This window comes from Plecotus auritus (genome assembly GCF_963455305.1).
Source record: "Plecotus auritus genome assembly, chromosome: 4".
In the NCBI taxonomy this organism is placed as follows: Eukaryota; Metazoa; Chordata; class Mammalia; order Chiroptera; family Vespertilionidae; genus Plecotus; species Plecotus auritus.
In genome coordinates, this window is record NC_137775.1 from 69,776,571 (window position 1) to 69,848,659 (window position 72,089).

At 40.0% G+C, this 72,089-nt stretch overlaps 1 protein-coding gene across 2 annotated transcripts; it reads right to left on the bottom strand.

Moving 5' to 3' along the window:
* Positions 1 to 12,861: 12,861 nt before the first annotated feature.
* Positions 12,862 to 30,908, bottom strand: OGFRL1 (opioid growth factor receptor like 1). Of its 2 annotated transcripts, none has more exons than XM_080664060.1 (7): positions 30,356 to 30,908; positions 26,226 to 26,312; positions 25,986 to 26,067; positions 19,742 to 19,820; positions 19,578 to 19,644; positions 19,327 to 19,472; positions 12,862 to 17,024 (listed from the first exon to the last, which is right to left on the bottom strand). In XM_080664060.1, exons 1-7 carry the CDS (start codon positions 30,584 to 30,586, stop codon positions 16,361 to 16,363), a joined length of 1,356 nt encoding a protein of 451 aa, XP_080520186.1. In that variant the 5' UTR covers positions 30,587 to 30,908; the 3' UTR covers positions 12,862 to 16,360. The 2 variants fall into 2 exon arrangements, with proteins under 2 accessions (XP_080520186.1, XP_080520185.1); XM_080664059.1 differs by having other exon boundaries at positions 25,986 to 26,064; positions 30,356 to 30,723.
* Between the last annotated feature and the right edge of the window lie 41,181 nt (positions 30,909 to 72,089).

A 72,089-nucleotide genomic window follows, 5' to 3' on the forward strand; every position in this document is an offset into this window, starting at 1 on the left:
TTTAAATTTCTCTTAACAATATTTTCTAGTTTTCAATGTACATATTATGTTAAATTTATCCCTAAGTATTTCAGACAGACAGCCTGTCTTAGAAGTTGACTACTGCAGAAAGCAATCTCATCTATTATTTATTAGTGTTACTAGTTTAATTTCTAAACTAAATGAAATCCTGTACAATTTATTCAAATTGGTAGTAGTGGAAGAGAGGTGGTAATGGGGGAGGAATAATTCCCAAATCAAACCATTCCAGTTATAATTCCCCGCCATATAAGAAGAAAACATCTCCTGATGAAATGGTGCTGCACCCAACTTGCAGGAATATCAATGCATACACGTACTAGGGAGACTGTAGACATAGACAAGTCTCCCTGGTGTCAATAATGAAGTTACTGAGCAAGATGATTAGGTAAAGTTGAAAGCAGCTTTTTTATGATGGATTACCCAGTCTATAGATCTACATATAGTTCCCACCAAAAATTATCGGATTTATCCCATTAATGGGCACTTTGAAAATTTTACCTAGGTCAGGATATTTTTTTTATTAGAATTCCCATACTTTAGTCTAAATCAGCAATAACATTTGTGTAATTATAGAGCACATGTAGGAGGCCTAAAAATTAAAAGCAGAGAGAAATGTTTATAAGCAGACTTTTACCTAGATGGACAAAATTCTCTTAAAAACACTTTTGGGAAACCTAACTACCTTACTGATCATTTTGCTTTTCACATAAAAATATTGATGATAAAGAAGAAACTAACCTTTTTTTTTTTTTTTTTTTTTTAAATATATTTTATTGATTTTTTACAGAGAGGAAGGAAGAGGGATAGAGAGTTAGAAACATCGATGAGAGAGACACATCGATCAGCTGCCTCTTGCACACCTCCTACTGGGGATGTGCCCGCAACCAAGTTATGTGCCCTTGACCGGAATCGAACCTGGGACCTTTCAGTCCGCAGGCCGACGCTCTATCCACTGAGCCAAACCGGTTTTGGCGAAACTAACCTTCTGAACCATTAAATATTACATTCATTCTCTCTCTAAAATCCCTGATGGTTAGTTTATAGATTTTCTTTATTTAATAAAGTAGATTATTCAAGATTCCCCAAATAACTATAAGTATAATAATAACATATTAACTTATACAGTGCTTCTTCTATTTGTGATACCAATTTTTTCTCATAACCATCAAGTTAGATAAAGAAGGATTAGGTGTTATTATTATCTAACCAGGAAACAAACTCTAAAGAAAAATCAAAGTACAATCTAAGATATATAGAGATCTGGCTTAACTTTCTTCCTCCTCTCTTGTAAATTTTGAGCTTTAAAAGGAACACTTAAAAACCACAAATATTAAAAAATACCAACAACAATAATAGTTATATTAACCACTCTGTATCAAGAATAAACATTGCAATTCTTTAACTTTCAGACTGCACATATTATGGTTCCCCTTTACAGACAAGTAAACTGGAGCTCGTGGAGTGTAGGTAAGCTTTGCCAAGGCCCCATGACTCAATCGCCGAGATGGGGTTCAAATCACAGAACCCAAGTTTTCTCTATCACACAGGTGCCTCCAAAACTACAATGTTTATTTAATTCAGATCAATGGATGACTCTACAGGTAGGCTTTAGCATATAGTTCAACAGATCTTTTCACCTGCATCTTGTAGGAAACTACACAGATACCTGCTTAGTACATCATAGAAAGAGCAGTGTACTGGGGACTGGGAGGTTAGATCTAGATTGGATCTAAATCTAAACAGCAAATTGCCACAAAGTAGAAAAAAAATCTTTTTAAACGTGTTTCTTCATGAGTTGAATGCAGATGTTGGACTTCATGATTTCTAAAGCCTATTCCAACTAGAGATTCTACGCCCCCCCCAAAAAAATTGTCTATTATTATAGGGGTGATATTGTTTTCTTTTTTTATTTTCTATATAAGTGACCTTTTCAACTCAGATAAGGAATATCCTTAGATGTATAGGGAAGCCAGGTATCACACTTCCCTGGGTAACCAATGTGGGCTGAACCCTTTAGAAGGTAGATCAAAAAACGAGCATGCATCAGTATTTTTGGTTTCCCATATACATGAGACCCAGGGGAGCCCACATTGGTGACCCTGCAGAGGCTTGGAGTCTAAATGATGTGGCTGTATTGGTAGGAACTTTAAGACTGGCTGTCAGTTCCATCACGGGCACCATCAGGTTTAAGTCAAATAGTAAGACGAGACCAGTTGAACTTTAGCAGTTGCCAATTCAGGAGCAACCTAGCCCGGCCAATCCACAGTTGTGCCCAGAGAACATCCACTGCCACAAATGTTTCGTGAAGCCACCTCAATATGTCCATGAAATCACATTGGGCAAAAAAAGAGAGCAGAGGATCAAAGCTGAATGGCTAGTAAGTTTTCAAAAGAAACAGGCTCGTTCCAAAGAGGCTGTTAGTCCAACCCTGATTCACATTTTGAATAGTCTAGATGTTTAAACCAAAAGGGGAAATATAGACATGAAGTGATAGAAATAAATAGTTCCCATTGGCAACTCCAAGATGTTGCTACCAATCAGCAAGGTGGAACTCATGAGGAAGATAAGATGAGCTGTATGGTGTCAGATGGGTACTAGTTTTATTGGGGTGATCACTTAGTAAGTTATATAAATGTCTAATCACTAGATTGTACCCCTGAAACTAATACAATATTGTATGTCAACTATAATTGAAAAAAAGAAACCCAAGAAATTTTTCTTGTTTTAAAAATTATCTTAAAATAGTGTCTTAAACCTGTTTTAAAAAAAAAAGAAATGGTGCTATATTTTCTTTATACATCTGAGGTTAGTGTGAGTAATTTTGTGAACTTGCCCTATGAGATGTATCTGTAAACATATTGCTATTTGAGATGTCTGAACTTACTATACTTTTATAATTTTAGTTCATTACATAAGCTAAAGTAGAACAAACAAAATAAGGAACCACCCTATTCACAAAGTCTATTTTAGTTCAAATATTTTTCTGAGTATATATCACAGCCTCTCTTAGAAATGTTCATAAAGAATGGAGGTTAAAGGAATTTGGATGACCACTTACTTCCATCTATGAAAATTTCCATAGGGTTTCCATTTAAAGTAAGTGAGTTTTTAGTTTCAATTTGGTTGTCACCATGAAGGAAAAAGAAAAGCTCACATCAAAGTAGTACAACCTGAAAATTAAACATCAAGGAAAAAAGCTATTTCTTAAAGGGCAGCCTTTACTGTCAATCAGAATTTTGCTCTTACGTGTAAAACCAGAGGAAAAAGTAGCTCTCTATGAACTGCCAGGGGAACTACCTTTATTCTGCCAAATGCTCCAGGTGCTTCTCTTATAGAGACACTCCGTCTCGTGCTCGCACCTGTTTATTTCCAAGCCCATCACTCAAGCAGGCACGGAAACAGGTACTTGGTTGATCCACTGACTATAGTTTAAAATTACTTCATCTTATTTAAAATTTCAACCCAAGCAGGAAAAGTAGGTCCATGTACTTACTTTCCTCTTTATAACCTCAAAATTGAAACTTCTGTTAAATAGGTTTAAAACCCATTAATGGCATTTGTTGCTAAGTGGGTCAAGAAATCAGGAAGAAACTATGATCTGAGTTTGTCAATCAAAGCATTAAATACGTATGAATTGTTTCTATATAAATTTTTGTACTGTCATACAAAATAATTCATTATGAAGGCTATTTGTCTTGAAGAAGATATCTTATTTCAGATACATCCTTTTCAAGAAATCACTGCTAAACATTTTTAAATTCAATTGGGAAGAATTGACATCTTAACCATGAGTTTTCTAGCTCAAGAATATGGTATCTTTCATTTTTATTGTCTTCTAAAATTTCTTTTAACAACTTTTTGTAGTTTTCAATGTACAGATTTGCATATATTATGTTAAATTTATCCCTAAATATTGACTGTTTATTGTTTATTACATACTGGACCCAGTGTTAAGCACCCAAGATACAAAGATACACTATGGTGTCTTGTGAAGGCTATATTCTCTCTGAAGGCAGAGGGAAAATAGGAGTATTTTGCTATAGATAAAGGTCTATGGAGGCAATGGGGGTGCAAAAGAAGGGGCAGATTGTAGACAGATTTGAGTAGAATAAACAGAATTTGTTATCAAACTGGATGTGTTGACAAATGAAAATTCAGAGATAGCTCCCTGGTTTCCAGTTTGGGAATCAAGTGATGCCATTGGGTGAGATTAGAAATGTCAGAGTGAGAGCAATACAGCCAGCTCCACATTACTTCAGAAGGAGGTCTAAAAGAACTACTTGTGTACAGAAAAGTACAGTCAGAGATGGCCATATTCAAGTCCATTTTCAGACGCTCAGTGGGTATTTTTTCCCAAATGAAAATGTTTAAACCTGCTTCTGAACCTGCTAAACATAAACACTAGCTGGTGGAAAACACATTAAATGGTAAGAAAGCCTCTTTCATGGAGAGGACTTTAGCCTTGGACTAATACCATGTTTCCCCGAAAATAAGACATCCTCTGAAAATAAGACCTACTTACAGGTTTCCTTCTGAGTGAAATATCAGACATCCCCCGAAAATAAGGCCCCCAGGCTCTGTCTCAGAATGAAAATTAATTTACCGTAAACTGGTCTCTAGGGCCGCCCCGACTGGCGTCTAGCAACCAGTGACGTTACGCGGAGTCCTGACGTCACTGCTGTGTGGAGGCGGAGCAGAGGTCGGAGTGAGCGGTGAGCACGGGGCGGGAGAGAGGAGGAGACTTTCGCAGATGTGTGTAGAAGAACAGGAGGATTAGAGCGGACGGGACGCGGCGAAGGTGGTGAGTGCTGGTCTGTCTCTGGTGACACTACCTGATGCTCGCGGCCGCCTTCATGATGACTGAAGGTTCTCAGTCAGTGGCAGACCCTGTTCCAGCCCAGATCCAGGCCCCAGCAAGCCCAGTGACAGTCCCCAGGCAGGCCCCAGGGGGTAAATGTCTGATAAAGGGGTAGGGGGGATGTCTGGTGAAGGTGTTCAGTAGCACAGGGGTGAGGGGAGGGGGATCACTTAAAATGACACAGGAGGATCAGAGGGGGCAATCAAAATGACACAGGAGGATCAGAGGGGGCAATCAAATGACACAGGAGGATCAGAGGGGACAATCAAAATGACACAGAAGGATCAAAAGGGGTTACTAAAATGGTAATCCCCCCTCTGATTCTCCTGTGCCATTTTGATTCCCCCCTCTGACCCCCACTGTGTCATTTTGAGTGATCCCCCTCCCCCCACCTTGATACCCCAATTCCTTTTTTTTTACCCCTGGAAATGAGCGCAAAAATAAAAAGCTACTCCGTGGAGTACAAGAAAGGAATCGTGGAAGACTCTTGGGGCCAAAATCTTACTGCTTTCTGCAAAGAGAAGATGTTGAGTATCCGATTGGTCCGAAAATGGCGAGCAGAGTATGGTAACCTCATTGAACAAGTGGACAAGGGAAATGCTAAAAAGCACAAGTGTGGATCAGGTCGGCAACCATTATTTTCCGAGCTGGAAGACCTGATCTGTGAATGGGTTGTTGACAGGAGAGCAAAGGCTTTGGTTGTGAATAGGGCTCAGATTCAAGAATTTGCCCTTGCAATGGCACCACAGTTTGACATAGCCCCCGAAGACTTCAAAGCATCACAACACTGGCTGGATAATTTCCTTCAGCAAAGTGAACTGTCTTTAAGAAGATCTACAACATTGTTTAGGTTGGAAGATACTCAAGTTATTAAGCGAGCACTTGCATTCAAGTCCTTTATTGATGATGCTGACTTCTCTAAATACAATCTTTCCAACATGATTGCTATGGTTGAAACTGCAGTGTTTATGGGCCAATCATCTCAAACAACAATTGAACAGCGGGGTGCCTCCTTAGCGTACATTCCCTCCACTGCTTACGAAAGTGCATGTGTTTCCTGTATTTTGGCAATTCGTCTGGATGGCACTAAAATCACACCTTTAATCATTTCTAAGGGCAAGAAGGAAAAGATTGAACGTGTTTTGGGCATTTTTATTCTTGAAACTGAAAAAGCCTGGGCCACACAAGCAGTTATAAGGAAGTGGGTCGATTTAATGCTGCCGCTTGTTATGCGAGGGAGCCAAAGAGGTCTACTAGTCTGGGATGCAGCCAGCACTCACCGCGCTAAAGACATGAAGGCATTTCTTCACAAAAGAAAAATAGATCAGATAATGATTCCCGCAGGAATGACGGCCTGTCTCCAGACTCTTGATATTGCAATAAACAAGCCATTCAAAGACAATTTGCGCATGGAAATTAATGACTACATTGAAAATAGAATGGAGAGAAATCAGCGTGGAAACTTTGTGAAACCTAAACTGCAAGAAGTTGTGACTTGGGTGAAGAATTCATGGGAGAAAATCACTGACAGTTGCATTGCAAATGCACTGCAAGCAGGCTACCTTGACAAGAAGTACTCAGTGCTATTGCTAAACATGAGAGATTTGGTCCACTGATTCTGAAAGAAATGGAGTCACAAGAAATTCACCAGGAAATTCAGGAATTGGATTGTTATGATGATGTTCCAGAAGATGATGACATGATTGTCATTGAATAAATGAGTAAATTCTTGATACTGTAGGATTCACAGTTTGTCTGGTTTGTGTTGACAACTACCGTACTACCGTACCGTATACAGGTAATAAATTTCCTTTATTTCATTTAACAATAAATGTGTACCGTATTCTTCTTCATGGAAAAATAAGACATCCCCTGAAAATAAGACCTAGCGTGTCTTTGGGGGCAAGAATTAATATAAGACACTGTCTTATTTTTGGGGAAACACGGTATTTACAGCATAGGTAAGCTGATGCTTTGGAATTTGTTTTAATTATTAAAGGGTGGTCATGAGTTAAAAGAGGCCCCAGAGCAAACACCTGAATAGAGAGCCAGGGGGCATGGGCTCCACCTCAAGCTCTTGCATCTGCAGCATTTGAGGGAGAAAAGTCATGTCACCTCTCTTCATTATCTACAAAATTAGGACCCACACTCACTGCCAACTCTAAAAGTCTATAATTTCCCTTCCCATTTCTGGACATTGAAACAGATAAAATGAGGGGAAACTGGCTGAAATGAATGCTAGAGAAACTGAAAATGTTCAACCTCTATTTGTCAATGAGAATTTATTTCATATCTTATGTATGTGTCTGACATTGTGAAAGGATAAACAGTTGAACAAGACAATAGCCCAAGACCTCTGACCCCATTTTAATTTAGTATGAAGACACCTACAATTCAGAATTTTGAGAGATTTGGATATTTATTTAGCACAATATTATTCATCTTCCTAGTTATGAATTGCAGAAACAAAAACAATGGCAAGTGGGCCACCATGTTCATAGAATTAATTATATACACATTTTTAAATAGTGTTAACGTTAAGTGGATTTCCACTAGGATGTGAAATAAATGTATTAGGGAAGGTTGAAGTTAAAATTGCCTTTCAATAAGAATCAATACTGATGGTGTCCTAAAATAAACTAATCCTGATCCTGATCAAAAGGCTTCAGCTCTTTCTTGGCAAAGGGAAACCAGTTTAAAAAATTAAGGAAGTAATAAAGAGCTGTTTTGTACATTCATTATATTCACAGCGAGGGAAATTTTCTGTCCTGTCAATATCAATATGTCTAATATAAAATCATCAATTCCATACATGATAGCTTTTTTTTTTGTAAGAACTATGTTAAAGTCATAAGTAAAACTTAAGATGTTTGTTTTGTCCTGTAAACCTGACATGTAGATTAGAATGAACTCCACTGAGATAAATGCAACACAGAGTTGTGCCCAAAGATCTTAATTTTGTCTAGAACACTAGCAGCCATTATACAGGAGTGCCTTCAATATGTCCCTGGCATTTCACCTACACTCTAATCCTTCCAAGAAACTCACAAAGTAGATGTATTACCAACAAGAGACTAGAGACCCAGAGAATTTATGTGACTTGCCCACAGCCACATATCCAGCTATAAATGATGTTGTTGCCATATGGACCCAAGTCTATCTGGTCTCCAAGCCAGCTCTCCCCATTTAACAAAGTGCCTCTGCCCTTACTTTTTTACTACTTCAGGGCTTTTTCTTGAACTCCTCTCTCTGACAACCGTTAAACCATTTATTCAAAGATCTCAGACAACCTCAGCACTCTAAGGTAAGCTGTCACATCTCATTGGGTTCACGTCATCTACCACTTCTTTGTTTATTCCTTCTTCCTCTAACCTCTTCCCTTTCTAAAGCTGAGAGTACATAAAACAATCTATTTCAATCATAGAAAAAAATGTTATTCATCATTTGAAAAGATTAGTGTATCCCTTGGTAGTGTTGGACAATACACTCAGGTTGTAAAAATAGTAGAATGCTAACTATTATAACAAAATCAATAAACCCAGTCTTCCTGAGTATTTAAGTCAAATCCTTGCTGGTTCTCTAATCTCTCTCGTTAGTAATCTATTTTAAAATGCTCTTCCAATTAATCCTAGGTATTCATAGGGATAATGCCCAAGGCAGGATAATCCTTACATGTTCCCTGTATCAGTCTGACTCCTTATTCTGTCACAATCGAGAAAGCTTAAAATCACCCACATGCCAACCTGCTCATCATTGTTTTCATCCAGGCTGGGATTTCCTTCCATTCCTGAAACACCAGCTTGCCTGCTTTGCATTCACTTGAGGCTTAGCATAAGGAACATGTTATAAATTTTTTCTCTAAACTCTTCCATATTAAATTTTTGCTTCCTTGAAGAAATGCAGACTCAGTCCTGAATTTTTCACTATACTGAGAATCTCCATTGTTTTAAGATTATACATTGCCCTCAGACATTCAACCTTTAGGGAAAACAAAACCTCTCTATATCCTATTACTGGAATGTGCCCACTCTTCCCTTATGACAAGAAGTGCTTGTGCGAATTCCTCTACTAAACAGTTCATCTCAAAGGCTACAGTTAAAATCATGCTCACTCACCCATATGGCACTTGCTCTCCCTCTCTCTCTCTCTCTCCCTCCCTCCCTCCCTTCATCCCTCCCTCCTTCCCTTCCTCCCTCATCCTTTCCTCCCACTCTCTCTCAATTATACACAATGTGATTTCATTCTCTTACCACAGTTTAACCTTAGTTCTCTCATCCTCTCTTTCCTGCCGGCACAGATCAATACAACCAAGCTCAAATGTTGTTTTTCCTCATCTTCATCCACATTGTCCTTTGATATCAGAGTAACCTTCTCACTTTCACCCTTGACTTTTTAAAAAGACTAGCCCAATTAAGTGAAAAAAATATTCCATCTCTATTAGTTATTCATTTTCATTCATCTGTATTTAATATACTTTTAATATTTTGCATCAGAGAAAAGTAAAAAAGAGAACAATAAACATCCAAGTATTTACACATGTGATCTGCACTCCAAAATTTCACAACACAGATAACTTTATGTGTAAATAAGATTCCACCCTCCAAAATAAGGTATTTATTTTGGAGTATAAAAGGAAATAATGTTGATCTCATGTGATAATCACAAAACATACATATGTCTAATCATAAAAAAATAGCAAGTCACTTGTTCCAGACCTTTAAAAATATTTTAATCATGCAATATTAACATAACGTACTCTAACATAATGCTAAAATGTTAACTAAAATGAAGTTAAGCCTTTATTTGTTTTACAGTATTTGTATTTGGCAATAGTTATTTAAATAATTACTCTAAAGGAACTCTAAAATATATTAGTTCAGAAACAATATTTCAAAACCCAGCAGGAAGCAACAGAAACTATTGTTCTGATAAATTTTTTGTCATGACACTGCCATACAGTTACAGAATTATAAAAGAAGTGTTTCATGGTACCATACAGATCCAGAAACTGGTTACATCTCCTACCACATACACAGGGTATCGGTACTAACAGACATGCACAGCATTCTGTAATTCATACCACAGCAGCACACAGAGAACAGAGAAGGCCTGGCGGCTGCTGGAGAGTCAGAACCTACGTGGGAAGCAAGACACATCTTTTTAAGAATCATACCCATTTTCCTGAAATACTTCAAATACAAAGGACACAATAGTTTCCAAATTAAAATAGTGACTAGATCCAATTGGCCAACTATCTTCTCAGGTAACACTGAAGAAGAGCCAGTATCTTCCTTAGGAAACAGATAAGTGCCCCTTTTGTAAAAAGGAAAATAAATATGGCTGTTGAAGTAGCCAGCACTTGGTCTCATTTGCTTCTCTGAATTGTAATGCCACATTATTAGTATGCTGTCAACTCTTGATGGTACAGGAGATAGTTACTTCATTAATCAACAACTTATCCCTAAATCTTCACTTATCTGCAGCCAGTCCCTCAATTTAATTTTTTGTTGTAAAACCACCAACTATCAATTCACACCAGCAAAGGAATTAAACTTGGTATGTGATCATTTGATTAATCCTCTCAGTCTCCTGTGGAGTAGGTGGAATTCACGGTCCAAATGAGAGTATTAATGGGATTCTGTTTCCACACCAATCCATCATCTCCTCGGCACAAACAGCTGATGCTGAAAGCACGTCCCCACCATAAAGCTCTTGTAGATCATTCCTCATCAGCTTCCAATCATCCAAATACGAACCTATAGTGAGTTATATATTTTTGCAGTGAGTTTCTTGTTACTGTTTCTAATCTTTTGTTTCAGTTTGTGTTTTTCTTTTCTTCACATGAAACAAAATCCATCAGCATTGGGAAAAATGCACATTCCACCAATGAGTGCAGCACTTGAACATTTCTTAGGACCAAAATGTATTACTTAAACCACTCCAGTAATTCAAACTGTTCCACAAACTCCATTATAATTTAAAAATAAAAATATGATAAACTTTGTAGCTTATACTTTCATAAGGTTTCTGATTATTTTTTAAAAAGGTCTTTTGGCGCAGCAAGTGAGCATCCATGCCTTTTCCCTTTCACTTCATTTTTAAAAACATGGAATAACTTTATGAAAAGATATAAACATACACATATATATGTAATACATATATGAAAGAACATATATATGAAAGAACAATCTAAAATAATTTCTAATTGAAAAACAGGAAATACCTATGTGGAATTGGTATTACAATGTTTCCCAAGATAGATATAAGGATACAGCTATAATTTATATAGCACTTGTCCAATTGCTCACAATTTTCTAAACTATAAAATGGTGGCAAATAAATAACATATTTTATGAAAATGTATGATTATAGTGGTGTATGGAGTCCACAGTGGCCCACCTTCCTCAGAAGTCAGAGGTCATGAGGCCCCACCACCTCATTGTGCAGAGTTGGCTCTAGGACCCGTCATGCCATCGGAGAGGCTGCAGGCAGTGCTGGCTCCATTTCGCTGAGATGCCCACTCCGGTTCTCAGTCACCTCTCCTCTCTGAACTCTACTTCCAGGCAGAGTTCGGACCATAAAACAAAACGATTAATTGTACCCTCTACATAGAAGCTTCAATTCAGGAAGACAAACTTATTAAGAAGTTCTTTCCCACAAATAACTAAAACAGTAAGTTTTTCAACAGATCAGGAAAACAGGAGATGACAAAAAAAATATTCTCTCTAATCTAGGAAAAAGGCAGGAACATTGCTTTGTAAACGTTTCTAATAAGACTATGGCATAAAAGTTTTAAAAATTAATTTCAGGTTCCTCTAACCACCTACTGCAAGTAACCTTTAAGTAATTTCTCTAATAGAATTCAATGATCTGCATCCATCTGCATCTAAGAACAGGAAGTAAAACACAGAAATTACTTGTAGTAACTGAGAGATACTTAAAATGAAAAGTATAGTATGTGACAAAATTAAGCAAAAACATAAATAAATGAAATAATATAGTTAAGCCATTTTACTATAAACACTTTTTGTCAACTATAACATGTTGTTGAACATTGTGGCAAGTACAGTTCCTTGTGAACTGATGCTACTTTACAAATGGAAATTTCCCCAAAATGAAAAAGCACCAAAGTAAAGTCATTAAAATAATTGATATTCATGGAACGTTTCCTTATGGCAAGATTTTACAACGGAGTAACAATTTAAACTTGTGAATGAAAACCATTTGCGTTAGTTAAGGCACATCTGGGCATCTCCAGACATTCACCTGTATAACTATATTGACTTCATAATAAGAGGTTTCTAAAAACAGTCTGTCCCTGAACACAATCTGCTGGGTAGGCTGGAAAACTAGAACAGGGAAGGAAGCAGGGTAGTACTTGCTGTCACCCTAGCGATTACCCACACACATCTGTTCCTGTAATAAACACTACAGAATTCCAAGTTGAAAGAAGTCAATATATGTTCACTCCTAACTTTCTCGATCATACATTATCCCAGGCCATCATTCTCTACAACTACACCTACATTTGAAATGATTCTAGCATGTCTTAACTCGTGCCTGCCTGGTATTTAACACATACACCCCAAAAGAGAAAGGGGGATTTTCTAAGTGGGAAACAAAGTAGAAATCTTCAAAACTATTCCTCTAACAAAAGATCCCTATTCACCCCCAACAGACATGGAAGGCCCACTGATGCCAACCCCAATCCAGCAGGATCAAGGATGCCCCCTTTCTCAGGTTAGAAGAGCCTCAACTCTAAAAGACAAAAAACATTCTTGATTTGGTTACTCAGTAGATTATAAACTCAGCCATAACTCTACTACAAACTTCAGAAATTTAACTTTAAACAATTAACCAAATATTCTCTATCCATCAGTCCAACCCACTTTTAACCACTTGATGTGGAAGTTTACTTACTAAAATGATTTTTGAAGAGTAACTCACATGTAACACTAGACTGTTTTTTCCTTTTTCACCAGATACTTTCTTTTCTTTTTTTAAATATATTTTATTGATTTTTTACAGAGAGGAAGGGAGAGGGATAGAGAGTTAGAAACATCAATGAGATACAAACATCGATTCAGCTGCCTCTTGCACACTCCCTACTGGGGATATGCCTGCAACCAAGGTACATGCCCTTGACCGGAATCGAACTTGGGACCCTTCAGTCCACAGGCCGACGCTCTATCCACTGAGCCAAACCAGCTAGGGCCCAGATAATACTTTCACTCAGATTAAAGTACAAAAGCTAAAAGCAAAGTTGGTTACTGTACCAGTATACCACAAAATAGGAAACATAATGACCGTGACAGGTGCTACATACGGCATTTTTGTATTTTTTAATACTAAAGCAAAAAAAATCTTAGAACTTCTCTAATAACTCCTGAGTTGTAGGTTTTATTTTCTCCTTGAAGCTGCAAATAAGTAGTCTGAAAAACTAAATTTAAAATAAAACTATACAAAGTATTTTTTGAACTGAGAACTAGACCTGATTTAGATAAAGCAGACATAGTTTCACTTTTATTGTGATTATTTTGTATTTCTTATGAGATCAAGCATGAAAATATATAAGGGCACAATGTTCTTAATGTTATAAACCTTTACTGTACTGACATATACCTTATAATTTTATCACTTTACAATATTTCAAAGTATTTTCACATATTTCATCTCCTTAGAGATATAAAAGCACAAAGTATTATAAATGCACTGGACTAATCAAGCAGTATAACATCGATTTGCCATGAAATGCAAGTTAGTATTTTATCAATAGCCAATATTTAGTATCCTTACAGTCCAAGGTACAACAATAAAGCATATATATTTGCAAAAATTCAATAATGTTTCTAGCTATTTGGCCATGCTTCACTGCATTTTTATAACAGCTTCTCAGTAAATTTCTGTAAGCACATGGTACTTTTTAAAGATACAAAACATCAGTCAAACCCAAAGGGTTGTTTCCTATGTGAGACACACATAAATACATATCTATAGATCTTTTTTAAAAATTATAAAATGTAAAAGTATTAATAGAAAAAAGTCTAGACACTCATAATTTTTATCTGAAAAATAAATAATATCCTCTCTGTTACTCTCCACCGAATAACTCTTTTATAAATTACTCACAGATTAAATGTAGGAATCATACTGTTACATGTGAATATGCATTTAAAATAAAACATGGTGGAAAGGGCCACTGTTTTCAATGGAAGCTAGGCAGTTTTTCCTTTGAGACAAGATGTTCTCAAATTAAATGGCACATCCTAAATAAACCCCTAATTAGGAATAATATTCTGAAAGTTGAATTATTGAATAAAATGTTTTTACATCTAAGGGTTCTGACATACTACATACAGTTTCTAAGTAATTTAGATGATACCCATTTATTTTAGTATCTGTCCACTATTTACTATCTTAATATCTGGTCACAAGTTCTTAACATTATGCACTTAGAAAACAGTCTGAAGACTTTATTATGTGTGTCAAATTGATAAGGTATTTTTAATTCAATTAATTGTATTCCTATAATTCAGCCCAACATGACAAGCTATTCTCACCTGCTTACCCTACAAAATTGATTACTGAACTCTATGGAGACATTGCTTCAACAAACACCACCTTCGAGGGTTCATGTAAAAAAGAAATTGGAATATAAAAGCAGAATTGTTTCCCCAAATCCTAAAAATCACTTCTCAAAATCATAAGAAAGCAAAAAATGGCATATTTTGGGAACCAAAAATCATAACTGTCCTGTATTTATTAGGATATGGTATACAACACGAGTGTTAACATTCATATAAACAAAGTCAAGATTGAGCAACTGTGATGTTTCATGTAAACTTCAAAGCAATAAAATCATATTTGTAAAGGCATACTGCTGGTGTGTTTATTTTCCAGAAATGCTCTGCTTAAAATCCTCTGATCAATAAATGGAACAGATGATATATGATGTGATTAAAAATGTGACATAGTAAACATTCTCTGGGGATTAAAGTGGATAGAAGTTAAAAACCGAAGAGACACACAAAAGCCAATTCCTTTCTAAATAAAATAAAATGAAAATTTTTTTCTATTCATTGCTTTCACTATATCTGTATGCATATTTTGACCTTCTCACCACAGTGTTTGTGATTTTTCCTGATATGTAATAATAATGTTAAAATATTAAAAGAAATAACATTATTTTCTCTTAACCAATATTAACACATTAAGTGCTTACTAAAACTGAGTATATGGAATTTCAAATCGGTTCTCAATTTCAAGGTTTGACAACTTAGAGATGCATCAAATTGTAATTCTTTTTAAAACGATACATGCCCGGCTGGAGTGGCTCACTTGGCTGAGCATCTCCTGTGCACCTAAAAGTTGTCGGTTCAATTCTCTGTCAGGGCACATACCTAGGGTTGTGAGTTCGATCTCCAGATGTTTTTCTCTCACATCGATGGCTCGCGCTCTCTATCCCTCTCCTTGGATGAGGATTTAAGTAAATAAATAATTAATTAAAAAGATACCCTATAACCAAGCAATATTGTTAATTTCGTAATCCTCATAACACTGAGATATTCATGGTTTTAGGGACCACTGCCTTGTTGCCAGTGCAAGAGGCATGCCTTTTAAAAATAATTTCCTTTCTTATTTTTAAATTCCTTTCTCATTTACATTCAGAAACAAAGCACCAAATTTATATGAAACAGCCACAGAAGGCAAAATTCTTTTCTTGGACTTTTGCATCAAAAAAAAAAAATGTTTAAGCACTTAATACAAAAAAACATGTTTATTATTTCAAGCAAAGCAAATTCTTGAAATCATACAGTTGAAAGTCCCACTCTGCTCCATTTAAGTTTCAATATAGGAGTTTATCTGAATGTACACCAGAAACAGAGGTGCTGCCTGACAAGATGGTGGGTGCGGGTGAGTGCAGAGAGGGGAAGAGGAAAAGACAGCAAGACTGACAAATGGGCTGGGGGAGAGGGGGTTACAGCTCCCCAAGCGCATCCATTTCATATAAAATAAACATGTGGAGGTATTGTAATGAAAACAATCCAAATTACTTCTAGATTCTTCCAGCTTAAAAAAACAAAGGAATCCACAAAACAGGCAAAGGTGTGGCAACATAATGAAATTATCCTCTTGGTTTTCTTCAGGTAGACTGTACCCTCTCAAAATAATTTATGTGATATCCCAAGTACTGCATCACTATTTGCAGATACATGAAAATAATTATAAAATAATTATTGTACACAGAATTTGTAAACTCACATCCTAAAAGTGTTACCGAATACATTCATTTACTGGGTCTTGTCTTAAACATCTTATTAAACTTAATATCATCCTGAATAAAAAAACAACAACAAAATGCTTACAACATAAGTCACAAACAGATGGCTAACATATGAACTGTGACCTCTGTTCTTTCGGATAAACCGTACAGCAGTTTCCGCCGCCTCTCCCTAAACTGGTTTGTGGGCTTCTGATAATTCACTGAAACAGTACCTCATCCTGGGAAGCTGTATTGCCAGGACTTCCACAGTCTTTGTTACGATTTTCACCTTCTTCATCTTTTTCAGGAGGAGATGCACTCTCTTTTTTCTCTGTGGGATTACTCGTCGTTTCTTCTGGTTGAGAATTTGAACTTTCAGCATTCCCATCCTCTGTGTCCCCTGGCCTGGTGGCTTCACTGCTGGGCTCTGCGCAGGGCCTGTCTGTCGCTTCCCCAGGCTCTTCAGGCGGCCCTTGTTTTTCTTCAGCTGCTTTGCTATTTACAGGAGCAGCTGAGGAGGAAGTTTTGGAGTCCTTAGATTTTTTGTGCATAGAAGTTTGACTGTTAGGACCGGGGCCGGGAGGGGCAGGCATTTTCTGGGCTTTGCTTCCTTCTGCGTCTTCTTTCCGAGGCGGTCCCCAGATAAAATTCTCTGAAGGCGTGTAATGTTTCTGGGCGAAACGTAGGAGCTTCCTCCTTTCCCTTCTGTCTCTAATGGTATAAACAAAATATTCCAGCGCGCTCTGTTTAATATTGGGAATGGTATTTTCCACAAGAGCTTCGTGAAGAATAAATTTTACAAGAGGAGATTTAAAACTTTCATATCCAAGCTCACCAAGGCTTTTAAGAATACGGGTGATTCTTAAATAGTTGTGCTGGGACCTAAAAGAGAGGATTGAATAAAATGAGGGGGTGAGGAAATCAGGTGGAGGAAAGAAGGGAAATAAAAACTACTGGGAGAATGTTTTTTATGGAAATAAGCCTTGTAATGACTTGTAGAGACACCAATAAGAAAAACAAATTATGAAACCCTTATACATCAATGCAATGTCAATCAAAATATGAAACCCTTATACCTCAATGCAATGTCAATCATGTGAAACTCAAATATATAATATACATTCTCCTTATTTCTTAAGTTCTTCAAATTTGAAAAATATTTAGATTAAAATTTATTTCCACTGATGTTGAATTGTTGTTTCTTAATACACTGAGGATAAGTGATCTATTAGAGTATTTATTGGTCACAGGTAACCAGTGCTGAACCTAAACACAATATTAGCTATTAGCTGAGTAGTATGATTTGCAGTATTAACTGGTCAGCAAAATCAACCATATTAGCCAACTCATAAGGAAAGATGCAAAAAACACTATCCTGCTAGAACGATTCTAACAAAAGATGCAACACTGACTAATTTAGCAGAACACGTACAGCTACAAGAAATGACGATGGCTCGCTAAGGCTCGTATCCTCATTTGCTGGACTTCACTGGACTCTTGCAACAATTAAATCAGTTGGTAAGTATGCAAGCCATGTAGAACTCAATAAATAGGTACTATTTAATAATAATATTGTTATTATTTAAATATCTGATATTAAGAACTACCATATTTGTACCTACCCCAACTTAGTGACTCAATTCTCTTCCATGCTTGGCCTCTCTCTGCTCCTCTTTCCCTATCAAAGAATTTTAAATTTTCCTTCCAATGACATTGATTCCAAAGATGCCCTCTCCCCCAGATAGCACTATCATCTTTCTCCTGTCCCCATACTAAGGCCATTATCAGATGAAAGCTTCCCAATTCTATTTTGTCACAATTCATAATCTTCCTCCCCCACTTCACTCAGCCCAAATAGTTGCCTTATTGCACATGCCTGGCTGCATCAAAAAGGAATCTTCAGCTACATATATTAATCATGTATTGTCATCAACAGCCCAGATATTTGTTTATACAATATTGCAACACAACCATACCATCACTTACTTTTAACTTCCTAAAACCTATTTTACACCTCAGAAACTTCTTGTTACAAGCATTGCATATGCCTGTCCTGGCTTCCAAACATGCTTGGAGGATTTCACTTAGGAATAACTAGCAAACTATTTGGGAAGAATGGAGAAGGATGTTAATGAATTATTGAGGGAAACAAGGGAGTGGTTCCCTGGTCTCATAGTTTAATAAGAGAGCTTGTTTGGACAAAACAAAATAAATAAATAAAGTAAAAGAAAGGCTTAAACATTAATACTTATTTTACTAAAGTGAGTTGAACATTCTAGAAAGATACAACAATTTTAATGAATTGATGCACAAAATTCTGATTTGTTTTGGACAAAGAAAAATTTCTTAGGTAGTTTTAATTATTTTTTTCTCTTAGTACCTGTCCAGATCAGTTAATTATAACATGCTAAACAAATGCTTTCAAGCTGTTGGTTTTATAGTCTAGCACTCATAAGCCACCCTATAATTAAAAAGGAAAAATAAGGCAGTTTGCATGTAAAGAAAATACTAAGAAAAATGAATTTGGGGTAAAAGTATTAATGAAAGTTACAAATATCTAGGCAAAAGAATATGGCAAATCAATTCCAAATAAACTGTTAAAATTTCCTTCAAAGGGTTTGAGATTCATGAACCAAAAGGGGCCTTTGGTTTTTTACCTAAACAGAAAAGATTCTAATTTCCCTCTTTGAATTTTTTTTTTTTTGGGGGGGGGGGCGGTATATGAGACTATCTCAGTCTTGTAAAATGATTTTTGTGTCATAGGCCTACTTCATGGATTTAATCCAAGGAGGTGCTAAGCTTGAGGAACAGACTGTCCCCCATGAAGCTCACAACCTCATAGAGGGGATTCAGAAAACTGTATACAAACAATAGCCATAAATGACAAGAAAGAAGTCATAAAAAGGGAAGGAGGCCACTGGCTGTGGGCAGTGGAGCCATTTCAGGAATAAACAGCTCTGAAGCTGAACAGCCATGTTTCTACTTGGAATTTTGTTGTTTTGTTTTGTTTTGTTTTAGAATATAGAACAGGGAATAAAATGCATTTCAGACCAGCTTCTGAATTCAAATGCCTGGGTCCATCTGCTCATTGTTCCTCTGGGAATTCTCAGGTTCCACGGAGAATTCCAGCCAAGGGAAGGAAAGCAGCGTGCTGGCCCTGATGTACAGCAGGGACTTCACTTACTCATTCAGGTGCTGGAACCTTTCCTGCCAGTTAACAGCCCGAGCAACATTTCCGGTTTTATCAGTCAGCTTTATTCCAAAAAATTCTAACATCATTTTATAAGCCAGGAGAAATCTTCTAATTGCTTCTTTTGTTTTTTTGAATTCCTAATGAAAAGAAAAGGTCAGCTGAAATGATTCAGTAGTTACCAGGTCAATAAAGTAGCAATATTACTTGGCCATCTCATATAAAATAAAATGAGCTTGCATTACCTCAATTTCATATGTAGTTAGTTCTTTAGCATAAAAGTTCAAGCCTTGTTCTCTCAGGGGGAAAAGCCTATTTTTCAGAAAAATAATATTTGTATATTAATGTTGTCTGGAAAACATGCATGATTACGTAGGGCTTGGCTCAAGACAGAGGAGATGAGACTGACCATTGGATGTAAGTGTGGTTGTGCTCCAGCTTCTCATAATCTCCTTTCCACTTATTGAGAACCTCTTCAATGTACACACCTGAACAGTAAATATGCAGAAAGTGAGCCAGACATCGAAAACATTGTGGAAGGCATTTTAAAGTTTAATCACTTAAGCTTTATATTAGACGTTTTTAAATATTAGTAACAGCCCACAAGAATATAGCTTTTAAAAAATGAATTCCCTATGCCATACACTGAGTTACATAATAGGCCTAATTTTTTAAAAAGTGATACCTCAAATTGCAGAAAGTTCTATTGAACAGCGTTATTCTACAGTAGAGTTGGCAAACTATGGTCTGAAATCTGTTTTGTAAACAGTTTCATTGGAACACAGCCATGTACAAATGAATAACATTCATTTATGTATTTTACACCAGAACAATAGAGTTTAATAGTTGCAACAGAGACCATATGGCCCAAAAAGCTGAAAATATTTACTATCTGGCCCTGTACAGAAAATATTTATCAATCCCTGCCCTAAAGGGTCATATAGTTCTTTAAATACTAGATAGGATCAAATTGAGATGAATCCCAGGGAAAAAGAAAGAAAAGAAAGAGGAAGAGAAAGAGATGGAGAGAAGCAAGGAAAATGAGAAATAAAAAATGAAAGAAAGCCCTCGCTGGTGTGGCTAAGTTGGTTGGATTTCGGGTTCACAGGTTCAGTTTCGGGTCAGGGCAGATAGCCAGGTTTGTGGGGTGCAACCGATCAATCTTTCTTACATCAATGTTTCTCTCTCTCTCCCTCTCCCTTCTTCTCTCTCTAAAATCAATAAAAACATATTGAAAGAAAAAGGTGTTGAGCTATGGCCAGTATGTCTAAGTGGTTAGAGAACTGGTCTGCCCTCTGGGTTGCAAGTTTGATCCTCAGCCCTGGTGGAGGCGCTTGCTGGAGCCAACCAATCTCTCTCTCTCTCTCTCTCTCTCTCTCTCTCTCTCTCACACACACACACACACACACACACTCTCTCTCTCTCTCTCCCTTCCTTCCCTCCCTTCCACCTTCTGTAAAAATAAATGGAAAAAATGTCCTCTGGTGAGGATTAACAAAAAAATTGAAAGATAAAAGAAAAAGGTGTTGAGTACCTACCATATGTTGGGCCCATATTATATCTAGTATTTATCATTAACCTTAATCTTTGCAAAACTCTCCCAAATCAGTGTTATTATCTCCATTTTACTAATGAGGAAAGTGTGTGATTTATTCAAAGTCACACACTAATAAAAGAATAAATGTAGGAATAGAACACAGGTCTTTCTTTTTTTTTAATTTAATAAATCTTTATTGTTCAGATTATTACAATTGTTCCTCTTTTTCCCCCCATAGTTCCCCTCCACCCGGTTCCCACCCCACCCTCTGCCCTTACCCACCCCCCACTGTCCTCATCCATAGGTATATGATTTTTGTCCAGTCTCTTCCCGCACCCCCCCACACCCCTTTCCCCCTGAGAATTGTCAGTCCACTCCCTTTCTATGCCCCTGATTCTAATTATATTCACCAGTTTATTCTGTTCATCAGATTTTTTATTCACTTGATTTTTAGATTCACTTGTTGATAGATATGTATTTGTTGTTCATAATTTTTATCTTTACCTTTTTCTTCTTCTTCCTCTTCTTAAAGAATACCTTTCAGCATTTCATATAATACTGGTTTGGTGGTGATGAACTCCTTTAGCTTTTTCTTATCTGTGAAGCTCTTTATCTGCCCTTCAATTCTGAATGATAGCTTTGCTGGGCAGAGTAATCTTGGTTGTAGGTTCTTGCTATTCATCACTTTGAATATTTCTTGCCACTCCCTTCTGGCCTGCATAGTTTCTGTTGAGAAATCAGCTGACAGTCGTATGGGTGCTCCCTTGTAGGTAATTAACTGTTTTTCTCTTGCTGCTTTTAATATTCTCTCTTTGTCTTTTGCTCTTGGCATTTTAATTATGATGTGTCTTGGTGTGGTCCTCTTTGGATTCCTCTTGTTTGGGGTTCTCTTTACTTCCTGGACTTGTAAGTCTATTTCTTTCACCAAGTGGGGGAAGTTTTTGGTCATTATTTCTTCAAATAGGTTTTCAGTATCTTGCTCTCTCTCTTCTTCTGTCACCCCCATAATTCAGATGTTGGTATGCTTGAAGTTGTCCCAGAGGCTCCTTACACTATCTTCATATTTTTGGATTCTTTTTTCTTTTTGGTTTTCCGGTTGAGTGTTTTTTGCTTCTTTGTATTTCAAATCTTTGACTTGATTCTTGTGATCCTCTAGTCTGCTGTTAGATCTCTGTACAATATTTTTTATTTCAGTCAGTTTATGCTTAATTTCTAGTTGGTCCTTTTTCATATTTTCGAGGGTCTCGCTAAATTTATCGGCCTTTTCTAGGAAATTCTTGAAAAACCTTATAACCGTGGTTTTGAACTCTTTATCCAGTCATTTGCTTTCCTCCATTTCTTTCATTTGTAATCTATTTCTTTGTCTCTGCATTTTGGCTGCTTCCCTGAGTTGATAGAGTGGCTTTGTGTGCTAGGTGTCCTATAAGGCCCAGTGGCTCAGCCTCCCCAGTTACCTGAGGTGGACACTCTTGGTGCACCCCTTTGTGGGCTGTGTGCACAGTCTTGTTGTAGTTAAACATTGATTGTTGTTGGTATCACTGGGAAGAATTGACCTCCAGGCCAATTGGCTGTGAGGATCAGCTGTGTCTACTCTGGGAGAACTTCTGTGCTGGAAGACACCCTTATGAGATAAGACTTGCAAAAGCCTCTATGCTCAGTTTGAATGGGGCGGAGTCTCAGGGAGCAGACAGCATTGGTTTCCCATCAGCCCTGCCCTAATAGGCCCCTGTGTCTCAGTGTCCCATGGTAATCGCTGCAAGCACCTCTGAGAGAAAGCCGCCCTCAAGTTCCGCCTGCTGCCAGACAGTCCAGTTTCTCCCCGAATGAGTCTGGGTCCCCAGAGTCTCACCCAGAACTGGAGTTCAGTGCAGTTGGGAGCTTTTGTCTCCCTCCCGCTTGAGAAAGCCAGCCGTGTACTCAGCTGCCCGCCCTCTCTGCGCGCGCCTCAGTACTTCTGCCTTCTGCAGTTCCTCTGAGTCTCAGTGTGCTTTTCTCTTTCCTGACAGTCCAGTTTCACCCCGTATGAGTCTGGGTCCCCAGAGTCTCACCCGGAATTGGAGTTCAGTGCTGTTGGGAGCTTTTGTCTCCCTCCCACTTGAGAAAGCCAGCCGCACACTCAGTTGCCAGTCCCCTCTGCGCGCGTGCGCGCGCCTCAGTACCCCTGCCTCCTGCAGCTCCTCTGAGTCTCAATGTGCTTTTCTTTTTCCTTCTAGTTGTAGATTTTCCACTCAGCCAGCCTTCCTGTGGTTCTGAAGGATGTCCATTTTGTCTTTTAGTTGTAGTTTTAAAATTGTTGTGCGAGGCAGCAGTTTAGGTGTTTACCTGTGCCGCCATCTTGGTTTCTTCAACACAGGTCTTTCTTGTTTCCAAAAGTAAGTCCTCTTTGTCACATTCTCTAGTTCCCATAGGAACTTAAATAACAAATTATAACAAAATCCTCCTGATAAAATCTGTCAAGGTTCTTTCAGTAGACTAATTGGCCATTTAGTCAATTTTATAGAAAAATGAACAATGTAACATTTCTCTAAACATAACTTATCTCATTTTTGTTTCCTCCAGAAATCATCAGTTTTTAGTAGAGGGCCACTCTCAAAAGGTGGTAATAAGTTGCCTTTGAGTCATACTGTTGGCTTTATCAGAGTGTTGAAACCATTTACCTCCATAGCTCCCCATTTATTTTCCTTTCCAACTGCCCCTCCTCCTTTTTAATAAGTAAAATACATTCTTGCAGGCTTATGCTTACTGTCAAGAGTGTATGTAATTACTTTTTAGTTATGTGTGTATGTGTGTGTGTGTGTGTGTGTGTACATACTAGAGAAGAAAGTGTATGAGTTGAGATAATTTATATAATAAAATAGAATAACATTTTATGTGACCTTAGCTAAAATTTCTGACATGGACCTATCTTATAAGATTTCAAAATAAATTTTTTGATAAAGATTACAAAAAGTGAGTGCATTACTTATTGTTTTAAATTACTATCTCCAAAATAAATCTATTAGAAATAACAAAATAATTCAGTTAAACACTGTCATATCTCTGTATTCAATATTTTTTGTTTTGTTTTGTTTTGTTTAATACTCACTCCAGGACATGCTTAAAGAGAGGAAGGGAGAAAAAGAGAGAGAGTATGAGAGGGAGAAACATTGATCAGTTGCATGTGCCCTGATGGGAACAAACTGCAACCCAGATATGTGTCCTGACTGGAAATGGAACCAGCAACCTTTCAGTGCATGGGCCGATGCTCAACCAATTGAGCCACTCCAGCCAGGCCTATGTTCAATTTTTTAATATTTAAAACACTGAACATAGGTAAATTTTATTAAATTCAAATCAGAGTCAAGTTAATAATTTGTCATTGCATTTCTTCAAAAAATTGTCTTGCCCCAACTCCCGAAAAAAATATTAATAGTTTTCCCAGCCAATGTCACCTATGAACCAGGAGGTCATAGTTCCATTCCTGGTCAGGGCACATGCCCAGGTTGCAGGGAGGCGTGCAGAAGGCAGCCAATCAATGATTCTCTCTCATCACTGATGTTTCTACCTTTCTCTCTCCCTCTCCCTTCCTCTCTGAAATCAATAAAAATATCTTTTTAAATGCTAATCTTTTAATTAATATTATTTCAATTAGTAAATAAAGCAGTGTGTTTTTATAATTAGTAAATACAACAAAGCATTTTTATCCAGATGTTTCCTTCCAAATCAGAGTAGACTTTTGAGACACCAGAAAATTAATTAAAGTGATTCTAGCCTTTCAGCAATTTTTAGTCCTAACACCCAACTGGTGTGTTTCTTAGTGCACAGTACAGGGAGTTCCTCTTCCAAACACTCCACCCAGGCTTAAGATATCCTTCCTCCAGTTAGCTCACCAAAGAAGACAAGCCCTACCACTGGAGAGTTTTACAATCCATGACCTTCATTCCTGACTCACATTGCTGTGGTTTTGGCTCAGTTTTCACTGAGAGCAAAGGGCAAGAGCCAGGGCCTTTGGTCTCCTCACAGAGATAAGGGCTCTAAGGAGAGAAGCCAGCTTTGCCGGTTTGAGATGAATAAAATTAGGAGCTCACCATGAATCATAGCATGGTGCCTCAGTGAAATATGCATATTACCATAGTGGCTGCATCCTCTTAGGACGATCGGTTTAGAAAAGACCCTATAAGGGCAACTATGGAGTTGTGAAGAAGGAGGCAAGTTTATTTGCAGAGCTGAGTGGAGACCTACTCTTCCCAGGCAGGATATTGGAACACTGAACTAGGACTGCTATGGTTCCCTGACTCTTGAAGTCTACAGGAAAGATCATCTATACTAATAAAAGGGTAATATGCTAATTAGACCAGGAGACCTTCTGGACGTCCTTCTGGACAAAGCCATGGTGGCGGGGCCAAGGCAGAGGCAGTTAGGGGCAATCATGCCAGGAGGGGAGGGCAGTTGGGGGCAAGCAGGCTGGCAGGGGGGACCAGTTGGAGGCGAGCAGGCCAGCAGTGGGGGGCAGTTGCAGGCGATCAGGCTGGCAAGGGGGGACAGTTGGGGGCGAGAAGGCCGGTGGGGGGTGAGGGGGGCAGTTGGGGGCAAGCAGGCCGGCAGGCAGAGTGGTTAGGGGCGATCAGGCAGGCAGGCAGGCAGGTGAGCAGTTAGGAGCCAGCGGTCCCGGATTGCAAGAGGGATGTCCAATGCCAGTTTAGCCACTGTAAACAGGTGGTGGGAAGGTATTGATAATCCACAGTGATTCCTCTAGAATTTGCCAAGTTGATGCTCACAACTTGAGGGTCTAGGACTTTGGGGACACCCAGGGGTGGGCAAACTTTTTGACTCAAGGGCCACAATGGGTTCTTAAACTGGACCGGAGGGCCGGAACAAAAGCAAGGATGGAGTGTTTTTGTGAACTAATATAAATTCAAAGTAAAGGAGCGGAGGGGAGAGCAAGAGAACCGGATAGAACAGCCGGATCCGGCCCGCAGGCCGTAGTTTGCCCACGGCTGCATTAGACTGTACAGCGAAGTGAACCCAGTCAATGAACACATGCATTGAAAATGTACTGACCATGGGATAAACAAAGAATAACTAGGTACACTTATTATTTAGACTTTGCTTCTTACCAAAGTAGCAGATTACTCACCATCTGGCTTAAATGGAATTTTATTCTTATAAAAGCGAAGATTGCTCAAGTCATTTTGATACCGGATATCTTTGAAGTTCTGCTAAAGGAAAAAATAAATCAATCCCCAGCATATGCACATATTTAAAAAAAGCACAATGACCCTTCTTGAATGTTTGTTCACTGGCACCACAAAATAAGAAAAAATAGAAGGGAGATATTTTATATTCATTTTAGAAAAAAAAAATTTCTGTATCTTACTGGGTACTGGTGTCTGTATTTGTACAAATCCCTCGCAGCGTAAAAACTTCTCTTTGGTTTGACAGTTGCTTCAGTGGAATCAGCTCCCTAAAATAAAAAGTGAAATTCTATTGAAGCAAGATAATTTCATTGAGAAATTTCCAGAACAAACTTGAAACAATGACCATCCATAAAGAAAGCCTAAAAAGTGTCAAGCTGTCCAGATTACTGAAAACATTATAAAAGTCCTTTTAATAATACAACATTTGCTGGCATTCTGTCTTCCTGATTTGAACATAATAACATTTGTCCTAAGGTGTTTTACTAAATTAAAAACTTTATTATTCACTAAAAGTATACAGAGGCTAAATGTTATGGATAAATATCCATCAGAATAGAATTCAAGATGAATTTAAGACATATACTTTACCATAGGTTATACAACTGATTCTATGACAAAACTTATTTTAGAATATTTACATAATACTGAAAAAAAACCATGTTAAGATAATAAATCAATTCTACGTAGAAAATTGTCATTACTTTTGCAATATTTATCTGCTTTTGGAAATCAAGTAATATTTATGTAAGAAAAAGAGGCTTTTAAAACTAAGTAGCTTTCTAAATTCCATCCTTCATAGCACCATAATAAATACACAAAGTCAAGAGTAATGTCTTAATTCAGTGATAATATAATGCAATATAACTTAACAAATTTAAAATATATACACACAAAGAAATGAAAAGCTCTCAATGAACTTCAGATTGTAATGACTTATATATAGTAGTTAACTCATACTATTTATACTTTAAGGAAAATTCCCACCACCATTAAATAAGTTTTAAAATATAAGATGTAGGTCGATGTAATTTATTTACAACCCATGTGTAAACTAAATGTAGTACTATAGTATGTAATAAAGTGGTTCATATCCAGTATCCCTCAGAACAATGAGACTGATGACAATTATGAAATAGAAGACAAAGTTTAAATCTCAACATTCATTAAGAGCTTTTCCCTAATCCTTTTCTCATCATCTTCTACCCCCACCTGTGTTGATAGATTGGCTTTGCCTAAGCAATTTTTGCATGTTTTTGAAGTGGTGTGATTCTCACTATTACTACAAGTACTGAGACACTTTACCACCATTTTCTCTGATGTTTAACATTAGCTACTCTGCCATGTTACATAAGCAAGGAAAAGCTTAAATTCTGGCCCTTGCCACACGTTTCAAAAGAGCTCTGCCTAGCAAGTTTCTGAATCTATTTAGCCTCAGCTACAACCATATGAATCATCATCCCACATGTGTATAGAAAGCACTTTTCCATTTACGAAGTGCTTACTTGTATTTTATTTTATCTGATTCTTCTAACGCACCTGGCTGGCAGTTATTAGTGTTTCCACCTTAGAAACAAGGTAACCCAGACTTAAGTTGAACAAGACCCAGAGTCTAATGACAGCAAAGGAACCAGATCCCATGCTCTGGGCTCCCAGTCCAACTAGTTAGGTACAAGTCAATTTCAGCTCCACTAAAAGTGAAGGGTCATTACAGACACTTTGGTATAATGTCGACAGCCCAAGACTTGGAAGCAGGAGACTTGGACTGAGTCTCAACTCTGCTACTTATTTGTTAGGCCTTAAGCAAATCACTTAACTGAATCTTAGTTTTATTATCTGTGAAATGAAGGTAATGACTCATGCCCTACCTAATGCCCAGAATTATCATGAGCACCACTGCTGCCTCCAACTTCTAAATGTACCAACCTGCCAGCATCCATCCCTGCTCCTCCAGCTTCTGCTCCTTTTGCACTCTCTATCCCATCCCTTTTCACCTGCTCTGGCAAGGATTTTGTTCCTAGTTCCTGAATCATCAAAATTTCCCTCTTTTCTGGCTCATTCCCCTCATCAAACATGCTGTAGCATCTCTAACCTTAAATATACACAACCTTCCTTGCTCCAAATCCCCTTTGATGACAACAGATCCATAGCTCTGCTCCCTTTGATAGTAAAACATCATCACAAAGCTGCTCTTACTCCCTGCCTCCTTCACTTCTCCCATGACCTACCCCAACCAGGCTTTCATCCTCAGCATTCCATCAAAACAGCACCTGTGAATATCACTAACAAATTCCCATCTTACCAAATGATTTCTCAGTGCTCAATTCAGGGGACCTCCCAGCAGCATTGGGCCAGTTAATGCCTCCCTCCTTCCTGAAACATTGTCAGGTACCACACCTCCGGAGGAGGTTTTCTTCAGACCAAATTGTTCCCCACTTTGGCTCCTTTTCATCTTCAAGCACTCTAAATTGAGCAGTGAAGTGTCCAAGACTTAGTCCTCATTCTGCATCACTCCTTGATGACCAGTATCTTCCCATGACTTTAAATACCACCGGTCTTATATGCTGAGGACTCCAGGACTGGGGTTTCATTCACCAATATAATTAACTACTCAACTTGGATTTCTCCCTAGACTTACCCATCTGAGTTAATGGCACCATCACTTGTCAAGTATTAACTTAGACTAGGAAGTGGCAAAAAGTAGTGAGTCTGAAATATACTTTAAAGGGAGCGCCAGTTGTACTTGCAAATGAATTGACTATGTGGAGTAGGGAACAAATGGGGTTGATAGTCAAAAAGCAAAATTAAAAAGGAGATTTTTTTTTTTTAGAAGTTAGGTGGTGATACCAACATGAAAAATCAACCATTAAAGGAAAAAAGGGAAAGCTGGTGTGGTCTACCATTAACTGGGATTGCAATTAACTGGTTGAAACATTAATTATCAAGTTGGTTTCTATAGATGGACCTGATTGTTGGATTGAATCTCTGCTGGTGTGTTTTGATAACCCAAACTTCTTTAGACGGTTACTTAATTGGGAGACAAATGGAAGGGGAAAATATAGAATACAGCATGTAGTACTTTCCTGGGGTTGAATTCGCAATGCAAAATGACCCAGCAGCAGACCAGAACCAAGGGGCAGAGGGATATTCACAATTCCAACAGGTTAAGATTCTGACATTGGCGATATATATATATATATATTGGGTATGCATTCTTCTCTCTCTGGAGGATCCTCAGCAAGCTTCTTTCTAGACCTGTCTTCTCTAAAATGAGAATTAAAACCAGCAACTCCCACCCCACCCCCAAAATTGCAGTTGATTAAAATAACTTGTTTAGCATAGAGCTTGCACTAAGACTTTATGTTTCCTCCTGACCTAAACAGAGATCATCAACAAGCTGTATGAGGCAGCCTCAGCTGTAATACTTAGGGGGCGATTCCTCTACTTGAGCAAAGAACCTGTGGTTCTTTGGGCTCCATTTTTTCACGATCATTTTCCCATCGCTGATACAGAGAAGGGCCGGATGCAGAGCAAACAGTAAATGCCTCTACGATGCACACTTCCTCAGAGGTTTGGCTAGACAGTTCCTCCTTTTTAAAGTTTTCTGAATTATTTTCTGTTGCATCAGAGGGTACAAGGGATATTTATCTCTTTGCTAACCTCTCCTCCAAATTGTATTAGGCAAATGATTTAAGCACAGTTGGATCAACAAGTCCTCTGCGTGAAATAAGATTTGTGAAGAGCGCCCTGGACGCCTCCGTTGAAAGGCCTTACTTGTGGGTAAAAACCGTGGCGTTTTAACTTCGGGTGGGGACCTTCTAACAATACTTTTACTGGCTGTAAACGCCCCTGGAGGGGAGAGCGCTCGCTGCCGATCAACTGCGGTCCCACCTTATTCTGGGTAATTTTCACCAATAACACGCACTAGACCGGCTTCCACAAACCTCTATTTTTAGACAGGGTCCTCCCACCCCACCTTCGCATCACCCAGCTGCGCTGCAGAGGCAACGAAAACACTCATTCAAGTTGGGTTCTGCCTTGAAGACTTCCTGGCCGTGCCTGCGATCAGGCCCCAGATCGGCAGCGATCGGCGCGGCGCGCCCGGCCACCGCAGGCCCCCGGGTCCACGGGGCGGCAGGGCGGCCGGTAGCACGGAGGGGTCTGGCCAAGGACGAGCAGCCGCCAGGTGCCCCTGCCCTCCGCGCGGGGACAGCTCGGCGGGCGCTCGCTCCTCTCGCCGGCGACGTCCTTCCTCCCGGCGCCCGGGGCAAGGGCGCCCCGGCCCAGCCCGAAGCCACCAGGGGCCGCGTACCTGCTCGGCGCCCGCCGCCTCGGCGTCCTCGTCCGGCGCGGGACCTGCGCGGGGCCGCCCGCAGGCTGGCTCCGGGGGCTGCGCGGGCTGCTCGGGCTCCTGCCCCGGGCCCTCGCCGCTGCCCGGCCCCGGCTCCTCGGGCTCCGACTCCGACTCCGTCTGCCAGGTGGAGTCGCAGTCCTCCACGGTGGTGGGCTCGCGGAAGCTGACCCCGCCGAGCAGGTTGCCCATTGAAGAGGCGGCGGCGGGCGCGGGCGCGGGGCGCGGGGCTGCGGGGCGCGGGGCGCGGGGCGCAGGCTGCGGCAGCCGCGCTAGGGCCGGCGCACGGCCGCGGCGAGGGCGCTGGCCGGCATTCTCGGCGGCGGGCGCCGCACTGCCTCGGCGCGGCCAGCGCAGACAGCCACACTCGCGGGGAGGAGCCGGCCGCCCCGGGACCGCCGCCGCCAACGCTTGAACCCGCCCATCTGGTTCCTTCTCCTCCCCTTGGGCGGGAGCCGGTGCCCACCAGGAGCCGGGGCAGCGAACTGCCCACTCCGGCCTGAGCGCCGCCGCCCAGGGCTCCTGGAACGAACCTCACTTGCTCCCCCCTCTCCCACAGCAGCCCCAGCCCTGCCTTTTAGGTCCCCAGGGGTGGATTGGGGTTGGCATCTTATCCATCCCCTTCCTCCCTGGCCCTCCCTCTTCCTCTCCCACCCTCAGCCCTATTTCCACTCCCTGGCAGGGACCCCTGCCCTGGGGTTCTTTCCTGCAGAGCAGTAGGAGTGATGGATCTCACCCAGCTCTGGGAAGGAGGGCTGGGGTGGACTTAGCGTCTAGGAGGTGTCACAGTCCTCAGCAAGCCCTGTCCACATCCCTTCCCCTTCTCCCTGCTGGTCCAGGAGGAAAGTACGTTAGCTGCAGCAGAAAAAGACAAAAGCTAATGGTGAACAGGTACCATGTAAACGGAAATCCAAAGCTATGAAGACTATTTAGGGCAGCCACCTGGAGTCCCTGTGCTCTAAATAAAGTCAAAGCTATCTGTCATTTCGTCTAATGAGCAAAGGTCTCTCGAAAAAAAAAAGGAGCAATAACAATTGGACCTTGACATCAATCTGTGGACATTTTTACTAACCCTCTCCAAACAGGCATTTGAAGTAGCAGAAAAACTCAAAATCCTTGGCCCCTTGGTCTGTTCTGTATAGAAGGGAGGAGTGGGGGCTATAGAAGTACTCCAAGATAAAATAATATGATTGAATAAGTGGTCCAGAGGAAAGTGACTACTGTACACTTTGTATTATGACCTTTTAACTAGAAAGAAAGCCTTTCCAAGCAGCTGTATCTATGTGCGGAACTTGGTAGGCACTCAGTAAACATTTGTTGAATATGGTTAGATATAGGGTAGATATGCAAGATTAAATGGGTGCACTTGAAATAAATAGTTGCTTTTTTAATGTTTCATGATAAAATAGGGTACTGAATCAAGGCTGGCTGGGCTGTTTCTAGGGGAAAGGTTGCTCACTCCACAGATAACTCAGGATTTCCTGTCTTCAGGCATGGCAGCAGGAGATCCCAGCTGTGGCTCTGTCCCTAATCAGCTTCTGACCTGGGACAGGTCACATAGCTACTTTAGACCTAAAATTCCTCATCTGTAAAACAGGAACAGATTTATTTCTGGTGTCTCTTGCAGCTCTGACTTTGCATAATCATTGACTTGGAAAAGCTCTAAAATTAATAATAACAGACACCACACACACACACCCACACACACACACACACACACACACTTTTGGGTCATCATGGCTTATTGAAAAAGAAATGGGCAACAGTAGAATACCTGAATCTAACTGCTCATATCTGGAGAATTGAATTCATCTTCCATTGGCAGAGGATCAGAACATGTTGCAGAAGTAAATGCTGTCCATCGCCATAAACATTCCAGACACAGCAAGTCTGGGGATCGTTGCTGTGCTAGGTGCCCCATCAGTTGGTTTAGATTTGTGTAATAGGCGGCCTTATATTCTTTGCCCTTCTCCCATTGAGAGGTAGAGTTGAATTCCCCTCTCCTGGAATCAAGGATGCCCTCAGTGGCTTGCTTTGGAAAATAGAATATGAGGATTTTTAAAAATAGAATATCTGGAATTTTCAAGGTTAGACAATAAGGAACCTTGCATCTTCTACTGAGGTCTCTTGAAACATACTTTCTGTTAGCCCTGAGCTGCCATGTAAGAAGTTCAACTACCTTGAGACTGCCATGCCAGAAAGGCTACTGTGCATGTCTTCTGGTCACTAGTCCCAGCTGAACCCTGCCTTCCAGCATCCCCGGCTGAATCCTGCTAGTTTTTATTGGATCCCCCAGCCCAGCCCACCCACCAGCTGAATACCACTCAGTGACCGCATGGATGTCATGTGACAAAGGAATTACACAGCAGAGTCCTGCTCAAATTCTTGACCCTCAGAATAGTGAAATATGATAAAACTAGAGGCCTGGTGCATGAAATCCATGCACGGGAAGGGTCACTAGGCCTGGCCGGCAATCAGAGCTGATCTATGGGGCGACCAGCAGGGTGATCGGGGGGTGGGCCTTCGCTAGCACCCGTCTTGGCTGGCCTAGGGCCTGTGGGCTGGAGGCAGCTCCTGCATTGAGCATCTGCCCCCTGGTGATCAGTGCCCGTCATAGCGACCGGTTGTTTCGCCGTTTGGTCGATTTGCAAATTAGGTTTTTATTATATAGGATGGCTGTTGTTTTAAGTCACTAAATTTTACAGTAGTTTCTTAACCAGCAATAGATAATGGAACAGTGAAAAATATCTGTGAAGCCTGTATGTGTACATATGTGTAACCACTACAATCTATATCCTTACCTTTCCACCACCTCTTGGCAAATGTATCAATTTTTCATGGGGCTATAGATTTTTGTGCCAAATTGTGCAACATATTTCCTAAAGAACATAATTCTACATACAGTAAAATGTGACAACCTTAAGTAATCATTTTAGAAGTAAATTTACAGCAATAATTGATCACATTGTGTCTAATTTATATATTTAAGATAGTTAATTCTGGAGTCCTCTCATCTCTAGATTCTGTACACAGGAATTACCTTAAAGTTTTTCATTATCCTTACCTTTGAAAGTATTTAATATTCCTTCATTAACACTAAAGAAGTATATCTTTGCTTCATATAAAAAATTCAACACTTAGTGCCAGGCATGTATTAATTTATCAATATATGTTAGCTCTAATTATAATTTATTCAATATGTCTTCAAAGAACATTGAATTGCACAATAAAATACATTTACATGGAACGAGGAGGAACTATCACAATGGTCTGTTATAAAATATAACTTCTGAGTCTCTACATCCAAAATCTACCCTATGCAATACAGATGTTATAACCATGTTTCAATGTAACTGTCATGTTTCAATCATGTCCTTGAAGGGTGAGGCCATTGTAAGAAGGAACTAAACTTTTTGGATGGAACCAAAGACACATATGGCATATCTTAAGTTGTGTTTTTTTATAGTGAATTGTGTTTTAGGGAAGTTCAGGGAGAAAGTTTATCGTTATATAATTTCCTTTGAGAGCCTTTCAAATAAAAGGAAAGGATAGATCAAAGGCCATTTTATTCAAGCTCTGGTGTTATATTCTCAGTAGCTCCCAGGAACTTAAGACCTATGGAGAAAAAAAAAGTGTTATAAAAAATATTGTCCTCTTTTATCAAAAGCAGCCCCATTTTTATTATTTTGGGTAGTTATTTTTGTTGGTTGTTTTTTTTTTTTTTTTTTTTTTTATAGTTAAGTAAAAGTGTACGGAGTAGATAATGATGTCATCAACAGACTTGAGAAGTTTAGAGCCGCCCTGATTGCTTATATTAGATGCCTTCCACAGCCTTTTCTGGCCACTGAAGTATTGGCTAATACCCCAAAACAATAGTGTACTGTGTTGCATGAGAACTAAGAAGCATTTGAATCTAAACTACATCTTATTTTAGATACATTAAAATTTTAAAAAATTCTACAATTCATGTAATATTGTGGTTTGCTAAGAGAAAAGTTTAACATTTTTAAAGGACTAATAAATTTGTAAGAAGTAGTTTTCAATTCAAAGGCCAATTCTAGATTCATATCCAATGGAGTATTTTCACAGCTTAAAGCCCTTTATACCAATCACACTAAAGTTATTAAAGTAATAGTGAGTGTTCATAGAATGTATTAGTGTATAGTAAGATATCAGTGAAGCAAGTTAAAATTAATATGATAATTCAGTAATAAATCATCATTTGCATAACTAAGCAAATAAGTTCAGCCTCTAAACTAAAAGTGAAGCTATGTTTAAGTTTTTAAAATAATAACATTTGCTCAATAACAATGTTTGGAGTCCTTATTTGGACAATGAGAAGTATTTAGACCCATATTTGGGGTTTTGTATTCAATTTAAGATGCTGAACGGTAAAGGTCCTTTTTAGCCACATTTCAATAAAACAAAAATTCATATTTTTAAAAGAAAATTAGTATAAACATGATGAAATACAGGAATTTTGACCTCAATCAAGAAAGGAAAAGAAGAAATTTTGCCTATCACCTGCAAAGTTATTGTTTATTTTCCACAAATAAAAATAGATATATATCCCCAAATTTCATTTTACCAATTATTGCCATTAACTATTTGTTATTATTTCATATCATTCTTGTTCTTGGCCCTTTAAATTTATCTGATCACTTAAAAGCATTACCATAACTGAATAAGAAATGAATATGTAAACACATTCTGGATTTTTCCTCAGCTCAGAAAGGTGCTTAAAATATCACTTTTCGTATATTTCATAATATCAAAAGTGATATTTTAAGCACCTTTAAATCTAAAGCCAAGGAATATGTGATTCTTGTGGATTCCTCCAGGCTTCCTTGGAGTCTCTGCCCTTCTCTTTCACAACTACTCTTCATCTTGTGAAAAGACTCCCGGAGGCAGGCTATAGGAATGGATCTCCTTCAGGCTACTCAGAGCAGGAGCTCCTAGGACACCTCAGAACCAGCAGACATCTGTCATTGAGCCCAGGGACATACCAGAGGGGATGCAGAGAAACCCAAAGCAAGCATTGGCTCTTTATCCCAGGACTCAATACACCAGAGGAACCAAGTCATGCTGCTTCCCAAAGGTAAGTGTAAGCCGCTTAAGCCTGAACCAACCCCGGACTCTGTCTAGTCTTCTATGAGATGGGTGTGCTGTTTGGGGGGTGGAAGGAGGGTGGTTCCTCATAGATTGTCAGCAACTCCATCAGGAGAGAAGTGAGGCGTGGGTGCCTGTGGCAAGGAGAGGAGCTATTTATCCAGATGGCCATCTTTTCAAAGAGAGGTACCATCCTATTTGGTAACAACTGTTGCTTTCAGTCTTCATAGCTTACAATTACCTTTAGAAGAGTGCCTAGATAGTTCTTTGTCTCAGTTTTAAACTTTGTTTTCTAATGCCTAATCATTTATTCTACCCAGTTTCCAAGATAGCCATACTGTGCCTCACTTCCTGATATTTGTGGCCTTGAAAAGTCCCCTCCCACACTGAATGAGGGCAATGTGTAATTCCAGAGACATCTCTATCATGATCTAGGTTGCTAGAATGTTTTTCTATTAAAAACAACCATGAAAATAATACCAATGAATGGATTTAATAAACAATATACTTACAGTAGTTAAAAATGTTATAGTATTCTATTTAAAGGATATTTTTCTTGTAGATATATTAAGTGCCTTTGATATTAAAATAAGGGATGCAAAAAAAGTTGTGTTTAATAAACACTTTTATAAGTAACTAGAGGCCCAGTGCACGAAATTCGTGCACGGAGAGGAGGGTGTCCCTCAGCCCAGCCTGCACCCTCTCCAATCTGGGACCCCTTGAGGGATGTCTGACTGCCCGTTTAGGCCCAATCCCAGTGGATCCCAGTGGGATCGGGCCTAAACAGGCAGTCGGACATCCCTCTCACAATCCAGGACTGCTGGCTCCCAACTGCTCGCCTGCGTGCCTTCCTGATTGCCCCTAACTGCTTCTGCCTGCCAGTCTGATCACCCCCTAACCACTCCCCTGCCAGCCTGATTGATGCCTACCTGCTCCCCTGCCAGCATGTTTGCCCCTAACTGCCCTCCCCTGTAGGCCTGGTCACCCCTAACTGCCCTCCCCTGCAGGCTTGATCGCCTCCAACTGCCCTCCCTTGCAGGCCTGGTCCCTCCCAACTGCCCTCCCCTGCTGGCCTGATCACCCACAGCTGCCCTTCCTTGCATGCCTGGTCCCTCCCAACTGCCCTCTCCTGCTGGCCATCTTGTGGTGGCCATCTTGTGTCCACATGGGGCCAGGATCTTTGACCACATGGGGGCAGCCATCTTGTGTGTTGGAGTGATGGTCAATCTGCATATTACTCTTTTATTAGATAGGATTAGAGATATATGAAAAGTGATATTTTAAATATTTATGAGTTAAAAATAATAATTATGAGACAGAAACAATGTGCATAGTACTAGGTAATAAAATAGTAATTATGATTGTGATTAAATAACTCTAAATTAAAAATCAATTGTAGGTGAAATGACATTCATATTGTTAGTTTAAAATGCAATGTTAGGTGTTCAGTGAGAATAGAGATTGTAAAGAGAACCTGTACATATTTGAGGATATACCCTTGTGGAGAAACACCAGGTGATATGGGTAGCAGAAGGTTCTATGAATCTGCTTATACAGCCTTCCCAACACAAAGACACACAGGAATTAAAATCAAAAACATCAACTTGTAAGACAGCTTTGAGCCCCAAACTGATAAGATATTGAGGTGTTCCATAAAATCTTAATATATACTTTATATCTTTAATATGCCTTACTCTCTGTAGGACATTCAATATGTACTATTGAATGCATTTGAATTAATCTACTGTAGCAAAAATCAAGCTAAGTAAACAATAAAAATCCAATTTTTGAAGAAAGAGAAAGCCTCATGGGCAGGGAGATAGAATGTTAATATTGTGACTGACATTCTAGATGTCAAAGAAACTTCCACAATATTCCTAGATTGCATGTAAGATAGACACAGAAATGGCAAATTTTCAGGATAGTTCATTGAAAGTAAAACCAAACCCTTCTGCTCTAAACTAGACATCCAACTAACACAGACCAATTGTGAGTATACCCACCAACCCAGGGCAGCTCTCAGCTGAGTATATAGAGTATGTGTATGTGTGTATCATGTGTGTGCAGTTGAAATTTTTTTAGTATAATAAAAAAAAATTGGCTCATTGATGTAGAAAGCTTTTTAAAATGTCACTTATTCATCACTCTTGACCACAAGTGCATCAATTTTTTTAACCCATAAGAGGGCTGAGATCCCAGGATAACCATGAGCTCCAAATCTAAGGAGAGACAGGCCTCTGCAGGGAGAGGCATACTTGCACACCTGGCCACTTGCATACCTGGCGCAGACCCGGTGAGACACTGGTTGTAGAAGAACTCAGCCAAAATAGTTAACAGATTGGTAAAGGCTGCATGTGTCTGGGAGCTGCAGATATGCGAGTGTTTGCACCCTCTTGCAAGCACTTCTGCATGAACCCCACCTAGAATGCACTAAGCGTGGAGACCTGAAAAGCCAAATAACAGCCTCCACTGAAAGGGTAAGAAACCCCCATGAGGACTTTGCATCTAGCCTATGGAACCAAAGCCTGAAGCTATTTCGGAGAATAACAAACTCTGTCACCCTCAGGACAGTGGTGAAAACCTGTTGCAACTGAAGAAGGGAACAGCAAATAATCCTTCCACCCCTAATTCCAGTTTGCCTGGAACAGACATGGGGCTTTCAGAGTGAAAACTGGGAAAGTCCCTGGCACACTGGGAGGAGATGGTCATCCAAACCCTGAGTGAGGTTCTAGAATACTTCTTGACGCACAACTGCAGGTGAGGGAGGAACAGGAGTACAGAGAAGACCACACCCGCCAGTATGCCCGCCTAAGACTGCAGAGAGGCTTAATGACAATAGAGAGCGCCTTCTCCCCACAGCAGGCTCACAAGCTGAGTAACAAGTGACAGAGAGATTGGTAGGAGAGGGTCAACACTGTGGAGACAGACCCTCGGTGATGTGCAGTGCAAAGGGAAGACCTAACGTTGAGGGTGAAGCAGACACTGAGAAAAACTACCAGCAAACCAGCCCCCAACTGCAACACAAGGAGTCACTAAAGGAATTTGATGTTGTGGTGCGTTGAGGCTAAAACCACTGCAGCAGAGGAAGGGAATCGCCATCTCAGCCCAGGTCCTAACTCATTTTGCACTCTAAAAATCCAGCAAAAAAACCACACAAACAGGTGTATGCATTTCCAGGCCTAAAATCTATTTTCCACAACTCTACTCTCCTAAACAAGGTGTCTGACTTTCAACAAAAAATGATGAGACAGACGAAAAGGTGAGAAAAACAACACATTGTCAAAAATAAAGCAGTCAACGGAACCAGACTTGGCATGACAGAGATGTCGGAGCTACCTGACAGGGAATTTAAAATAACTATGAGAGATGTGATGAAGCTCTCGGTCAGCAATTTTCAACCTTTCCCATCTCATGGCACACAAACTAATTACTAAAATTCTGCAGCACACCAAAAAATATATTTTTGCTGATCTGACAAAAAAGTTGATATAATTTTGTTTCATTCACACCGAACGGCTATTGTTGTGTTGGTATTGTCATTCTTTTATTTGACAATCCAAGGGAAAAGAGGTCAGTACCCCTGACTAAATAGACAGGTATTGCATGTTTTAAAAATTCTTGCAGCAGACTGGTTAAAAATCACTGCTCTAGTGGAAAAGGAAAACAATGTGCAAGATCTGATGGGTAATTTCAGCAGGCCGTGGAAACCATTAGAAAGAACCGATCATATTGAAATGTAAGAAATGAAAACCACAGTAACAGAGGTGAAGAATGCCTTCAATGGGTATCAGTAGACTGAACAAAGAATCAGTGACATTGAAGGTTGGTCAATAGAAATGACCTAAACTAAAACGCAAAAAGGAAAAAAAATTAAAAGTTACTAGGTATTTAACCAAGAGAATTGAAAACTTGTACTCACACAAAAATCTACAAATGAATGTTTATCATATAACTCTTCATAATCACCACAATTGGAAACAACCCAAATATTTTTCAGTCAGTGAACAGATGAACAAAGCATGGCACATCCATGCAATGGAATAGTACTCAGCAATAAAAAGGAATGAACTATTGATACTTGCTACAACACTGATGAATCTCAAATATATTTTGCCAATTAATAGTAACCAGACTCAAAGGCCATATATTCTATGATCCATTTATGTAACTTTCTGAAACTGGCCAAAATAGAGACAGAAAATAGGTAAGTAATTGTCAGGAATTGGCATAAAGGAATTTCGGGGATAATAAAACTACTCTGTATCATGACTGTGGTGGTAGATACATGGATCTAATCATTTGTCAATACCCATAGAATTTTACCCCAAAACGAGTGAATTTGACTCTAAGTAAACAAAAATATACTAGTGTGTAGGGATATACCAAAATGGAACACAAACTCTAACAAATGTTACTAATCGAAACTGTGAATAACATTACCACACTAACACAGGTTGAGAAGGAAAGAACTAACCTAAGTAATTTTAGAATGCAGTATTTTGATCAAATACTATTAAGACTAAAGGCAAAAGTTATTATATAGATATACTATATTCTAGTTATTAAATGAGATACGAGGGAGAAATTCTGAAGTTATTTGTATACACTAAAATTGAACAAAAATGTTAATATATTGTGAACTGTGAAAGCCAGTTTTTTAGCTGTCAGAAAAAGAATAACCCCTGTGGTATGAAACTATAAACTCAGTGTGTGTGTGTATATATATATATATATATATATATATATATATATATATATATGTAATATGCAAATTGGTCGGGACATCCTCACAGTAACGTCCAAACAGCGGCTGCATGGGGCAACCAGGCCGGTAGGGGGGTACTGAGGGGTGACCAGGCTGGCAGAGGGGGACAGTTAGGGGTGACCAGGCCAGCAAGGGGGGCAGTTGGGGTGACCAGGACGGCAGGGGGGGGGCCAGTTGGGGGCAACGAGGCTGACAGGGGGGTGGGCAGTTAGGGTGATCAGGCAGGCAGGTAGGTGAGCAGTTAGGAGCCAGTGATCCTGGATTGTGAGAGAGATGTCTGACTGCCAGTTTAGGCCCAATCCCCAGGCCATGTGGAGGGGCTGTGGGTGGTGGGCCGGCCTGCCCCGCCCCTGAATGGGGCCGGGGGAAGTTGGCCAGCCAGGCCCACCCCCGATTGGTGTGGGGGCGTCGATTCGGGGCAGAGCTGGCTGGAGGGGAGGGGCCGCTGGCTGATCAGGGTGGCGGGGGCTTATCAGGGGTGGGGCCGGCTGTGGGGAGGGGCTGTGGGTGGTGGGTAGGCCAGCCCACCCTGAATGGGATTGGGGGCCAGCGGCCTGGGGGAGGGGCCATGGATGGTTATGCTCTGTTTTCCGATGGTCTTAGTCTCTACAGCAGTGGTTCTCAACCTGTGGGTCGCGACTCACAGGTTGAGAACTGCTAGCAGGGTCACCTAAAACCATCAGAAAACACAGATATTTACATTACGATTCATAACAGTAGCAAAATTACAGTTATGAAGTAGCAACGAAAATAATTTTATGGTTGGGGGTCACCACAACATGAAGAACTGTATTAAAGGGTCGCGGCATTAGAAAGGTTGAGAACCACTGTCTTAAATGGTATAGGTGCTCAGTAAATTTACTGAATGGAATTTAATGTTAAAAATATCTAGACACAAATCTGAATGCCTGGGAATCACCATGCCCTTGAGGTAATTAGTTCTCCTCAAACTAGATTCCACAGGGCCTTAGAAAAGGTCCAAAGATACTATGTAGGGTTCATTTCTGGGCCCTCAATTCTTTCCTTTCCATTCTCTTCAATATCATATATCCCAATGACTAGAAAACTAAATACTGATGATCTCTGAATGTATATACCATTCTTTAACATCTCCTCAGAGAAACTTGGGCATCTTCCTATTTCTCCCTCCCCATCCATCTCTCCCCATTTGCCTCCAATTCATCAGGGAGTGGTATGCCAAATCTCTTCCAATTCTCCCCCAATTAATCCACTCCTGCCATCATGGCCATAGCCTAAGCCAGTGGTCGGCAAACTCATTAGTCAACAGAGCGGCAAACCGCGGCTCGCGAGCCGCATGTGGCTCGTGAACCGCAGTTTGCCGACCACTGGTCTAAGCCATCATCAGCGCTCCCCAAAATTTCTGAAAGTTTCTCAGATGATGATCCTGTTTTACACTCTTTATTTCAACTCACTGTTCATAAAGCAGTTAGAATGATTATCTTAAAAACCTAAATCATATCATGTGTCTGTTTAAGTTAATAAAACATGTTCAGTGGCTTCCCATTTACTTAACATCATCCAATCACTTTATTATTTTGTTCCTCAAAGCTCTGCACACAACTACACTCCCAGTCATGAGCCTCCTGTCAGTTTCTCTAATTCAGACACCTCTTTCCTTCTTTAGAACCTTTGATACTGCAGTTCACTTCTGCTGAACCAGATCTACCTCAAATTATCCATAAAGGATCAGATCTTTCCTTTTCTTCAATCTATCATAAAATCATTCTTTCTAAAGCAGAGTAAAAATCAACAACTGGAAAAAATTGTTAAAGAAATACTTTTTATTTTTAGATTTAACAGACATAAGGGTAGTCTATCAAATTACTGTACATATTTCAGATGCTTATTCTCAATTTCTACACAGATCTTATTAGGGTTCAAGAACAGTTTGCTGAAGGGGAAGATCCGTGGGCTGCTGAGTGGCCCTGTGTAAGAGTACTCTGTGTATGACTGATTCCATCTGCTAAGTTCTTGACTTAAATGTCACTTCTTCAAAGAAGTGACTATGCTATTTAATTAGGTCCATCCCCCTTTATAATATTTTCTATCACTTATTTTTTTCATTCATTACACTTATCTAAATTACACACACACACACACATACTTCTCTGCCTCTTCCTCATAAACCCCAGGTGACAGGTATGTGACCTTTTTTGTTTTTTGTTTTTTACTAATGCATACCAATTGCAATGTCAAAAATGTCAAATCCAGTTGAGACTAATGAATTTCTCAGAGCTTTAATAAAGTGTGAAACTCTAAACTCATGTGACCATTAGATCTTTCTTCAGGATGTATACTGTAGACTACATTGTGGGAAATACTGATCTAAAGAAATAACTGGAAATTTTGCATATGCTAAAACTACTTTCACGGGGTTATAGAGTTTAAGTTACATTGATATTTAAACTTAACCTGCTATCATTATGTCATGGGTGGAAAAAGTAGAGAATTGGAATTATACCAAAGATTTGGTGTGAGAGTGTGTGACATTCATTTGCCCGTTTTTCTCTTAGTTTCTTTTCTACCTTTTCATATTCTGAGGCTAAAACACTGAAAATTAAATTTCCAGATTTCTCAGCTGGGTGATTTCTGGGTTGGTTCTTCCAAAAAGAGGCACTCACAGAAGATTGGAAAGCTGAAGGAAAATTTAAAAATATGTATTTTTTCTTTTTAAAAAAAATTCTAACTGTTCCTGACAGCAGTGGTAGCCTCAGGCTTCAGTGTCGTTCTTGTCTTCTGGACTGTGGCTAGCGGCTGCAGCTCCAGAACTGTCCACGGTTCCCGAAGCAAAAAAGCAGCCACAAAGCCAACTGGCTGTGTCCTCCATAATCTTCGGCAGCTGCAGCAGCGATGACAATGGATTTGGCAATGGCATGGCTTCCGGCCTCCAGCAGTGTCTGCTGTGAGCATCCAGCTGGGTCTGGCAACACTGCCTTCTCCCTTGTGTTCCTATAGCCAGGGCTGGTAGGGACTTTCCCTATAGTCACTGGTTCTTCATTACCCCACCTTCTGCCTTTGCTCCATGAGGCCTTCCAATGCTGTATAAAATCCTCTCTGTTTAAAATACCTACAGTAGTTTGCTTTCCTGACTGGACTCTGATTCATATGGGGGCAAGGGGGGAGAAGGTGCTTCTATCTTCTAGACATGATGGTAGAAAATTATCTTCTCTGTCTGATGTCAATGAGTCAAGAATTAAACATTTAGAGAAACACCCAGAACAAAAGAGCATGATGAATTCTGGGAACAAATCAAGAGTAGAAACAGGAGCCGAGGATCCTAATCCCGATCAATCACAGATGGGGTGGCGTCTGCAAATCATTTCATGGTTCTGAACCTAGCAGTTCTCAATTCCTTCCTCCCTGATTGCTCCCAACCCCTAGGGGTGCACAAAGGCCTGTAACCTCCCCCCACACTCTCTTTTAAGCCACCCACAGCCATCCCCAAATAAGCATTCTAAGTGCCCCGTGCTTGCGCTGCCAAGGCAGCTTCCAGACAAGTTTCCTAGTTGCCAACTCTGTCTTCAACTGGACATCACCCAAAACCCTATCTAAGTAGAAAATCATGAGTTGCCACTATTCAACAGTTATTTATTTAGCACTTCTCCTGTGAGGCACTGGGCAGGGGGAAAACAAGCTTACGTAATAATGTGTGGGAGAACGATGCATACCAATAACAGGAAAGCTTTGAATGAAACAAGGGCTATCACAGAGACACAAATTAAGGCATCAAGTACCGGGAGGAGGGAACAATTAATTCTGCGGGGATCCTTCCAAAGGCTTCACAGACAATCGTGTATACTAGACATGATGGCATTGAGTGAAAAGAGCTGCGACCAGTGGAGTCAGATTCAGTGGAACCTGCAGAGGCCAGACCTACATTATTTCCCTTATGGCACTTGGTATCTATATGAGGCTTTTAAACTAAACAGGTATATGAAAATATTTGAAAACTTGAAATATGTACATATAGAAAGTGGTTATTGAGGAATGATATTACCTGAGGAAGAAATATAAAAATATTTTTATATCTGTTACACTTAGGGTATATATATGGTATCTACCAGTGTGATGCCCAAGACATAAAAATAAGCAAAAAGAATTGTGTGTTTTTTTTAATCCTCACCCAAGGATATGTTTTTTATTGATTATAGAGAGAGAGGAAGGGAGAGGGAGAGGGAGAAACAACAATTTGTTGCCTCTTTTACCTGTCCTGAACAGGGATCAAACCCACAACCTGGGTATGTATCCTGACTGGGAATTGAACCTTTGACACTTCAGTGCACAGGACAATGCTCTAACTACTGAGCACACCAGCCAGGGCCAAAAAGAATTGTATTAATAAATTATCAAATAATAACAAAAACACATCAACCAAAATGTTGTTGGAAAGAAATAACAACGTTGAAAGGATAAAAATGCAAGAAAGAATTCAATATCTCTTTGAACAATTTAGAGTATTACTGACTTGGAAGGCCACTAAGAAATAACAATAATTTATGAATGTAAAGAAGCTGGAAATGTGATTCAATATTGCATAATAAGAAGCAAATTACAGAAATATATCCTGAACTCATTTAATTTCTGCATATTCCATGATCAGTGAAGAAACAGTAATGGCATTGAGATTTTTGAATGCCATTACAAGGGAAATTGGTTATGAATTTTCAAAGTAAAATGGTGAAAATACCAATAAAGTCAGCACTATTCTGAGCTATGTATACATGAGGAACTCTAATCCAGGTGAGGACATTTTAAACCTCAAACCTCTCAAACAATTTTGCAATAAATTGTACCCATAATATCTCACTTTCCTTTGATTAGAACTATATCAAAAGGATGGAGAAAAACTGAGTAGAGAAGTAAGAAAAGCAGCTTAGTATTGAGGAAATTGACTTATGAAAAATATTCTAGGAACAAAATATGTGCAACTTTGCAAAGAGATGACTAAGGACTTATGACATTCCATAAATATTTGAAAGGTATAAACATCCAGTAGGGGAGGAATTGTTTAGCATGATATAAAAAGCTATAATTACAGTTTATGAAATGAAATGAGACAACCAAGATTTAAAGCACTCAAAACCACCTTATTTGGGATGCTGAAGACCTATATTTGAAATGACAAATTGTATGACCTTTGAAGCACCTTAATGCTTTTGTCTGGTTTTTAAAATTTCTATCTTTAAAAATATGTAACAATTTAATGAAGAGAGATAGGCATAATGAATCACTTCTTAAGTGTAAGTACAATAAATACTTGATTACAGTATTTCATTTATTTTGCATACTCCCTGGCTCTAACAAAAAAATCTCAGGTGGCTCACTCAATTATTTGACAAATAGAATACAAAAGACAAACAAAATCCATAAATTCTTTCCCAATCGAGTGTTAATCTTTTTCACTAGACCTACATACTAGCAAGGAGCAAAACTCACTAATTGGAATTTTGCCTAAGCATTAGTGAAGGATTGTATACCAGTGGTCGGCAAACTGCGGCTCGCGAGCCGCGGTTTGCCGCTCTGTTGACTAATGAGTTTGCCGACCACTGACCTAGACTCTCGATTCCAATAATTACAGGCTGTTGTTCCTTGTGATTAAGCCCCTATCCCAGTGGTCGGCAAACTCATTAGTCAACAGAGCGGCAAACTGCGGCTCTCGAGCCGCTTGTGGCTTTCGAGCCGCAGTTTGCCAACCACTGATCTAGACTAATCAGAGTTATGTACCTAATTGAGGTAAAGACATATGTTGGCTGCTTTACATTGAAAAGAATCAAGATTTTATTTGTACTTGTTGCTAATTACTACCTTCCTCTTTTTTTTGAAATTGTATAGTTAACTTTGTTTTTATTTTATTTTTTTTATTATCTAATGTTTTACATATGTCTCCTTTTTCCCCAATTAACCCCCTCCCCCATCCCTTCTCAGCCCGGGCAAGCCCCAATCGCCCCAGTGTCTGTGTCCATTGGTTATGCTAATATGCATGCATGTAAGTCCTTTGGTTGTTCTCTCACCCCCCACCCCCTCCACTACCATTTGTCTCTAGACCGATCTATTCTTGTTCATCAAATTATGTTGATCATTATATCCCACATATGAGTGAGGTCATGTGATACTTATCTTTCTCCAACTGGCTTATTTCGCTTAGCATAATGCTCTCCAGTTCCATCCATGCTGTTGCAAATGGTAAAAGTTATTGCCTCTTTCTTGAATTGTTTCTTTCCCTATGAAAAACCTAAATATCTGACCACATCCACACTCCTATCAAAAAATGGGCAATGGACCTAAATAGATACTTTTCGAAAGAGGACATAACGAAGGCCAAGAGACATATGAAAACATGCTCAAAGTCACTAATCATCCCAGAGATGCAAATCAAAATGACAATGCGGTACTATCTCACACTTGTCAGAATGGCTATCATCAACAAATCAACAAATGACAAGTGCTGGTGATGATGCGGAGAAAAAGGAACCCTCGTGCACTGCTGGTGGGAATGCAGACTGGTGCAGCCACTGTGGAGAACAGTATGAAGTTTCCTCAAAAAACTAAAAATGGAACTCCCATTTGACCCAGTGATCCCACTTCTAGAAATATATCCCAAGAAACTAGAAATACCAATCAGAAAGGATATATGCATCCCTATGTTCACAGCAGCACAATTCACCATAGCTAAGATTTAGAAACAGCCTAAGTGCCCATCAGCAGATGAGTGGATTAGAAAACTGTGGTACATCTACACAATGGAATACTACGCTACAGTAAAAAAGGAGTTCTTACATTTGCAACAGCATGGATGGAACTGGAGAGCATTATGCTAAGCGAAATAAGCCAGTCAGAGAAAGATAACTATCACATGTCTCACTCATTTGTGGAATATAATGAACAACATAAACTGATGAACAAAAACAGACCCAGAGACAGAGAAGCAACGATCAGATCATCAAACCTCAGAGGGAAGGTAGGGGAGGGTGAGGGTAAGGGGGAGAGATCAACCAAAGGACTTGTATGGATGCATATAAGCCTAACCAATGGACACAGACACCAGGGGGGTGAGGGCATGAGTGGGGGGTGGGGGCAATGGGGGAATAAGGACACATATGTAATACCTTAATCAATAAAGAAAAAAAAAGAAAAAAACTGTATTATCTAAGATAGAAAAAAATAAAATAAAATGTGGATTAAAAAAAAGTACTGGGGTGGAGGTGGGGGGGAAGGGTTCAGAAGAAAAGAAATAGACCCTGAGTCCTCGTGAATGTGGGTCTGGTTTTTATTAGGTTTTCCATCTTTGGTTTCTAGCACAGTGCATGGCAAACAGAAATTCTAAATATATGTTCAAAAGAGTAAAAAAAAAAAAAAAGAGCAAACGAAGGAATGCATATCTATGCATGTCCTTGAGAGTGCAAAGGAACCATGATACAATCCATAACGAAGCAATCATCCTGCCATCCACCAAGCACAAAATTAAAGCTGCCACACTCTGTCCTCTGGGAATTTTCTCAGGGTCACTCGGACACAGTCCCCACTTTCCTTCTCTCAGGACAAAAAGCATGTGTCAGTGTATTGCTAAATACTGCTCCTAAGCTTGCAGGCAACAGCAGCAAACAAACAGAAGAGGCTGGAATTGGTCTCTAATAATAGACTTTGGTCAGGTCTATTTTATGGGGTGTATGGCAACACTGGCCATCATTACACACTTAGTCTCCTTCAGAAGTCCCCTGCATCTCCCAACATACCCCAGTTGGGTAGCTCTTTGTCTTCATGCCATAGAATCCTAACTGCCTTACCTTAGAGGACCCGAGTCAGAAGCAGCTCCTGGAGTCATTGCAAAATGACAATGACTTTGGACCAAAGTTCACCATCACCTGGCAGGACTCTCTCCCTGAGCCAGCATCATCTAAGTCCCACAGATGCCTGTGGAAAGATAGGATCTGCCAAGATGACATTCCAGAAAAGCAAAGCAAAGCTGAAGTCAGGGAAGCACAATGCCCAGTTGGCTATTTGGTTGCCTCCACGAATCTCAAGACCTTTACCAGAATAAACCACATTCTTAAGGCCTCTTTCACATTGGGATGGAATAGTTCCATAGCAGTTTGCAATGAAATGTTTCCCCACCCTAATTGGCATCTAAACTTTAAGCTTCTTTACCAAGTGGGCCCATATGTTTGTAGTCTGGGCCTGTTTCTCTAGAATGTTTCTCTACTGTATGTACAGTAAGACTGCATTTAAATAAGAGAGAATCCCTACATTCTGGAATTATTGATTGTCCCAGCTTTAGAAAGGGGCATTCAGGGCTTTCCTTTAGCCTGAATCAGGTTAATAAATTATTAAATTATTTGTGTACCTTCCAACCCTCTTGTCACCTGCTTTGCATTTTTTAAAATTGCTTCATTACATAATCAAAATTATTTTCACAATTTACAGAATTAGCTTTTGACAAATGAGCCTTTTGCTACTTGGCCTGCCTCTGCCTTCCTCCCCTTGTGCTCTGAGAAAATACCTATTCACCTTTTGCACTCACCTGGCAAAACCCCAATCTTGGATGGATCCACCTCTCCCCATGCCTTGACTCTGCCTAGGATCACTGAGTACAAATGCTGGGGAAAAATCACACAATGAACCGAGTCTTTGTCCGTTTGCTTGCTCTCCTTCAGCAGGCACAGGGCATGCCTCTTCCTTCAGAGAGGTATTACAAACTGTCAGACAGGAAGTTCCTCAAATCCCTGCCCCCCTGCCCACACATTTAACTGTAATTACATCATCCGCCCTCTCCTTCCTCCTGCTTCAGAGACAGAAGTGCCTTTTTCTGTGGAATCCTTCCACTGTCTCTGGAGTCCACACCCTCCCACATCCTTCGATCTTCAACCTCTCCCTCTCCACTGCCACCACCCCAGAAGCATTTGAACACGTTCCTCTCTCTGTATCCTTGACAGCCACAACATGGTCCTTTGATCCTTTGATCCAGTGTCACTGTTTGGTGGCTCCCCTTGCTTTGCTCACCTTCACCCTCAAACTTTGGCATCATCTAAACCTGCTGCCACTGTTGCTCACCTTCCTTGCCAACACATTGTTCTCTGTCTACATTTCCCATCAATCTTCTCCATGTGGCCAAATCCAATGGACGCTCCCAGTCCGCATCCTGCTTGACCTTGGCAGCATTTGATACAGTTGAGCTCACTCGCTCCCCCTGGCTTCCTTATCGCAACACCTTCTTCTTTTGTCCCCCTACCTCCCTTTTTGTGCCTTGCCTGTGTCCATACTGCCCTGTCTCCTTTTAACGGTTGACATGCTTTGGAATTCTGTGCTAGGTATCCCTCTTCATTTTTCATTGCACTCGATCTCTAAGTAATTTAATTGATTCTCGGGGTTTAACTTGTCATCTGTATACTGATAGCTTTTAAAATAACTTTGCATTTATTTTTATAAAGGTGAGACATGGACATGAAATAAATCAAAGACTTCAGAAAGTTGATGAATAAAATGCTGTGCTCTCTTGTGCAACTCTTCCTCACCCAGAGCCTGAAGCATTCAGAAGCACTCTCTGGATTTATGTTTCTTATCTTCATGACTCTAAATAATGTGATTATTCTTCTATTTCACAATTTATCAAGTTTAGATGTCTACTGACTTCCTAACACTAAAGGTGAGAATAAGTTTCACTTAACACTCATCTCCTTCTTCTCCTAGACCTTTTAAGATCTATCATTTTAAATCAGTTATCCTCGTAACTTTAAATAAGAATTGAATCTGGTTTTGATAACATCAACCTTCAACAGTATTTCTTAAACTCCCATTCCATAAGATAAGAATATAAACAGCCCTATCTTTCCTCCTTTCCCACTTCCCATTTTGCACTTTATCATTACATTTTAACCCTGCCACCATAACCAAATCTCTCGTTTCATGTATAGATACATGCTAAAAAGAGAGAGACCAACAAACAGCATTATATTATTATTACTCTGTAAATATTGTTCACTGTTGAGCCAAATAAGAGAACTGGTATTAACTGCTTTCTCCAATTTCATGACCCTATGCCATTGATGGACAATTCCAAGCATCAAGGATAAATTTTTCTCACACTCCTCCAATTATTTAAAATTATGAAACGTTATAATTTCCTTCATTTTTAAATAATGACTTTCTTATATATTTTTGCCTCACATTTCAAATTGCTTTCTTGATTTCTTGCATCATTTGCCTTGATCATCTTTCAGACTCCATCATAGTATAGTCCATGCAGGTCCCTTTCCCCCCGGACCTGCATTCTCCTGTTCCAACCTGGCCAGCTTTGTCTTGGGTCTTCTGCATACCTGTGATCCTAGAACTTCCGTTTCTTGCCCTTCCGTGTTGAAATCTCTGTCTTCCTTTTTTTTGGATATGCCTTTGTTTTCCTAGAGCAGGGGTGGGCAAACTTTTTGACTTGAGGGCCACAATGGGTTCTTAAACTGGACCGGAGGGCCAGAACAAAAGCATGGATGGAGTGTTTGTGTGAACTAATATAAATTCAAAGTAAACATCATTACATAAAAGGGTACGGTCTTTTTTTTTATTTCAATAGTTTTATTCATTTCAAACATTTTAACAAGAAGAATGTAAACACTAATTATTATAATTTGAAACTTCAAAAAATGGAGGAATCATAGCACAATAACATACCTTATATTGAAGATGGCAAAGGCAAAATAAAATTGCCTAACAAAGGAAAGGTACAAAAGCCTTTCAAATTAAACTTAAATATAATAAAATCATTTAAAACTAAAACAAATAGAAAAGAACAAAATGTGTAAACAGTAAATTAAACATTTTCTTTAGTGCAACTTCCAAATTATGCCCGGGACGTAGATGTAGATGGCAATGTAGACTGGGTTGAAAGGTTTTTGGTCTTTAAAACATCAACTTCAGTGGGAACAGTGTTGTTGGTCTCCTTTTTAGCTAATGCTCTGATACTGTGCTCTCCAGGGGCGTGTCTCCCTACATCACCACGATAACGTGTCTACGCATTCCCAGGGTGATCTCGGGGGACACACATGTCCGCGGGCATTACAAGGAGCCTCTGGAAGATTGAGAGGTTGTTCCTTCTACTGAAGAAGAAGGAGCTGCGGCCCTGTTTCCCGATGTTGCCATGTTAACACTGCTGCTGGTGAAGGAGCGGAGGGGAGAGCAAGAGAACCCTCCGCTCTTTCAGCTCCACGGGCCGGATAGAACAGCCCAACGGGCCGGATCCGGCCCTCGGGCTGTAGTTTGCCCACGGCTGTCCTAGAGTATACTCTCAGATGACTTCTTTTTAAAAGGTGTGTATGAGGTAAATTACCTGATTCTTTGCATGTCTACATTTTTTGTTTTGTTTTGCTTTGCTTTGCTTTCACCCCTGAAAGGGAGTTTGCCTGTTTGCATTGCTCCCCTGTCTTCTAACCTCTGGTGTTGCTCATGCCAGACTGATTTTTGTTCATTTGTAAATGATACAGTATTTTTTCCAGTTGGAGCTCTTATACTCTTTTCTTTATTTGGTGCTTTGAAATTCACGCAGAGGCCTCTAAAGAATGGTCTTTTTCATTCGTTGTCTGGGCACTTGCTGAACCCTTCCTAGAACGCTCCTGGAAGTCCATAGATTTGCAGCCCACTCATGTGCATGCGCAGATCACTCCTGGGTCTGGCCTCCCAGTCCCTCCCCTGCACTACCTTTGGGCCTGAGTCCATTCAGCACATGGCCATGCCCTGGGGCAGGTGCCTCTGCACTTTGATTCTGAGTGCAGGGGGCAGGGGCGAGAGGGGGCGCAAAGCATCCATGAGCATTGGGGTTTGCCTGATAGGTGGTGTAAGCTGGACGCCTCACAGCTGACCTGTGAGGGGCCTCCGGCACCTGGGTAACCCAGGTGTTTCTCATCCCAGGACTCCACTACCCGCCCATTAAGATCTCACGAGATGCCATGAGATACCGCGAGACGAGCGTCCTCTGGCAAAGTGGCCGCCCCTCAGCACGGGATTGATCTGCCATTCAATGAAGACTGGTATCTTGGACTGGATTTCCTAGAAAACAGCACCTGAGGTAAACACAACTAGGGAGTGTAGGTGATACCAGAGAAGCAGGAGTGAGAGAAATGGGTGTGAGGCGAGGAAGGCCACAGCTTCCGGAAAAGCTGGTTGCTAGGGCCTGCAGGTGTCTTCAGAAAGGAAATTTAAAGTTATGCCTCTCAGCACAGCCCTTCCGAAGAGAAGGGGTGTGTCTGGCCAGTGCCATCTTCTTTTGGTCAAGGATTGGTCCATGCATAACTCCTCCACAAATGCAGGTTGCATATTTATTGGTGCTAACGAGTTCCTCCAGCAACAAGGAACCCCCAGGGTAGGAGGGAGGGTGCTGTGAGCTTGTGTCCTCAGGTGCCTGGAGGGACGGAAGGCAGCATCACAGCCCCAGCAGCGCCCGGACTCCAAAACCATGGAAACAGCGCCAATTGTTGCTAGGTTCCAACACTGCAGATCTGGGATGGTGCAGAAATGCAACTACTATTTTGGTAGCTCTGGGCAATTTTTTATGGTCCTTCTATTGCTTTGTGTTTCTCATTATTGTTTTTCACCTTTAAGAGTTCTTCCTTGGTCTCCATTTATTCCTTCCTCACAGGATCATGTTCTTGCTTTGAGATTATAGTACCTTCTAAGTATCCATGAGAATATTAGTTATATTTTCAAGGTTTTCTGCTGTGGGAGGCAGTCTACATTGTGGTTAAGAGGATGGACTCTAGATCCTAACCATCTGGGTTTGAATCTCAGCTCTCTATGGCTTTGTGTCCTTGGGAAACTTGCTATGTTTTAGTTTCTTTTCTTTCTTTTTATTTATTTTGTTTGCTTCAAACAAACACAAAATGCTTATTGTTAAAAAGTGCAGGCATTGCCAAATTATCAACTTGTTAAACTTAGAAAAAGTATGAAGTTATTTTATAACTCGAAAAAAGAAAACTACATTCTTGTTACTCAGCCTTACTTACCTCCAAATTCTTAAAGTTGGAGATTCTTTAATTTAAAAAGTGATTCTAAAAATTGTTCCAATCAGCCCAGCCAGCATGCTCAGTAGTTGAGCATCAACTTATGAACCAGGAGGTCATGGTTCAATTCCCGGTCAGGGCATATGACCAGGTTGTGGGCTTGATCCCCAGTGGGGGCGTGTGGGAGACAGTCAATCATTAATTCTCTCTCATCATTGATGCTTCTATCTCTCTCTCCCTCTCCCTTCCTCTCTGAAATAAATAAACATATATATTTTTAAATTGTCCCAATTAATTACATGCCATAAAAAACAAAATGTCTTTTAAATGTCCCATACATTAAATAAAGTAGACTTTGTAACATAAACTTATTTAAATAGCTTTTATATTAGTAAAATATGCTACATTCTCATAAACTATATACCAATTTTATTATCTCATATTCTTCTCGACTCTCTTTGCCTATAGCCCTATTGTGGAATACGATGGTCTTATATCTTCTGTCCATTCTTTCCAAACTTTGGTATGTTTGTAAAGCCTAAGATACCTCTACTAACATGTTTTCATTCTATTCTTTTAATTTTTCTAGTATTATTTGTTTTCTGCCTTTTCATCTTCCTTTGCCTGTCTGTCTAGAATTTTCTATTCAAGTGTATGTAAATCTCTTTTTTAAAACCTGAAAATTTCAGCAGCACCACTTTCCTTTTTTTCTGCCTTTTCTGCTGTTTCCCTTATCTTCTTTTCAAGCTTCAAAAGTTCTTTCTGTTTTTTTCTTCTCTTGGTTATAACTTTCTAATAGAAATTTTACTTTAAGCTGGTATTGGTGCTCTTTCTGCTAAGTTTTCTCTTTCTCTTCCTTTAACTTCTTTTAAAGATAAAATACATTTCGTTGACATTTATATACTTTCCTGTTTGTTTGTTTTTTGTTTTGTCTTTTTTTCCCCCAAGCTTCAACAGGCAATTTCTGTTTTTTTCTTTGTTCCTCTTTTTACTTTTGATCATGTTATTTATTCTGAAGAAGCATAGGTATATCCTCTGCCTTTAACTTGAAAATTTCCTCCATTTTGACTGCATTTAGTTTTTCCATTCTAAATACATTTTTCTCTTCCTTCTAGAGTCAGAAACTTTTGTAGTTTGTCCCACTGTTGCACTTCATCCTGTGTTCTTCCAGAACAGTATTCTAAAACTAGCCCCACATGTGTTGGCTTTTTTTTTTTGTTTCTCACTTTTACAAAGTTCTGGTGATCATAATTGTACAGTGTGCCCTTGTCATCCTCCTGTTGCGGAAATTTTTCAGAATCTAACACTTCCCCTGGAAAGTGCACGATGATACTTTGTCTACAGAAACTTTGCTTGACCTAGCTCTGAAAGTTTTCTGTGTTTCGGTACCCAAAGCCCATGTGTCAGTTTTTCTGAATATGACGCTCAACTCAATGTTTTCTGTAATAAGCTTTCCTACTTATTATTTAAAAGTGTTCCTTGGCCCTGGCCGGGTGGTTCATTTGGTTGGAGTGTTGTCCAGTACACCAAAAGGTTGCTGGTTCAATCCCGTCCCCGCCAATTGGAGTGCATATGGGGGTCAACCAATTGATGTTTCTGTCTCAATCAAAGTTTCTCTCTCACACACTCTCTCTCTCTCAACATCAATTTAAAAAATATATCCTTGAGTGAGGATTAAAAAACATTTTTAATATATTTTATTGGTTTTTAACAAGAGGAAGGGAGAGGGATAGAAGGTTAGAAACATTGATGAGAGAGAAACATCAATCAGCTGCCTCCTGCACACTTCCCACTGGGGATGTGCCCGCAACCAAGGTACATGCCCTTGACCGGAATCGAACCTGGGACCCTTCAGTCTGCAGGCCAACGCTCTATTCACTGAGCCAAACCAGTTAGGGCTAAAAAAAATGTTTTAAAGTGTTCATTGCACTTTCAATTGTTTCCATTATTTCTCATAGCTTTTTAACAAAATCAGTTGTATCATTTCTTTTACCTGATGTTACAGTCTTTTTACATCATCATGTTTTGGCTAATTGCTGCTGGATTTTTGCTCTTTTTCCTGCTGATAATTTATTTTCTAATTCTTCTACCACACTGTGCTGAATTCTGAAGTCTTTTTTTTAAAGAAATGAATGGATTTATTTTTTTTTCTGCTAATAATTTAAAATTTTTTCTCCTGTGAGATCTTTGCTTTCTTAGTCTAATTCGCTTGCTGCGTCTAGTTTTGAAGCTAAAAAGGTTGAATTCCACCTGAAGTGCGAAAACAGCCATCATTCTGTGCCACAACTGTAGTAAGGGTGGCCATATTCTCTTGTAGAATCGCTGGGGACACTCTGGACACGTGGGCATAGGAGTTCACGCAGGGGGGCACTAAAGAAACAGTCTGCACCAGAGGGAGAGGCAGGGTGTGCCTTAATTTATTCATCTATAAAATGGGGATAATACATTACCTACCTCATAAGGCTGTTATAATGATTGAACTTACAAGCTTTAAATTATTCCAAATTTACACATATTATTATCTCTAGTCAATTTTTCTGTATGCTTATGTTTTTCTTTTTTCAAAGGACTGGATGGTGGTTTTATATGTGGCAAACTACTTCTCCTAGGGGAGTACAGATGAACAGAAAGACAGATAGGGGCACAGAATACCAGACAGGAGGGAGAAAGATTGGGGTTGGACAACACTGGCACAGGAGATAGGAGATGGGCATGAGGTGCCCATCCCTGAGGCAGCAGCCGGGCAAGGCCTAGTCCTCATTGCCACAATCGGCTCTCTCTAACCCATCTGGGATGTTGGGTAGGGGCAGGCCTGCTGAGCTAGGCATATTGACACTCCAGGTCAGAGAGGTTACGAAGGGCTCTCTGCAGGGGAGTGGAGTGGAAATGGATAAAGAACAAGATCACAAGAGGCAAATACAGAGCAGCAGCAGCAGCAGCAGCAGCAACCAAGCCCCCAGGGGAGATCTGTGGTCCTGAGGAAACCCCTGGGGTGGTGATCATTTCTTAGGCACCTAGGGCCTCTCTCCTGGGACTTCAGGGTGAGAGTGAATGAGCAGTTTTTGGTTTCAAAATGAGACAGACCAGGTGACACAGGGATTGGGGGCCCTGACGCAGAGGGTCCCTCTTCAGATGGCAGCAGGCAAGGGATCTTGTGAGCAAAGCTTATGCCTGGGGCAGCTGAAAGTGGAGGCACGGAGGTGGGGGGTGGGAAGCCACGTCTTGGGTTGCCCATTCCTCAGGGTTAGTTCCTGGGTGGGCAGAAGGAAGTACATCTGATGCCCATCAGTTTCTACCCAGACTCTTCTCCAAGGGGCTTCCATCCCATAGCTTTCTCCTATCAGACAATGCTGCCAGAAAGCCGGGAGAGGGGGCATGATGAGGATCCTGAATCTGGAGGTTGGGAAGAGAATTCTCATGGGATGTATGCTTATGTTTTCCTTTCGCTTTTAAAAAAAAATGTTTTTATTGACTTTAGAGAGAGAAGAAGGGTGAGGAATAGAGAGATAGAAACATCCATGAGAGAGAAGCACCAACATCGATTGGCTGCCTTCTGCACAGCCCCTTCTGAATTGAGCCTGCAACCCGGGCATGTGCCTGGACCAGGGATCAAACCCATGACCTCTTGGTACATGGGTCGATGGTCAACCACTGAACAACACCGGCCTGGGGTACTTATTCTTTTAAATGTTACTGGCATTTCTCACATGCCTTGTTATCCTTGGATATCCAGTCATGCTTTAAAAAGGCCTGGGTCAGTAGAGTTTCTTCTGCTGCTGTAAAAATAGGATGATTTTCCTTATAGGTCTTTCTGGTGAGAAGAGTTTGACTGAGAACTCCATGCACATGGTGGGTTGAACACACCCACTATAAGGCTTCACGTTAGGGACTGGTGAGCAGGAGCAGAATGTCAGTCAGGCTCTGGATCCCCAAATATGGTTGGCTTTCATACATATCATATCCTTTTTATTGATTTTCAGTTAATATGGTATTAAAGGAGAGTGGTATTGATATCCTAGCATGGTAGAGATTGTGAAAAGAATGTACAGAATACACATAAACTCTTTAGAGATGTTCTACACTTAATGTGATAGAAGAATCAATTGCTTAATTACAGGTGAAATGTTTTTAATACTTAAAAATAATATTCTAAGTGTTTTTTTTTAAAAATGACATTAGTTGACACTCTACAATTGAGGTAATTATAGAATCATTTTGACTTTTTTTGTAGAATTTTTATAAATATTTTTATAGAATTCTAGGATCACCTGTGATTTATTGGATATTCTAATTTTGTTTATTCAAAAATAGGACAGTAACTTTTAAAACCCTTTTTCCTTTGAAATAATGGTGTGTGTTTGGGTCACCTGTAAACTCTGGGACCCAGAAGAGGAGAATGAGAAATGAAGGAGTAAATATTCTTCAGGAAACAAGCTCTGTGACCCAAAAGTGGAGTAAGAACTTCCTGTCCAAGTCTTAGGACAATAGTTCTACATATTTCTGCACTGAATTAGGTTTCATAACTTCCTGTGATGTCATTTCTCCCCTTCCCCCCATCTCTACCCTCAACTTGAATTAGGACTTCCCTTCCAGAGTGCTGCCAAGCCAGTTTCCTTTAGAGTACTTTATAATCAAGTATTTCTACTAAGGTTTCATGAAACAAGTCCTGAATGAGAAGCCTGGATAAAGAGATTCCTAAGGCAAACTTTTCTTCTTATTGTTTGACCTTAGAAACCAATGTTCATACCAAGCCTGCACTTCCTAAACAATTCACATTCTTGGAAGGTAGAAAGAGCTTCCATACAAATTAATGAGTTCCCTGTCACTGAGGTATTCCAAAAGACTCTTGAAAGCCACTTCTAAGGACATAAAAATTGTAGGATTTTTATGTAAAATAAAGATTGGATTTAATGGTCCTAAAAAAAAAAAAAAAAAAAAAAAAAAAAGATGTCTCTGATCCCTGAAACTCAATGATTTTCTGCTTTAGAAAGGAGCAGGGAGGAAGTGAGGAGGGAAAATCCAGCCTCACAAGGATTTTGGCCTTGGCTGCTGGAGTTGCTCCAGGCTTCCTGAGGTTGTGCTTTCGCTGTCCATTCTGACTCCATACTTACATACTCACTTTCATGGTTCACTAGTTCGTGGTTCACTAGTCCCCTCTTATCTGTGTTTTTGCTTTCTGTGATTTGTCACCTATAGTCACCTGTGGTCTGAAAAATATAAAATGGAAAATTTCAGAAATAAACAATTAATAAGTTATAAATCTGAGTAGCATAATGAAATTTTGCACTGTCTGCTCTGGCCCACCCAGGATGTAAATCATCTCTTTGTCCAGCATACTCATGCTATATACACTACTGGGCAGTTAGTCATTTAGTAGCATTCTTGGTTATCAGATTGACTGTTGTGGTACCCAAGTGATTGTGTTTAAATAACCCTTATCCTATATAATAAAAGGGTAATATGCAAATTGATCCTAACAGTGGAGTGACCAGAACAACCACTGGACCAGTCACTATGAGGCACACTGACCACCTCTTGGTCCCTTTCCCTGGCTGGCAGGCTCTGATGGCCTGATGGCCACCCACAGTGGGGGTGGGGTCAGCAAGCGGGCAGGAACAGTAGACCTCTCAGTCCCTTCTCCTGGCTGTCAGGCACCCATCACCCAATGGCGAACGGGGAACCAGGGGTGGGTAGTGTGTATGTGGTGGGGTGCGCGGGGCTGGCTGTGGGCAGCTGAGGAAGATGGCCCTGATCACAGGTCAGGCCGAGGGACTGTACCCAAGCACGAATTTCATGCACCGGGCCTCTAGTTTTACTTTAATAATGGCCCAAAGCCATTCAGAGCATATTGTTAAGATGGTTTTATTTTTTATTAGATACTAGAGGCCGGGTGCATGAAATTCGTGCATGGGTGGGGTCCCTAGACCTGTCCGGAGATCAGGGCCTATCAGGGCTATCTCACCCAGTCCCAATCGGGGCCGGGCCGGCCGGGGCCTGCCGGCTGCTGGACGGGACTGGCCTGCTGGACAGGGCCTGCCAGCTGGGGGGAGGGACCAGGGGAGGTTGGTTGGCCATGGGAAATTGGCTGTGGGAGCCCACTAACCACCAGGGGGCAGCTCCTGCATTGAGTGTCTGCCCCCTGGTGGTTAGTGCGCGCCATAGTGACTGGTCAACCGGTCGTTCCGGTCATTCGGTCATAATGGTCACTTAGGCTTATAAATTATTAATCTCTAACTGAGCCTAATTTATAAATTAAACTTTGTCATAGGTATATATGTATAGAAAAAACAGCACAGATGCTCCTTAACTTATGCTGGGGTTACAGCATGGTAAACCCATTGTTAGTAGGAACATTGTAAATTGAAATGCATGTAATACACCTAACCTACCAAACATTATAGCTTAGCTTAACCTACCTTAAGCATGCTCTGAACACTTCATTAGTCTAGAGTTGGGCAAAATCACCTAACAGTGCATACAATGTAGAGTATCAGTTGTTTACCCTCAGGACCGCATGGCTGACTGGGAGCTGCAGCTCACTGGCTCTGCCCAGCATCACAAGAGAGGATTGCATGGCACATCACTAGCCTGGGAAAGATCAAAATTCGAAGTACAGCTTTTACTGGATGCATATCATTTCCACACCATTGTAAAGTTGGAAAATCGTAAGTCAGGAACCATCTGTATATCTAGGGTTTGGTATTATCGGAGTTTCAGGCATCCACTGAGAGTCTCGGAATGTATCCCCTGAGAATAAGAGGGGACTACTGTATTTTGCCCGTTTTCACTCAGCATATCTATATAAGTATCCTTCAGTGAAAGGCAGGTAGAGGTACACCATTAGTTACAGGAATGGCCAATCAGTGCAACCATATGATTTCTTTGAATTCTTAGTCTTTATTTTTTAAAAATCTATGGGAATTTAAAATTATACTTAATCATATATCTGTTTCTACCTTAATATCAAATAGTATTTTAAATTACCAGTCACTGGGGGCAGGGAAGTGAAGAACTTGACCCAATCTATCTGGCAAAATGTGCCTCTATTTCCTTCTTATGCCCAAGGCAAATGCACCCCTATTTAAGAAGCTCAGGTCAATATGTTGGACTGGCACTTGGGATCCAGGTTTATTATCCATCATCTTCTCATAATCCTTGTGACCTCCTTCTGCAAGGCCCACCTTCTCCAACACACCAGGTCCCCACTCCACGTTGAAGGGAATTCATACACTGGGAAAGGTTAATGTGTTATTTAAATAGCCCCCTCTTAGTTCATTCATGTTTCTCTTTTCACTTGACTATGAACTCTTTACAATGCCATAGCTAGTAGAATTATTTAAGAATCTGTCTTAACTCAATCTTAATGTGCCTCACTAAACTAATACAATCCTTGCCCCTGAAAAAGGATGTATTATGTGTTACATTTTGCTATAATTCACTATGTGTCTTTGGGGAAGAATTGTGCATTTTATATAATATGTCAAGGACAATTTCAAAATGGGTAACATCATCAATCTCATTGACATCTCTAATGGCTTCACTCTGTAGTCAGAGTTTTGCCAAATGCAAGCTAAGATTCAGGCCATCACACACCTGCTCCCTACCTTTTGTTTCAGATGTATCATCTGTTGAAAAGGCAACCAAGTTTAGGAAAAGAATTCATCCTTGAAACATTTCTTGTCTAATTAAGTCAACAGATGTTGTTTGAAGTCTATACCTGGGGAATTTATTACTTCAGTTTTAAATAGAAGAATTCACAGACCTGCCTTTATGATAATTATGGGGTTTTTTTTGGATCAATGTAGCCAGCCTGGTAATGACTGATAATGGTCAAGAATTTGTGATAGTTGTCATTTTCAACAGTTTGAATGCCATTTCCAAAAAGTGCTTTCACTTGAGTTATTATCTGGCCTTTATTCCTCTCTGGCTGGGTGTGTCTTATCTTCTTGTGCTCGGGCTTGGACAGAGCTAGCCTGGCTCAAACAGGCTGGAGGGGCTGAGGCAGATGGCAGGAAGTGGCTCTCGTGGCCCCTGCCCTTGCATGGAAGCAAAGAGAGAACAGTAAAGTCAAAGGTCAGTGTCAGAATGCACAGCTTAACCAGTCACCAAGGCAAGAAGTGCCTGAGGCAGGCAACAGATAACTGGTGCAGCCTGTGAGTGAAAGAGCCCGTGAAAATGAAAAGAAGGACCCACTACTAGAAAGATGGTCATCCTGGCCAGCAACCAAAGATGAGCTCTTACTGCCCTCTGAAGGTTACGAAGTTGGGACTAAAGGGACACCCAGTGCCCATGGAGGCTTCTGTTTCTTAATCTGTTTCCTCCTCTCCTGCCTAGCCTAATGAGGGTGTGGCAAAGAGCACATTCAGTCTTAAGGTGAAGTCTAATTAATATTGTTGTTGTTAAAAGTTGTTATATAGTTGAGAAATATATGGAAAGATAGATAACTATTAAAAAATCTCCGAAAAAAATAACCCAGCTGCATGGTGAGAATATTTTCTTTATATGGCAGAACAAGATAGGACAAAGCACTTTGACATCTTATTTTCTTTAAATTTAGTCTGCTCTTGTTAGTATTTAACAAAGTATTTAATTAACATCAGTGATTGCCAAACATTTGTGATAGTTATAATTTCTGAACAAATTATCTCTTGTGGCAAGTTCTGGTAAATTCACAGATCAACATTTAAATACAAGGCAAAATCCCAGCATGAAAGAATTTGATTTTTTAAAACACTGGGTCTCAAATTATCTACCTACCTTGACAGTTTTAGTGTCTTGATTAAATATTTTATGATGATACTACTTAAGATAAAATGTAAAAGCTAATTTATAGTGACATCTCTTTATGTAAAAGGTTCCCAAGCTGATTTATTACCAGGTTGAAGCATGTCAGTGAATACAACCATGTCTAAAGATACTTTACAGTTTTCTTCCACACTCCTAGTTAAACATCTTCTGCAAAACAATTTATATGAAAAGTAGTGTCTTTAATTATACAAGACTCTTCTTTCATATCTCCTTTAGTTTCATTCTTCAATTCAATTTAGTACCTGCTATGTTCTGTACTAAGTAATAAATTTGGAACACTATGATCAATTATAATTCTTTTTCTGCTAAATTTATTATGTTACATCATCCTGAAAGGACTTTGGGGAACACACACACAAACACACACACACACACACACACACACACACACACACACACACACAGATAATTACTTAATCATATTTTTGGTTAGGGCAGAGGGAATTCAGGGAATACTTTTAATGCTTTATTTAAGTTACATAGAACTATTTACCAATAGAATTAATAAAATAAAGCACTATAATTGCAATCTAACCTATAAACTCAGAAAATCTTAAAGTGTGTTTCATATTGTTAAGAAGCACTGGAAGTGTAGCAAAGAAGGGAAAATGAAGCTAAGAGATGCTATAAGGAGGACAAAGAAGATACAGCAAGCTAGGCACAAGCTGAACAAGCAAGTGCTTATGGCACACGCAAGATCTGATGGGACGGTGTGTGGTACAGGAGGTGGCAGCAACAGTAGTATAATGGGAAAGAAAAATGTCCTTGGTGACAGCATTTTGGTGGGAAGAAACAGGAGAAAATAGGGAAAAAATTAAGGGCAGAGAGAGACCAGATGGTGATGGTATTGAGCCAAAAAAAAAAAATTCCAAAATATGTCATAAACTCAAATCTTACAAGTAAAGACCCATTAAATTGAAAAATAACACAAATAGAAAAATTAAAATTTATTTTCATCATGTTAAAGTACTTACATTTTATTTCATCCAGACAGTATTTCAAAAAGAGAAGAAGGAGATATTTGCAATAAGATTCATAAATAGAGCCTAAAGAGGTAAGGGGAAGCATATGCCAATCCTAAGAGCCAACAGAGTGGCTATGTTTGAGCATGAAACCTGGAGCTTCCTTGTAGCCATGATGAAGAAGGAAGCTTTACCAAATAAAATTATAAATATCATTATCTGAAATAATTATCAATAAATATTTGGGAGAGAACATTTTCTTTTTATTATTATTTTTTTATTTTTATTATTTTTTTAAATAAATCTTTATTCAGATTATTACAATTGTTTCTCCTTTTTCCCCCCATAGCTCCCCTCCACCCAGTTCCCACCCCACCTTCTGCCCTTACCTCCCCCACACTGTCCCCATCCATAGGTGTATGATTTTTGTCCAGTCTCTTCCTGAACCCTCCCATACCCCTTCCCCCCTGAGAATTATCAGTCCACTCCCTTTCTATGCCCCTGATTCTATTATATTCACCAGATTATTCTGTTCCTCAGGTTTTTAATTCACTTGATTTTTAGGTTCACTTGTTGATAGATATGTATTTGTTGTTCATAATTTTTATCTTTTTTCTTCTTCCTCTTCTTTAAGAATACCTTTCAGCATTTCATATAATACTGGTTTGGTGGTGATGAACTCCTTTAGCTTTTTCTTATCTGTGAAGCTCTTTATCTGCCCTTCAATTCTGAATGATAGCTTTGCTGGGTAGAGTAATCTTGGTTGTAGGTTCTTGCTATTCATCACTTTGAAAATTTCTTGCCACTCCCTTCTGGCCTGCATAGTTTCTGTTGAGAAATCAGCTGACAATCGTATGGGTGCTCCCTTGTAGGTAATTAACTGTTTTTCTCTTGCTGCTTTTAATATTCTCTCTTTGTCTTTTGCTCTTGGCATTTTAATTATGATGTGGCTTGGTGTGGTCCTCTTTGGATTCCTTTTGTTTGGGGTTCTGTGCGCTTCCTGGACTTGTAAGTCTATTTCTTTCACCAGGTGGGGGAAGTTTTCAGTCATTATTTCTTCAAATAGGTTTTCAGTATCTTGCTCTCTCTCTTCTTCTGGCACCCCCATAATTCTGATGTTGGTATGCTTGAAGTTGTCTCAGAGGCTTCTTACACTATCTTCAACTTTTTGGATTTTTTTTTCTTTTTGCTTTTTCAGTTGAGTGTTTTTTGCTTCTTTGTATTTCAATTCTTTGACTTGATTCTTGTGTTCCTCTAGTCTGTTGTTGGGTCTCTGCATAATATTTTTTATTTCAGTCAGTGTATGTTTAATTTCTAGTTGGTCCTTTTTCATATCTTCGGGGGTCTCATTATATTTATCGGCCTTTTCTAGGATATTCTTGAAAAGCCTTATAACCGTGGTTTTGAATTCTATATTCAGTCGTTTGTTTTCCTCCATTTCTTTTGTTTGTGATCTGTTTTTTTGTTGCCGCATTTTCACTGCTTCCCTGAGTTGGTAGGGTAGGTTTGTGTGCTAGGTTTCCTATATGGCCCAGTGGGTCAGCCTCCCCAGTTAACCTGAGGTGGATACTCTTGGTGCACCCCTTTGTGGACTGTGTGTACAGCCTTGTTGTAGTTAAGCCTTGATTGTTGTTGGTATCACTGGGAGGAATTGACCTCCAGGCCAGTTGGCTGTGAGGATCAGCTGTGTCTACGCTGGGAGAAGTTTGGTGCTGGAGACAGCCTTATAGGATTAGACTTGCCAAATTGCAATAGCCTCTGTGCTCAGCTTGGATGGGGTGGAGTCTCAGGGCAGAGCAGACAGTCTTGGCTTCCAGTCAGCCTTGCCCTTGCGTGCGCACACCTCCAGACCTCTTCCTTCCCCAGCTCCCGAGTCTCCGACAGAGAGTCCAGACTCCCCCCGCCCCCCGTAAGAGCGTGGGTCCCCAGGGGCTCGCCTGGAACTGGGGTTCAGTGCAGTCAGAACTGGGGTTCAGTGCAGTTAGGAGCTTCCGACTCCCTTCTGCTAGGGAAAGCCTGTGGCAACCTCCGCAGCCTTTGTGCACACTGGCGCATGCCTCCAGACCCCTGCCCGCTGGGGCTCCCCCGGGTCTCCGAGTCTCCGGGTGCCTTTCTCTCTACCTGACAGTCCAGACTCCCCCTGTATGAGCCTGGGTACACGGGGTTTCACCCGGGACTGGGGTTCAGTGCAGTCAGAACTGGGGTTCAGTGCGGTCGGGGGCTTCCTTCCCCCTTCCGCCAGAGAAAGTCAGCCAGGCTCTCAGCCGCCCTTCCTCTCTGCATGCACAAAGACTCTTTGCCGTACCTCCAATTCTCTGTGAGCTTTTCTCTTTCCTTCTAGTTGTAGAATTTTCACTCAGCCAGCTTTCCTGTGGTTCTGGATGGTGTCCGTTCTGTCTTTTAGTTGTAGTTTTGAAATTGTTGTGCGAGGCAGCAGTTTAGGTGCTTACCTATGCCGCCATCTTGGTTTCTCGACTGGAGATAACATTTTCTTGGTTAGAAATATAATTCCTGTGTTGCAGTAGAGGGGATAACAATATATTCAGTAATAACCTTAGTGGCAGTTGAGAATTCAGAGAAGGAAATCGAAGTTGTTCCATGGAAAAAGTTGTTTGTAAATGGGCTAAGTAGGGTTCCTTCTGATGAAAGGAGTTTGAAAATCTGCAGGCACACACTGCCAGGGACAATGGCTTTGTAGAGTGCGTTAAAAGTCGGAGGACAAACATACCGTGCACCTGAGGAACTGTGCCAAAGGCCCCTGGCCTGGGACCTAATGTCATATCCCTGCTGAGACCTAGGGCAAGTGTTCTGCAATGTCACACAATGTCTGGTTTGGAAGTAGGGTTTAGGAAGTTGAGAGAATGAAGCTTCAAAACCACTAGACAGAGAAGTATGAAGAAAAAATCTCATTCAAAATGAGGCTGCAAAACAAAATTTTAAAACACATGGGAACTCTAATTCTGTGAAGGTGATTCAGCCCCAAATCAACAATTGCAACATAATTTCATTCCAGATGGAACTGTCTAGCTAAAACTTTCAAATAAGTATGCTTTGTATACTTCAGGAGAAAAATGAAAAAAATTATGAATTTTTAAAGAAAAAATATTAACAACAGACAAAGGAAACAAGTCAGGTAAATTCAAAGCAGAATGACTAGACATCTTGGAAATTGAAAATATATTGATTAAAATAAAAAATTCTTAATTCCTTTCACCTTTTTCAGCCATCTCCCAACCTTCCTCCCCTCTGGTGATTACAATTTATTCTCTGTATCTAGGAGTTTGCTTTTGTTTTGTTTATTTTGTTTTTTAGATTCCACATATAAGTGAAATCATATGGTGTATGTCTTTGACATATTTCATTTAGCATAATACCCTCCAGGTCCCTCCATGTTGCTGCAAATGGTAAGATTTCAGTTATAAAAATAGTCACCAGGATATAAAGTATAACATAGGGAATATTGTCAATAATATTGTGATAACTATGTATAGTGTTAGATGGGTACTAGACTTATTGGGGTGATCGCTTTGTAAGTATATAATGCTTAATCACTATATTGTAAACCTGAAGCTAATATAATATTGTATGTCAAGTTTAATTGAAACATAATTTTTTTTAAAGTAAGTACTAGGCAAAGTGTCCTCAAGCAAAAAAAAAATAAAAAATGAGAACAACAGCAAAAATTGTTGAACTAAGTGAATAGACAAATTCTTTTTCTCACATGTAATATATTATGTAAAACATTTACATGAGCCATTGAATAATTTTGAGTCAAGTTTGCTTACAGTCATTTAAAAAAATCAAACAAGGTGAAGTTTTGGGAAACATGTCTGGCTGTGTTCTCAATGACATTGTGCTTTTAAAATGGCAAACATTTGCGAGTCCTTGCTAATACAATGACTATTTGAACAATCATCATTGTGAATAGTATGAGTAAATTATTCTTCTAAAAAAGAAATATATTCAAAATTGTGGCAAACTTTGGAGCAGACAATAAAAGAGAAAATAATAAATTTGAAAATATTGCTATGGATTCACCTAGATCACAGCATATGGAATAAAATATGAAAGAACTAGAGGCCTGGTGCACGAAATTCGTGCATGGGGGAGGGGGGTGTCCCTCAGCCCAGCCTGCACCCTCTCCAATCTAGGACCCCTCGAGGGATGTCCGACTGCCTGTTTAAGCCCGATCCGGGTGGGATTGGGCCTAAACAGGCAGTCGGACATCCCTCTCACAATCCAGGACTGCTGGCTCCCAACTGCTCGCCTGTCTGCCTTCCTGATTGCCCCTAACTGCTTCTGCCTGCCAGCATGATCACCCCCTAACCACTCCCCTGCCAGCCTGATTGATGTCTAACTGCTCCCCTGCCAGCCTGTTTGCCCCTAACTGCCCTCCCCTGCAGGCCTGGTCCCTCCCAACTGCCCTCCTCTGCTGGCCTGATCACCCACAACTGCCCTCCCTTGCAGGCCTGGTCCCTCCCAATGGCCCTCCCTTGCTGGCCACCTTGTGGTGGCCATCTTGTGTTCATATGGGGGCAGGATCTTTGACCACATGGGGGCAGCCATCTTGTGTGTTGGAATGATGGTCAATCTGCATATTACTCTTTTATTAGATAGGATGTTAAGTAGAGAGATCATACACACCAGTATGCCTGGGAGAGTTTCAATTTACATGTAATTATTAGTGGAACTTCCTTTAACTCAAATATGCCCCAGTTTAGACAATAAATTATATACTCCCAAGTATTAAGAAACTAGAGGCCTGGTGCATGAAATATGTGTATGGTTGGGGGGGTGGTCCCCTCAGCCCAGCCTGCACCCTCTCCAATCCAAGATCCCTTGGGGGATGTCCAACTGCCATTTAGGCCTGATCCCAGGGATCGGGCCTAAACTAGCAGTCGGACATCCCTCTCACAATCCATGACTGCTGGCTCCTAACTGTTCACCTGCCTGCCTGCCTGCCTGATCAACACTAACTGCCCCCCTCTACTGGCCTGGTCACCCCCAACTGCCCCCCTGCCAGCCTGGTCACCCCCAACTGCCCCCCTGCCGGCCTGGTTGCCCCCAAATGCCCCGCCCCCCGCTGGCCTGGTTGCCCCACGCAGCCTGCTGTTTGGTCATTACTGTGACGTGTCCTGGACAATTTGCATATTCCTCTATTATTAGTATATATATGTAAACTAGACTGAAAAACAAATAAGACTGCCAAAAGGAAAGAATAGAGAAAGTCACAAAGAGATAATATTTGAAGAGAAAAGAGCTATGAATTTTTTAAATCTAAATAAAGACTTGTGCCCTCAATTGAAGTGAATTATAAGAACCAAGAAGGATATACAGCTACCCCTTGGTATCTGTGGAGGATTGGCGCTGGCCCTGCTCATACCTGCTGAAGGCATGGAGTGATTGGGGCTAGAGCCTTCAGTGGGTACAAGTGGCAGCTGCTGCCCTGATCGCCCCTCAGGAGCAGGGGGAAGTGGAGAAGCCCTCAGGGGCGATCAGGGCTGGCAGCCGCTGCTCACACCTGCTGATGGCGCGGAGCGATTGGGACCGGCACTGGGCACCGGCAGTGGGTGTGAGTGGGGCTGGCACTGGCAGTGGGTGCAAGCAGCAGGGGGAGGTGGAGAAGCCCTGAGAAGCAATTGGGGCTGGCAGCCACTGCTTGCACCCGCTGACGGCACCAAGAGATTGGGGCTGGTGCCGGGCGCCGGCAGTGGGTGCAAGCAGCAGCTTCAGTGTTGGCAGCAGGTGGGAGCAGGGCTGGCACCAGCAGCAGGTGCAAGCACCAGGCAGGACCGCAGTGCATGGGAGCAAAGAATTTTCAGTAACCACCAGAGGCTTGCCCCAATGGCAGCAACTGGTGCCCCGCCTTGGTCTGGCACCCCCGCTCACATGCTCCACCATCCCGCCACAGCCGACGCCAACCATGTTCTGCGCACACCCCTTGGTGGTCAGCGCACGTCATAGCGACCAGTTGTTCCAGTTGTTCCACCGTTCAGTCTATTTGCATATTAGCCTTTTATTATATAGGCTGGTGTAGCATTTGGACATAACCTATGCACTCCCTTCTATATATTTTAAATGTACTCTAAATTACTTATAATACCTAATACAATGTTAATGCTATGTAAATAGTTGTTATACTGTATTGTTTAGAGAATAATGATAAGAAAATAAAGTCAGTACATGTTCAGTGCAGACACAACTATCATAGTACATGTCAGCAACAACTTAACTTTTTGAATATTTTTGATCCACAGTTGGTTGAATCTGTGGGTGCAGAACCTATGAATACAGAGGGCTGACTGTATAAAATATATTCACACCTCTCCACTCATCATAGTTAATCTGTAAAACATCAATACTTAAGATATACTCTTACCAACTTCCAGGAGAAAAGACAGATTACCAACAAAAATGGTTAAACATTAAACCAAGCAGGTTCCTCACCAGCAACAACAAATGCCATAAAACAAGAGAAAAATATAGTCAGTGTAATAAGGGGGACTGACAGTTTACTAGTAGAATATTATATGCAAATAACTAGGTAAAAAAAAAAGCAAGTTGCTAGAAAATCGATATTCAACCTATACTTGATATATATTTTAAGTTTTGGGGGCTTCAGAGGAATATAAACATACTAGATCACTTTAGGTATTTTTATAGAAATAAATTTTAGTTTACATCTTTTTTAAAAGAATGCAAAAGTTTATTGATATGCTCTCAGAGTTTCCACTGTACTGTTTTTTATTAAGGTACAATTGAAATCTAATATTATATTAGTTTCAGATGTATAATAATGATTTGATATCTGTATACATTGTGAAATGATCATCACAATAAGTCTAGTTAACATCCATTATCATACATAGTTATAATTTTTATTTTTTTCTTGCAATGAAGACTTTTAAGTTCTGTTTTCTTAGCAACTTTCAAATATGTGATATAGTATTATTAACTATAGTCACCATGCTATACATTATATCCCCATGACTCATTTATTTTATAGCTGGAAGTTTCTACCTTTTGACCCCCTTCACCCATTTCCCAATTCCCCTTTCAACCACCAGTTTCTTTACTGTATCTAAAAGCTTGGTATTTTTTGTTTGTTTGGTAGAGTATCCCATTGTATAAATACACCACAATGTATTCATCCATTCTACTCTTGCTGGCCATTTAGATTGTTTATAGTGTTTGGTGATTATGATAAATGCTGTTTTGAACATTCTTGTTCCTATCTTTCAATCACAGTTATGTTGGGTATATATGTAGGAGTGAAATACTGGAATTGCTGGGTTGGAGGCTATGCATATGTTTAGCTTCAGTAGTTACTGTCTAACAGTTTTCTGAAGATGTTGTACCAATTTACATTCCCATGTGTTCTGCAGGAAAGCTCCCCTTGATCCACACCCTCACCTCTATGTGGTTCTACTAGTGTCTTTAGATTTTACCTACTCTGATGAATGTGTATATACACAATTTTCAATTCCCTGATGAATAATTATGTTGAGTACTAGAGGCCCAATGCACAACATTTGTGCAATAGTAGGCCTTCCTTCCCCCAGCTTCCAGCACCAGCTTCCCTCCGGCACCCAGGACCCGGGCTTCCCTCTGGCTGCCGACAGGCACCCGGGACCTGGGCTTCCCTTGCAGCCCTGGCTTCATCCGGGAGGATGTATGGTCTAATTAGCATATTTTATTATTATAGATTTCATTGCTTATCATCTATTTATTCTCTTTCATGAATTACTTGTTCAATGATCAAGGCCATTTTTCTATTACTTCATAGGAACATTTTACATATTTTACTGGGGTCTTTTAATAAACAGGGTTCTTAATTATGTTCTCTTTTATGTCTCATTTATCAATATTTTAAAAAATTGTTTGCCTATCCTAAAGTCATGAAGGTAATCTTTGTTATCTTTTACTTCACATATACCTATAACTCCCACCTGGTCCAAAATTGTTTCTTGTGTGAAGTAGAATATTAAGATTATTTTTTCCATATGTATATCCAGTTGACATACCATCAGTATTAAAAGAAACATTTCTTTCCTTATTTATTAATATTTTATCATTAAACAAAGAATCTCATTTCTATTCTACTGACTATGTCTATTTGTCTATTCTTGTGCTAATACCAGACTGTCTTAACTATATAGCTTTGCAAAATATCTTGAAAACTCTTAGAGCAAGACCTCCAATTTTGTTATTCTTGAAAATTGACTTATCTAACTTACCTAATCTTAGTTCTTTATATTTCTATATATAGATAAATTAGATTTATGTGTTAATCTCAACAAAAATACTTTAAAGTTTTTAACATAAAAACCATAAATAAGTTTAATTAATCCATTATAAGTAAACTATAATATAGGCAGTAAACTCCTTGACATCAGTCTTGGTGATGAATTTTTGGATGTGACTCCAAAAGCAAAGGCAACAAAAGTAAAAATAAACAGTGGAATTATATCAAATTAAAAAGCTTCTGCACAGCAAAGGAAATCATCAACAAAATGAAAAAGCAACCTACTGAATGGGAGAAAATATTTGCAAATCATATATCTGATAAGGGGCATCCAACCTCATAGATAGGTCTAGCAACATAGCATTGAGCAATAGGAGTCAGAAACAGAGTTAATATTTTATTACTCCATTTAAACAAAATTCAAAACAGGCAAAGTTAATCTATGGTAAGGAAGACGATAGTGGTTAACGTTAGGAAGGGGAGAGACTAGGAGGAGGCATGAGTAGGGGGCCTTGGGTTACTGGTAATGTTCCACTCTTGATCTGGATTGTTGTTACACAGGTGTATTAAGTGTACTGGTTAATAATGCGGATTTTTTTTTCAATAGGTGGAGTTACACATATGTTGATATATATGTGATTTGATATGTATGCTGTTTTGTTGTATTGACAGCAAGCTTCAAAACTTCATATGTCAAATTTGCTGAAGGTGTTAACATCATAGATATTTTTATGCTTAAAAATGTCAAATTTTGTCCCATATAAAAGAGCATTTGTGGGAAGTTTTAATTCATTACTTTATTCTGAAG

Bases quoted from the DNA above. Each gene is read 5' to 3' on its own strand.
- OGFRL1 (XM_080664060.1), bottom strand. From the start codon at position 30,586: ATGGGCAACCTGCTCGGCGGGGTCAGCTTCCGCGAGCCCACCACCGTG. The intron at 26,313-30,355 runs GTACGCGGCCCC...TTTTTATTTTAG, and splicing joins AGGCGGCGGGCGCCGAGCAG to GGAGCTGATTCCACTGAAGC. The intron at 19,645-19,741 runs GTCAGTCTCATC...TCTGAAAAATAG, and splicing joins AACCACACTTACATCCAATG to GCTTTTCCCCCTGAGAGAAC.